This window comes from Miniopterus schreibersii (genome assembly GCF_964146895.1).
Source record: "Miniopterus schreibersii genome assembly, chromosome: 10".
NCBI classification, from domain to species: Eukaryota; Metazoa; Chordata; class Mammalia; order Chiroptera; family Miniopteridae; genus Miniopterus; species Miniopterus schreibersii.
Genome location: NC_138110.1, coordinates 9,176,478 through 9,238,513, shown reverse-complemented (window position 1 = coordinate 9,238,513; position 62,036 = coordinate 9,176,478). Strand labels below are relative to the sequence as shown.

General features: G+C 49.5%; 2 protein-coding genes and 1 long non-coding RNA gene across 4 annotated transcripts; 2 read left to right on the top strand and 1 right to left on the bottom strand.

Moving 5' to 3' along the window:
• The first annotated feature begins 2,117 nt into the window (after positions 1-2,117).
• LOC308562263 lies at positions 2,118-8,688 on the top strand. 2 transcript variants are annotated; one of them, XR_013999597.1, is made up of 3 exons: positions 2,118-2,262; positions 2,907-3,120; positions 7,178-8,688. It is a non-coding gene; the product is annotated as an uncharacterized lncRNA (long non-coding RNA). The 2 variants fall into 2 exon arrangements; XR_013999598.1 differs by having other exon boundaries at positions 2,120-2,253.
• Positions 8,226-31,826, bottom strand: PEDS1 (plasmanylethanolamine desaturase 1). Its single transcript, XM_081148218.1, has 6 exons — positions 31,583-31,826; positions 24,518-24,637; positions 14,453-14,544; positions 13,201-13,345; positions 11,650-11,862; positions 8,226-9,617 (listed from the first exon to the last, which is right to left on the bottom strand). Exons 1-6 carry the CDS (start codon positions 31,704-31,706, stop codon positions 9,496-9,498), a joined length of 816 nt encoding a protein of 271 aa, XP_081004344.1. The 5' UTR covers positions 31,707-31,826; the 3' UTR covers positions 8,226-9,495.
• Positions 31,827-55,656: 23,830 nt separating this feature from the next.
• Positions 55,657-57,678, top strand: CEBPB (CCAAT enhancer binding protein beta). The gene has a single exon (XM_081149855.1). The coding sequence runs from the start codon at positions 56,006-56,008 to the stop codon at positions 57,044-57,046; it is 1,041 nt and encodes a 346-aa protein (XP_081005981.1). The 5' UTR covers positions 55,657-56,005; the 3' UTR covers positions 57,047-57,678.
• Positions 57,679-62,036: the final 4,358 nt, after the last annotated feature.

Genomic DNA, 62,036 nt, shown 5'->3' with positions numbered 1-62,036 from the left:
CAAAAAAGCGCCTATTTCGCTCTGGGCATTTTTCCTATCTGGTTGGATCCTCACAACCTCTCTACCAGGTGGGGATTAATGTGAAAAATGGAGCTGAGAGGGGTTAAGCGATTTATCTGAACTCAGCTGTTAAGTGAATAAGTCACAGTTTGAACCCAGGCCATATCGTCTTGCTTCCAGAGTTGATGCTCCCGGGCCAGAGGAGGCTTGTAGCTGGACAGCTAAATGATTTGAAGGCATTAAGGTGGCAGGGAAAGCATTCATTCATTCATTCATTCACTCGTCAATCCATCTGTTCATCCAAACTGTGCTTGGTGCTGGGGGTGGACATACATCCCTGAAGAAGCAAGTCCTTGCTCTTATGGGCTTACATTCTAGTCGGAGGCAGAGCAAGTAAACAAAAGGGAAAGAACATAATTATGATAGGATAGAGAGTAAACCAGGGAACGGGCAGCAGAGGATGGTCAGAGAGACTCCTAAGGTGGTCACCTTTCAAGGGAGACCTGAATGATGAGAAGGAGGTAGAGGAAACTGTTTACAGGCCCTGGGGACATATCTCCACCTTTACTGTAAATGGTCTGAGAAGCTTTTATGTTGTTGAAACAGGATGTGAGAAGTGAAGAGACTGTTTCAAGGTCACACAGCTAAACACTGGCAGAAGAACCAGAACTTTGAGTACAGAGGACCAAAAAAGCCAGAAGCCCTTACCCAGCACATCCAATTCATCACCTTGTTGTGACAGCAATGCTTCCTGAGCATTTCTCAACTCCATCCACTTTTCCTACTTAGGGGAGGCTGCCCTTGTCTTCCACTTGGATGACCCCATCAGCTTATTCCTGCCTCTATGGTCCATTCTCTACATGGCAGCGGAGTCTGCTCAAAAACCCTTCTGCTAAAACTTTCAGTGGTTCCCCACTCCCTGGGGATAAAAATACAGACTACAAATTGAGTGACCATAGAATTATAATTCAACAAGGACAATCATCAGAATGAAAGGGGGCCTAGTATATATAATCTTGTTGGGACAACAAGAAGAAACCAGGATTCCCCAGGGCAAACCAGGATGGATGCCCACTCCACCCACAACCCTGTATGTAGGACCAGTGTGGTGTCTAAGGCCCCAAATTTAAGGAAGCTTTCACTCTGGGGTCCTGGCTTTGCACATGCATGACCCTATGCGTGAGTGCCTCCCTAACATTGGCATCCTGGGTACCTCCCTCCCCCCATGGCACTGCCTGCACTTCTGAGACTTGCTGTATCTCTCCAGTTACACTGGCCGGAACACATGTCCTTTCCCTCCTCAGGGCCTTGGACTGTGCTATTCCCACTTTTCAGTTCTCACAGCCAGCATCACTCATGAATTTCTCAGTGTGTCATGTGTATCTCCTTCCCAGCACTAGCCACACGCAATTATCTTGACATTATTCCATGTATGACATGATTCAAGTTTACCTTGAAGAGAACAGAAAATATTTGCCCTGGACTTTGGATCATTATAAAGTGTCAGGTAGCAAGTTGGAAGCATTTGGGCTCCTAATGTGGACTCAGCTCTAGAGTGTAATTTTCTGGGTTCTAGTCCTTCACCACTCACTTGGCTGTGTGACTTCAGGCAAGAGACTTGAACTCCGGGAGTCAGTTTCCCTTTCTGAAAAGAAGGGTGAGCATATCAACCTCATAGGGTGGCTGTGGAGATAAAATGCTTTGAGAAAACCCTTTGGCATACTGGGAGGAGGGGAAACTAGAAGAACTAACATTTACCAAGATATCATATCCAGCTTTTAATCCCCACAACTCAATGCGGCAACTCCTAGAAATATCCCCATTTTAGGGATGAGGAAACTGAACTTTCGAGCTAACAGATGGAGACGTGAGGATTAAAACACGAGCCTCTTATCCACGATGCTCATAAATGTTTATTTGCATAGATCTCTTTGTTCTCGTAGGGAATTTCTGGCAAGCAAAACTGACAATAAAGCATATTTCTATGCAAAGCACCTCGCAGGAGGAAATAGGTTAAGTAGGACAGCCCGGGCATGCTGGTTATTGTAGTCCAGCGCTGTCGGAGGGCCTACTGGGAGTTGTAGTCCTCCTTGCTCACGCTCTCTCCGAGAGGCTCCGCCCCCTCGCCGGAGGTCACAGCCAGTTCCCAGCGCAGGATTCTTCTGCCGCCTCTGATCCGGGTCCTAGCGCTGCTTCTGCCGGTGGCTTCAGCTGATGAGGATGGGAGTCCAGTTTTATCGGATTGTTGGAAAGGTTAAAATGGTTAATAGAACTAAAGAATTTAGAAAAGGACTTGGCACAGAACAAGTGCTATATAAGTATTATCTGCCATTATTATTTAATCCTCAATGACCCTTGAAAGGTAGCTATTATCATCTCCATTTATCAGATGAGGAAACAGGCTGGGAGTTAGTTGGCTTTCCCAGAGCCACACAACAAGGAAGGAGTAGAATCAGGTTTGGAACCCGGTTCTCTTAATCCTGGGGCACCTGCCTCTGTGGTGAGGGAGCTGGATGGAGCCTGGGAGGTTTTAAGCAAAACGTGGCAGGTTTGCATTTTTACCAAGGGCAGCCTGGCTGCCTCCAGGATATTAAATTGGGTAACAGCAAGACGAGGTGGGGAGTCTAGAGAGCTTGGACACCACTGACTCAGTCCAGTCACCATGTCCTTCTGTTTCCACAGAATCTGGGTTTTGTTTAGGAGGCCAGAAGGACCAGTGTCTTGGTGTGAACCCACGCCTGTATCGGGCACTGACATTTCTTTTTGTCATTGATTGATCCGGTGGCGTACTTGTGACGTAGTTATTTCTGTCCAGTGAGTTGGGGAAGGGTAATGTTCGGAAAGTTTTACTCCCCTGATAATAGCCTTTTTTTTTTTGCCCGCTTTCCTCCTTTCTGTAATATGAGGTTGTGATGGTTGGAGCTGTGGCAATCATGATAAAACCGTGAGGCACAACCTGGAGGCCAAAAAGCTGACACACCGAAGATGCCAGCACAGAAAGATGACAAGAGCCAGACCTGGATGATATAGTTGAGCTGCTGAATGAAACCTGGGGTTGCCTACCTACAGGCTTCTTACAATATGAGATAAATGCCTCTATTGCTTAAATTGCTCTTAAAGGTAAGTTTTTGTTGTGTATAGCCAAAGTATACCTAATAGATACAGGAGGTTGGCACAGTGCTCCGCTCCAGTCAAGAGATACATAGACATGGACCGTTACACAGCATTCATTCCAAAACACTGTTCTCAACAGGTGGGAAAACGTCCGGGCAGTTTTGGAACCTCTGGGATGTGAAAGGCATGAATAATTTGAAAAAGTATATTCAAAATGTAAAAAATGCACTATACATTTACAAATAATTATATTTTATAAATATACTTTACAAAACCTACAGTATTATTTTTTAGAGCAGTTCATACTTCTCAAACTCTAATGTGCACACAAATCACTAGGAATCTTCTTAAAATGCAGATTCTGGTTCCATGGGGTTGGGGATGTTGAGATTCTGTATTTGTAACAAGCTCCTAAGGGATGCCAATGTTGACCCACAGACCACACTTTGAGTAGCAAGGTTGTGGACAACATTATATAATTTTGTTTATATTTCCAATTCATAGTTAAGAAAAAACCTCAACCTCATGTTATAGCTTTTATAATACAAACTACAAAAAGCTGATAAACAACAGGAAGTGTTGTGGGCACCCAGAAAGCAGAGAGTAAAATACCTGGGAAGGTGCCTGTGGTTGATGGAGTGTGTGACACATTGTGGTGAGGGAGCTGGATGGAGCTGGCATTTGTGGCACATCCATGGAGTTATGTCTCCTTGGGGTGTGTCTGCAGTATAGCATTAAGATACTTTATTTACTGTTTGATGTAGTTGCTAAAATATACAACCAGAGAGGGATTGGGGTGGGTGGGTAGGGGATCATGGTACAATTCATTCACTCACTCCTCTATTGCTGGACATCTGGGTTGTTTCCATTGGTTTCCTCCCATACAATTTATTTCTGTAGTGTCAGAATTTTCATATTATCTGTTACTTTTGTGGTCAGGGAAAAAGGAATAAAAACCACGGGTCTGGAGTGGGGGGAAAACAAAAAGGATGAGGTTCCTAAATTTATAAGGCACCCTTGGAACTCACTAAGAAAAGAAGATAACCCCAAAGAAAGATGATAACCATACAACCACTTTTGGAGCATTTAGTATGTTCCAGAAACATAATGTTTTGCTGTATTCATTTAGTCTCCATAACTATCCTATGAGGTAGGTACCATTATTATCCCATCTTACAGAGCAGGAAACTGAGACACAGAAAGGTTAAGTAACTTGTCCAGAGTCACAGGCTTGTAGGCTCTTAACCACTACTACCCTGCCTCCCAAGAAAAATACGAAAAGGACGTGTACAGAGCAAGGAAATGAGATAAGACACCCAGCCTCCAACATACTGTATTTCAGTGATTCTAAAATACAGATATTTACATTCAAACATCTGTGAAATCAGGATGCATCTTACAATCAATGATATCTTAGATTCAATGAAATACAGTAAGAGAAATGCAAATTAAAACCACCTATCAGATTGGCAAGGAACAAAACACTCGATAACACACTGTGTTGGCAAGGGTGTGGGAAAACTGGCACTCTTCAAAGTTGTGAGAGTTTAAATGGGCATGGCCTCGGTGGAAGGGCAATGTGGCTTGAGCTATCAAAACATAACACACGAACGCCCTTGACCCAGTCATTTCTCAGGATTGACCCCTTGGGTCTACTGACCCTTATGAGCAAACACTTCAGTTCTCCCATGCACATAATAGTAATTTGTTTGTATTATCCAAGACTGAAAATGACTCAACATCCAATGAGAGATGAGTTAAAAAACAGGTCCATTCTGAAGCTGGAATGCTACACAGAATAAGGAAGCATTGATATAACAGTCTCCAAAATATATTGAGTGAAAAAAGGCAAGGTGCAGAACTGTGTATATAATATTCTACCTATTTTTGTGGAAATGGGGGGACAGACATGCCTCTATGCCTATATAAGATTCTTGCAAGGGTCTTGTTGAAATGATGGCCTCAGAGGAGAGGAACTGAGGGCTTGGAGGAACATGGGTGGGGAGCAATTTACTGTTCACTCTAGACCAGGAGTTGGTTAAGTTTTTCTGTAAAGGGCCAGATTGTAAATATTTTAGGCTTTGCGGGCCATTTGGTCTCCCGACTGCCTCTGTATTGAACAAGCTGCCGTAGACAGTATGCAAATAAATGGGTGTGTGTGTCAATACATTACAATTGATACTAAAATTTGAATTTCATGTGTTAGGAAATATTTTTCCCAACTTTAAAAAATTGCTCATGGGGCCCTGGCTAGCTCAGTTGGTTAGAGCATTGTCCCGATATGCCAAAATTGTGGGTTCAGTCCACGATCAGGACACATATAAGAATCAACCAATGAATTAATAAATAAGTGGAACAACAAATCAATCCCCCTCGTCTCCTTTCCCTCCCTCAAAATCAATAAAAAATTTCTTTTAATGCTCATGGGGGCCATAGAAAAACAGGTGTGCCCAAATTGGCCTACTGGCCACAGTCAGCTGACCTCTGCTCTAGACAGTTTTGTATCGTTTGATTTTAATTCTTTACCTTATGCATGCATTACTTTTACAAAATAATGTTTAAGAGGGGAACTTGAAATTTTAGGTTTATCAAAGGGGTGGGGTTAAAGTTGGAGGCTAGCGTCCCGCCCAGAGCCCTCTAACAAGTGTGCACAGAGGACGATGTACATTCATTCCGTCCAGCTGGAAATCCGATCGCCCTGCACTGCCACCTGCCTCACTCCACCACCAGATAGCAGCACAAATCCACCTAAAACCCAGCTATCCCCACACCATCATGCAAGTCAGGCGAAGTTGATCCACACGTACCTGTTCTATTTTGCCTGAGGCATGTTTAAAAAAATGGAACCAGCATTTAAAAAATCTGGGTTTCTGCCCTGGCTGGTTTGGTTCAGTGGTTAGAGCATTGGTTCTTGGACCAAAGGGTCGTGGGTTCCATTACCGATCAAGGGCGGGTATCTCAGTTGCAGGTTCTATCCCCAGCCCCGTAGGGGCACGTGCAGGAGGCAACCAATCGATGTGTGTCTCTCTCCCTCCCTCCCTTCCACTCTCTAAAAAAATCAATGGAAAAAAATATCCTCTGGTGAGGAGTAACAAAAAGATAAAAAAAAAATAAATCTGGGTTTCCAGCTCTTCTTTATTATTTATTTATTTTTTCAAATGAATTTATTGGGGTGACACTGGTTAATAAAATTATATGTTTCATGTATACAATTATATAATACAGCATCTGAATATTGTATTGTGTTTCCCACCCAAAGTTCAGCTCCTTTTTAATCAGCTGATGTGTGTAGCAGTGGCCCTTTGGGGCCTGATGTCTCCAGGCCATCTGAGTTCTTAGTGTCAGCTGCCGTTTCTCACCCTGCTGTTTTCTCATAGAGGACACATCTCACTGGCCACCTGCTTCTTCCCCTCCTTTTCCCCACTGGGGCTACAGGCAGGTGTTTGAGCACAGTGGCTCTGGGTCAGATCAGGGCTCAGATTCCATCCTTGCCACCTACCAGTTTTGTGACCTTGAGCATGTTACATGACCTCTGTGCCTCAGTTTCCCCATCTGCAAAGGGGGCTAAGTGTACTACCCTCTCAGAGCTGCAGGGACTGCCTGATGGGTCCCAATGCAGAGAGTTCTCCACAGTCTGGAGATAACTCAGTAGGTATTAGAATTTCCCCAGGCTCTGCTCTCACAGGCACTTGTTTGCAATAACCCCATCTCACAAATGACCCTAACACTCCCAACCTGATGCAAAACATACCTTCTTATGGTTTTGAAAAGTATTTTGAAAACCCCTAGGATTCCAGAGCAGGGAGAGGGTCTGAATAGGAGGTCTGGCTCTGCCTTACTAGCTGTGGGCAAGTCAGTTCACCTCTGGACTCAGGCTGGGGTTTTTTGACTGACTCAGGATCTAACACAGGCTGGTAGGGCCTGGAAAATCTCCCCAGCAGGCCTCAGAGTGGGAAACCAATCGTTGCAGCCCCAAGGCTGTTTATCTGGCACCTCCAAAGGGTTTGGCTGTTGGCCCACTCCACTGTAGACTTCTTGTGATAACACCTTACTTTTTTTTCAGGAACCATCCCTCTCTCCTCACATCCTGTGGCTTGGAAAGTATTGATCCTGCCTCTGCAACTCCAGGTGGACATGTTTCAGCCCTGGGTAATCAGAACACTTCTTTCTCCACCAGTCCACTACTCCCTCCAAGGTGATTGATGCAGGGATAAAAACATGACCCAATCCAGGCCAATGACAACCTACCCCAGGGGCTTTTGCTGCAACTACTGGGAAAGACTTTTGCTGCTGAGATTGCTGAGCTGGTCCAGTCGGCTCAGAGGAAAACGAGCTAATCAGAGACCAAGTTCTGATGAATCATGTGAGTCCGAGTCCTGTCAAAACTTAAGTCAAAACCACTTCTGAACTTTTCAGTTACATGAACTTACAAAATTATTTTTGCTTAAGTTATAAGCAAAAGTATGAGTTGATGAATTCTAATACCTTTTGTAGTCCCATGAGATAGTCACAAATCAAAAGTCTAGTGGTGGACAAACTTTAAGGAAAATGAAGTTATGGGTCACATTTCTTAAAAAGTCCTTTATCTGTGACTGCCCTAAGAGTCTTGTCATTTCTGTTCTCAACAGGCTTTTTCTTCTAATATTGCAAACTCTTTGGCCCAGACTAGATATTGATTATAATGCCTGTAGTGTTCACTACTGAATCCCAGCGCCTAGCACATAGGCGGTGCCTTGTAATTATTTGTCCAATGAATATACGAACAAGATACTCATTTGTCTGAAATGTCCAGTGTCTTCCCCCTTTGCCTCGGCCTGAGGTTCTGTGTAACAAGTCCCTACTTTTCCAACCTCATTTTCCACCTTCCCCTTGCTCACTTCAGTCTAATCACACTGTCTCTTAAAAACCCCAAGTTGTTCCTGCCTCAGGGCCTTTGGACTTGCTGTCCAGTCAAGACGCCTCTTTCCCCACTTCTCTCCCCAGCTGGCTCCATCTCCTCCTCTAGGTCTCAGCTCAAATGTCACCTCCTCAGAGAGCCCCTCCCAGACCACCCTGCCAAACAGCCCCAATGTGGTTGCTGTTTGATTTTCTTTACAAATCAACATTTGAATGCCCATGTGCATTTATATTTATTGTCCCTTTCCCTAAGAGGTCATCTCCACTAGGGTAAGTCCTTTTCAGTTTATGTTCACTGCTGTGCCCCAGGGTCCAGGTCAGAGCCTGGTACACACTAGATGCCAATAAACATTTGCTGAAGGAATTCACTAATGGGGATCAGCTTAGGATCTCCTGCAAGAGGACCATTCCTTACCAAATCATGGGGCTCCTCCAAGTGTTTGGTGTGGATATCAACATTAATTCACTGTCTCAGGTGACAAAGCCCCCATCCTGAGCCCAGGGTTGGGGTGGAGCTGGGAAGAGGCTAGAGGTGGGGCCTCACCCTCCAGACTCTCCCCCCAGCCAACCAGAAAACACAAGGCAGTCTACACAAGGTTAAGTAGACTCTTGCTGCTTTGTTATAAATATATTATGTACATCCAAAACATGACATTAAAATATTACTTCATGTTACAGAAAAGATATTAAGGCTTTCTATTATTTACATTAAACAAGCAAGCACCTTTAAAAAAAAAACACCCCCAAAAGCCCTCTTCCTTTTGTGACATACCCCTGGCTGGAAGGGACACTGTGTCTCCTTCCAAATGATCAAGACCCATTGCAGGGGCTGTGCCCTGTGAAGTCATCCTTCCTTCCCTTAGAAACATCAGCTCTGGCTGGAATCACATGGGCAGATGGGGGAGGGGTGGGGAGGAGGAGGGTCCAGACCTGGGCAGGGGATTCTGGCTTCTTCTGGTCAACTATCCTTGAATGGACAGGCTGGTCTGGGGTTGTCCACCAAGGCCGTTAGGGTCAGTCTGCAGAGTTATGGCAGAGCAATACTCCAGGGACACTTAGGTGTGCCTGGGGGCTCCTAGACCACAGGGAACAGACAAGGAGGGACAGATAAGAGGACTTAGTGGCTCCAACACCAGCCATGCTGAAGGGCTGCCCAGTGGAACTGGGGGAGGTCAGAGTGTGGGGGAGTGGGTGAGCTTCCCCTCTACCCAAGGGGCTCCTTTTTCTGCAGTCAGGCTTGGCAGACAGAGCAGCTCAGGTATCTAAGGAGGAGCCAAGGAAAGAAATGAAAAAAAAAAAGGAAAGGAAAAATCAGTGGCTCAAGTATTCTGTGTCACAAAGGGTGGGCTGGGGGGTGCCCAAGCCCAGCCCAGGAGGCATCCTCTCCACCTAGAGGGGCCAGTGCGAGGAAGGCTGGAATTTGGCAGATGGCTTCGGTTTGGGGAGGCCAGGGGAAGTTGGCAACGAGGTGGCAGGCTGGAGGAGTTATTTGATCTTTTGGGCCCATTTCATGTCATCTGCACGAGGCTTCTCGCCAGTCAGGCCCTGGATGAGGTCCTCTAGGCGTCGCCAGAATCCCATCTTTTCCAGAGGGTAGTTGAGCCAGCCTGCAGTGGAAACAGGGCGCCAAGGGGTTGAATGGGAGAGGAGCAGTTGAGGGAATATAGGGAGAGAGCTGGTCCTGCCTGTGGCAGGAGCAATAGGGAGTGTGTCTGCAGAAGGGAGGGGACAAGGACTGACCAAGGAATCTGGGAACCAGGGCCTCCCACCAATGGTCTCGGGCTGCTCAGACATGCCTGCATCCTCTCACTCATTCATTTTCTTACTGAGCACCTACTATACACTAGGCATGGTGGAAGCATTTCTTATCACTTTGCTCAAATGTCACCTCTCCCAGGAAGCCTTCCCTGGCCACCACTTAAACCAGGCCTGTGGCACCCCCCTTTTATTTCTTTATAGCCTTTCTGATAATGTAACTAATCTCATTAATTCAGCACTTCCATTTTTTGTGTGGGTTTTTCTCCCCAACTTTCAACTAGAATGTTAGCTCTGAACAGCATAACCTCATGTTCTTTCACTGTTGATCCCCAGTGCCTAGAAGAGTACCTAATAGTTAGTAGGTGCTCAATACACATTGCTCACAATCTTATTTCATCTGTATTACAGTCTCCCACCCAAACCAGGCAGATACTATTATCAGTTCCCTTTTCCACATGAGAAGACTGAGACTTAGAGGGAAGTTTCCCAATTAGTTGGTTGCCAAACCGAGATTAATCCCAGGGCTGGCTAAACAGTTTAACTCAACTAAATGGCCCAAATTCTAGCTCTTCCACCAGCTCTCAAAGAGCACGACTTTAGGACGTGCAAAATATATTTTTTGTGGCTCTCAGTTCTGCCTCCAGAAAAACAAAACAAAAACCCCAGTAGCTTAGCGAGTGTCTACTATGTGCCAAGGACTTGCATCTGCCATCTTGCCATTCACATCCAGCCCTGCAAATATGGTATGTGAAGGAAGTGGACTGCAGCTCCATTTTGTGGATGAAAAACATAACATCTGGGGAGGTTTTAGTCTTCTAAAGGCACACATGGATGAGATGATAGGTTAACCTAAGTTGGCCTGACTTGATAGCACCTTATATACTTAACCTTGAAAGACACCCAGCTGACCCTGGAAAACCTGCTCACCTGCCTCATCTCACCTCTCTGGTACTGGCCCATTACTAATGGCATGTGTGCCTTCCTTACTGTTCCTCACTCTAGGCATCTTCCTGCATCAGGACATTTGTACCTGCTGTTCCTTTTGTTTGGACTGATCCTTCCCTATTTATCTGCAAGGGACTTGCCCTCCTACACTTATTTTAGTTTTCTAGCCTCCTCATATATGAACAGCCACTCCCCTGCCCCCATGACTCTATGCCCTTCACCCTGCTTTGTTTTCCCCCATAGCATTTCTCTACTGTCACTCTGCCCCTCAAGCCCTCCACTCTAACCACACTAGCTACCTTGCTGCTCCTCAAACAAATGTGCATGCTTCTGCCTGAGGGCCCTTGCACCCACTGTTCCTGCTACCTGCAGTGCTCTTCTTTCAGATCTGCATGACTTTCTCCCTCAGTTCAAATGTCACCTTCTCAGTGAGGCCTTCCCTGACCACCCTACTTAAAGTGCGAAGCTCCCCATTTCCTTCTTCTACTCCTACTTTATTTTCAATTCTCCATAGCAGTTAGCACTATCAGATGTAGGACTAATTTATTTATTATCTGGAATGTCCCCTATAAGAATATAAATGCCTTGAAGGCAGGATTTTGCTTGTTATGTTCGGTACTGTGTCCTAAGCCCAGAGCAGTGCCTGGCACATAGTAGGTGCTTAATAAATATTTGCTGGATGGATGGATGGTTGGAATCACAACTCCATAAGGTGGGGTGGGGGAGGCTCTGTCTTGTTTACAGCTGTGTCTTTAGCATCTAGGAGAGTGCCTGGCACATAGTAGGTGCTCAATAAATGTGTTCTGAGAGAATGTTCCCCCAGGGCAAGGACTGCATGACCTCCCACTGTGACCTGTGCCCTCCTGACCCTGAGGATGGAGTTGTAGCCAGAGGGGAGGGGGTGGTGTCCTATTCTATGCTACCCTACAGCCGCACCTGTGGTGATGCAGAAGTAGGTCTCATGGGGTGAGACGTGGTGGATGCGATGGTGTTTACGAGGCAGGATGACATGCCAGTCCTGCAGGAGGGTGACCCAGCGTGGTAGCCCAAAGTACGTGTGAGACCACTTGTGGATCTGGTTGGTGAAGGTGCCGAAGATGATCAAGCAGAAGACGAAGCATTCCCAGGGGTACAGTTGCTCCAGGGCTTCTGCAGGGTGGGGAGAGGGTGGGTACCCACAGGGCCCACATAACTGTCACACTGGGTGGGGGCCCACCACCAGCCTGGCCCTTGCCACTCGCCCTGGGCAGCTCCCATCCCAGGGTAGCACCCAGGCCTCCTTCCAGCCTCCCGCGTGGCGTAGGCAAGTTCCGACTCCCCTCTGCTCAGCAGGTAGATAATGAGAAGCATGAACAACAGTTAAGAACAGGGAGCTGCAATGCTAGGTTAGATCCCTGTTACGACACTTCTTGGCTGTATGAGTCTGGGTCAGCAGCTCTCTGCCTCTTTGAGTCTTAACTTCCTCATCAACAAAATGGGAGTAAGTCTTTATCCAGGTTCCCTAAAAGCACAGCCTGAGACAAGGATTCGGGTGCACGTGATTTATCGGAGGGTGGGGAAGAATCCTCTCTTCTGGAAAAACATCTGATGGAGTGAAGGAAGCAGGACAGGGAAGAGCTAAGCAAAGGTGGGGTGGGGGAGTCTTGCCTCAGCCCGATCCTGGGGGGGAACTCTGGAGTTTTAATGGCTCCATAGAATTGGTCTCACTCAGAAATGAGGGAGCTGGGTTTTTGTAGGTATTTCCTGTCACCGGCTTCAGGCTTACCCCCAGTGGAGAGGTGGGACCTGCTCTAGCAGTTCTCAAAAGGGGCAGCTGGGAGCTGTCAGCAGCCACCCCCTCACAACAGTGAGGAGACAGTTCCACCCCTCGGGAAGAGGATTGGGTGGAGCCCCACAGCACCCACTACACTACAGACACTCATCTACCCACGGGAGGCTGCTCTAAGGATCAACGAGGTGTCAAATTGTTAGAGCAAGACCTGGAAGAGGAAGGACTCATTTCCCTGCCTTAGGACAAGTTCCCTCCCTAAATTAGGTAGGGGAGAGATCTGAATGAGGGACTGTCTGAGTTCACAGCTGATGACCTCTCCACTAAGCCAGGGCAGCAAAACCAGAAGCTCTCAGGGTCAAGCAGATAATACAAATAAGCAAGGGAGGCTGGGCATAGGATAGGAGGGAATAGTGGGGATTGTGGCAAATTGGAGAGTGTGCATTCCTGTCCAAAGGCGGCACCCACAGCTTAGCTCTAGCCAAGTGGGAACAAAGATCCAGGGTGGCCAGATTGGATTGTTTAAGGGAAGCTGGAAACACAAATCTTTATGTCAAATATCCCAATTTTACATGAATGTAACTAACTAAAAATTTTTTATAACACTGTGAGAGGCCAAACACACACACACAAGTCACAGGAGGCTCATGGGGGTTGTGGGGAGTGTTTGTCTCCAGTGGCCCCCTGGAGGTCCACCATCAGCCGTGGGGCACGCTCACCGGGGCTCTGGGTGTGGAACTTGTAGGCCATGTTCAGCAGTGGCAGCAGTGTCACCAGGCAGTTGTCCCCGTTGGTCTCGATGAAGTCATGACGTGTAATGGCTGTTGGGTCGATGTGATGCTCCCGGAATGGTCGGATGAAAGCCTGGGGTGGGATAGGGAGGAAGGAATGGAAATAGATCCGGCCACTCAGCCTATGGTGGTCCCACCCAGCCTTGGGGGTCTAGGTCTAGCAGAAGACAGGACGAAACGACCTGGCAGGGACCTTGGGCTGGTACTAACCCCCTTTGGGTCTCAGTCTCCCCACCTGGCTATGAGGGCTCTTGGAGACAATCTCTGCCCGTCTTGTCCCCTCTAAGACAGCTGAAGAGGCCCTCCCAGTGACAGGCGGGACCCTCTATTTCTTCCCAGCATCTAAGCCCGTCCTTCTGGTAACATCCTTTCCCTCTTCTCTTAGAACAATGAATTCTAACCCCACCACTTCCTAGTTAAGAGTGAGCATGTGACCCCGGCTTGGCCAATCAGAGCATTCCGTCCCTGTGGCCATAACGACTGGCTTAGGGTTGGGCATGTGACCCAAGCTGGGCCAATGGGAGGGAGCCATGGGACTCTGACTGGAACCGCCGGAAAAGAAGGACCCTCCTTCTGGCGAGGGTGGGCGCTGGGCTGGGAGCCGCCTGGGCCGCCTCCCCAGCGGGAAAACCTACACGAGAGTGAGGCCAACAGAGAGGAGGGCAGAGGCCGACGTGGACAGAGACCGAGTCCAAAGAGTATGTAAGGTTTGTCTGTCCTACTGGACCCAGCCACGTCTTTAATTTGGCTCTACTCCTGAAATCTTCAGTACACTAATCAGTACCTTTGCTTGGTTCAGCCCGTTTGTACCGGATTTTCTGTAGCTTACAACCAAAAAGGCCTGACTGGTACAAGATAAAGTTCAATGAAAACAAACAAACAGTGAGGCACAGCAGGGCAGGCAAAGGAGAACAAGACACGGCCCCAAAGTCAAGGGACTCCAGTGAGCTGGACACATATTAAAGCTCTCTGACTGTCCCATGCCTGATGCTTTTGTTTCCAGAAAATTCCGGGGGATTCCTGTTCTGATCCTGGAGGAGGGGCATGCAGGCCAGGCTGGAAGGATGGTTTCCACCTTTCAGATGGGGAAACAGAGGCTCGGACGGGAAAGGGAACTCACCCTATGTCAGAGCCCAGTCTCCTTCCAGAGGAGAGGGCTGGGCTGGGTCAACATACGCACCTTCCCCACGATGGGCAGCTCCACGGAACCCCAAGTGTCGGCTCCCCAGTGCACCAGGCCAGACAGGAAGTCAGCAATGAGAGCCCCTGCAACTGTGCACAAGAACAGGGTGAGTGGTGGGGGACGGGACACACAGAGGCCATCTCCCCGCCTGCCCGCCCCAAACCAGGGAGTCACGCATTTACTCACTGGCTTGCTCTCTGGCTCACTCATTTGTTAGGGGGGAGCCTTCTCTACTTGGCAGCTTTCTTTCCTGTGAATGGAGCCTCAGGCATAATACTCCTGGTCTCAGTCTCGGTCTTTCCCTTTACTTGTTCTGCCCCAGGGGAGATTCGGGGACTGGAGAGAATAAACTGGGCATGCTCAGATCAGGCAACCTTTCCCTATTAGGAGCTGACTGTCCCCCTGTCTCCAACCTGCAATCACCCCACAGAGGGCAGCCCATTCTGCTACAGTGTTGCCGGTGACTAGATGGAAATGTCCTTCTGGAGTTTGGTGTCAAGAACTACCTTAGGTGCAGATAGATACCATGCTCCCCAATCCGACCTAGCTTTTATCAACAATAAACGTGGTAATTTGGCATCCAGCAGCCTTTGCCTTATCTTTGTTTTCAATTGGTTCAGAACTGGAGTGGTGTCCCCTTAGAGACCCCAACACCATTCACTCACTTGAGGGTTCAGTATGACACAGAGGTAAAGAGCTGTTAGATCTGGACTCAAATTCCAGCTGTCGCTCACTAGCTGTGTGACAGTGGGCATGTTACTTAACCTCTCTGTGCCCCAGTTTCCTCTAGATGGATGGGAATGATGATGAGTTTTAAAAATAGCAGCTACCATTTATTGAGCACTTTCTTGGTGTCAGACACAAGTGCTTTACATGCTTTATTTTAATAAATTCTCATAATTTGTTAGAAGCTGGTACATTTTTTCTCTCACTTTATAGAGATAGGAACTGAGGTTAGGAGAATGGAAGTAACTAGACTGAGGTGGCATAGGTGGCAGGGTTGGGCTCTTAACCAGCCTTGAGGTCCAAATCTAACACAGCAGGATGAACCATCACCATTGTACACATGGGGAAACTGAGGCAGAGAGGCAACCACCTGTCCAAGGTAATACCCCAGAGCCACCTCCATCACACTCCCCTCACTGCACCTCAACCCTCTTGGTGTATGCCCTTTCCTTTGCACAGCCTTGCATGTCTCTGGGTCTTCACACTTGCTTTCCCCTCTCCTGGAACATTCTTTCCCAAGATGTAACACATCTCACTCCTTCACTTCCTTCAGTTCTTTACTCAAAGTCCTCCAGGGACACCTGATCTAAAATTGTACCTACTCTCACCTCCCAGCATTTCCTATTTCCTGTCTCCTTTTTTCCAAGCACCTGTTACCTTGGACTTCAGTTTTCTTTGTTTACTGTGTCCCTCACAAGAATGGTAGCCCCACAAAGGCAGGGATTTTAGTCTTTTGTTTATAGCTGTATCCTGGTTCCTGGCACTTACCAGGGGTTCAGTAAGTACTCATTGAATTAGTCAATGTAAACACTAAGTATGGTACTTGGCACACTGTAAGCCCTCGATACCCTGTGCTGTGCACCAAGCTCTGGAGCCAAAGGTGTATCAGGCATTGAGCTCACCGTCTCTGGGGCAGAGACACGAGGCAGGAACAGCTATAAAATGTGGCGTGGAATGAATGCCGTTTTCAGTGATAAGTATAGTCCACTGGGTCATGTGATTTCACCTCCCCCCCCCCCCCCCCCCCGATTCAGTTTCTCTTTGTGAATTTGTTCAAGGCCCAGCTAGGCCATTTAAGAGTTCTTTGAGTTCTGTTAGGGTCCTCAGTCCCTTGGTGACAAGAGATCAGGGCCACTGTGGAGGCTGCAGAAAAGTCCCCGGAGGCCTCCCTGGAGAATGAGGGTCATGCATGAGGGGGCAAGAGTGGGCAGGCGGGTCACTGGATATGCAGTTCTGATGCCTGGGCCCAATTTAAGGGGTAGCCATGAATGAAGACTTTCCACAGGCACGGAGCCTCCACCCCATGGATGGTGAGGTAGGGGAGACACACAGCTCTATGCAAGCACCTGCAAGTTCTTGGTGACAAGGACAGGTGGGGACAAGCACCACCTCCTGGCATGCGGAAGCTGAAAGATAAGCCATAGGGTAACACTACACAGGTGGCTGGGTTGGGAAGAGGTCAGGGCTCAGCAGGGCCCTCTGGGCCTGTGTACCCAGGGTGCCACCCAGGGCTGGGCAGTCCTGCCCTTCAGTAACAATGCTGGGAGGGTGGACCCGGCAAGAGTCTGGGAGGCCAGGGAGACGGAAGCCAAGGGCTTTTGCACTTGCTGTTCCTCCAGCTGGCACCCCACCCCTCCCTAAAGATCCCTGAGTGGCTGGCTCCTCCTCAGCCTTCTAGTCAGGGCAAACATCACCCAACTCCCCTGGTGAAAGCCAACCTCTCAGGCAGGTGCTCTAGGTCATGTCTCTGTGCTTTCTTTCTTTCTTTTGGGGGGGGGCAGAGGGAAGAGTCATAATTTATTTGTCTTTTACATGAAAACAGTTGGGGGTAGGGAGTGAACAAGGGGGAAACTAGCCAGCTGCTGAGATTTTTCTGACGTCGGAATGGGCAGCTGGCTAAGAGACAGGACCTGGTCCCACTGCAGCACGGTGATGCACCTGGACCAGAAACAGCTACTGAAGCATCGTTTCCACTGGGTTCTGTCTCAAGCTAAGCAGGCTAAGGTTACACTGGAAAGTGACACTGTCTGGGAGTATTTTCCTTAAGAGCAGAGAAGACTGACATGCAGCAAGGCAGCAGGAGAGCATCTGTGCTTTATTTCTATCATGGCACTTGTCACCACCTGAGATGGTATCATTTTATCTCCACTTCTTAGATGAGTAAAGGGGCTCTGAGAAGTTGATTCCTCCCCGCTAGTCCCATGGCATAGAAGTGGCAGCCATGGGATGGGAAGAGGCGGGTCTACCTGCTTTTAAAACCAGCACCCTTTCATGCCCTTAAACTACACCTCAGTAGGTCCAGGGGCATGGATAGAGCTACTACTGTGTACTACAGGATACTCTATACACACTATACCTAGGAGGGACAAGAGGCTATGTGGCCAAGAGCTAAGATGAATCCAGATCAAGAATCGGGGCCTCAGCTCTTGCTACCATATTGCTTCATGACCCTGGGCAAGTCCCTTGCCCCCTCTGGGCCTCAGCATCTTCACTTGCATAGTAAGGGGTCAACTGAGGTGCCTCTTGAGACTCTATCCCCACAACTCTAACTAACGATGCCTCTAAATGCTGCCTACACGCAAAAGCAGCCTCTCAGTGGGTGACCTTGTGCTCCCTAACTTTCCTCCCACCCCTGTTCCATGCAACCGCTGATCTGTGCTTTATTGTAGATTGGTTTTGCATATTCGAGAGCTTCACATGAATGGATTCATGTAGTATGTGCTCTTTGAGTCTAACTTCTTTCATTACCATAATGCTTCTGGAGTCATCCATGTAGGTGGGGGCAAGGGACTTGCCCAGGGTCATGAAGCAATATGGTAGCAAGAGATCAGCAATTCATCGTTTTTATTGCTGAGTCATATTCCAGTGTCTGGAAGTACCACAGTTGTTTATCTATTTCACTGTTGGACGTCTGGGTTGTTTTCAGTTAGGGCTATTATGACTCAAATGTCTGTGAAAATGTTCACATATAAGCCTGTGTGTAGACATAAGCCCTCTTTTCCTTTGGGTGAAGATGTCAGCTATTCCTTATTTTTTTTAACTTGACATTTGTTAGGCACTTTAGGTACCAGGCCCTATGTCAGCACCTTAAATGTTTTATCTCTTTTAATCCTTACACTGTACCAAGGCGAATCCTAAGCTGGTTATACATCTTAGCTCCACAATCATCCTAAGCATTTAATCCTAACAGAGGACAGGAATAACAATAAAAACAATACAGACTTACAGTGGTTCAACTTACGACTTTTTGACTTTATGATGATATGAGAGCAATACACATAAATAAATTACATATGACATTTAATAGTTCATTATAAAATAAGCTTTGTGCGATGATTTTGCCCAACTGTAGGCTAATGTTAAGTGTTCTGAGCACATTTAAGGTGGGCTGGGCTAAGCTATGGTATTCAGTAGGTTAGGTGTATTAACTGCATTTTTGACTTATGATATTTTGCTGGGATGTAACCCCATCCAAAGTTGAGGAGCATCTGTATTAGAAAAACAATATTGGTGATAACAATTAATATTGGAGCACTTCCTGTGTGCCTGGTAGGTGTTAAAAAGTGCATTATCAGGGGTCATAGCTCCCCATACCTCAAATATGGACTGTCCACAGTGACTTCCTTCCAAAGAGATGCAGTCCGGAAGGGGGGAGGACAGTAATTTGCAGTGGAGAAAGCTAACGGACACTACCTGGGCCAGGTGGTCAAGGTCAGGTGCTGTCATGTTCATAGTACACATTCTTGCTATGATGTGATGACAATGACCCTTTACCTCTGAACCTTTCCTCTCCAAAACATACTAGCCAGTCTAAGAAAAACACCAGACAAATTCCAGTAGAGGGGCATCCAACGAAATTCCAGTCCTCAAAACTGTCAAGGTCACCAAAAACAAGGAAAATCTGAGAAACTGTCACAGTGAAGAGGAGCCTAACGGGACATGACAACTAAATGTGATGTGGAATCCTGAATGGGACCCTGGAACAGAAAGAGGACACTAGGTGAAAATGAAGGCAATCTCGCCCAGCTGGTGTGGCTCAGTGGTTGAGCATCGACCTATGATCCAGGAGATCCCAGTTCAATTCCCATATAGGGCACATGCCCGGGTTGCGGGCTCGATCCCCAGTAGGGGGCATGCAAGAGGCAGCCGATCAATGACTCATCATTGATATTTCTATCTCTCTCTCCCTCTCCCATCCTCTCTCTGAAATAAATAAAAATATATTAAAAACAAAATGAAGGCAATCTGAATAAACTGTGGGCTTTAGTTCATAACAATGTATCCATATTGGAACAGTAATTATAACCAATACATGATACTAATATAAGATATAAGATGCTAATAATAGGGGAAACTGGGGCAGGGGTATATGGGAACTATACTATCTGCTCAATTTCTGTAAATCTAAAACTGTTCTAAAAATAATGTCCATTTAAAAACATGTAGTCCAGCTGGGCGTGGCTCAGCAGTTGAACATCGACCTAGGATCCAGGAGATTGAGGTTTGATTCCTAGTCAGGGCACATGCCCGGGTTGTGGGCTCGACCCCCAGTCGGGGATGTGCAGGAGGCAGCCGATCAATGATTCTCTCATCATTGATGTTTCTATCTCTCTCTCCCTTGCTCTCTCTGAAATCAATAAAGATATATTTTAAAAAAATAAAATAAGTAAAAATAAAAAAATAAAAATGTGTATTATCTCACTTCATGTCTTACTGTGATGGGCCCTCCCACCTCCCGACTTCCAGAGGAAGAAATGAGACTCAGGGGGTAAGGACTGCCCAAGGCCACACACTGGCTGGGCAGTCAAGGCTCCTAGCAAGTGGCCAGAGACCATCGCAAGGTGTTCAGGATGACACTGAGCCTTCATGTCCAAGTCTAGGAAATGGGAATTTTAACAGTAGTCACTTCGCTGAACTAAAATCAAGTTAATAAGATGGGCTAATGCAAGTAAAGTGCTCAGCATGGTCCCTGGGCCACAGTAAGTGCTCCCCAAATGTACTATAGTTAGTAGTTTAAATATTACTCTCCTTTTAGAGCCTCAATCTTGTCATCTGTTAAATGACCAGCACAGGCCTTTGCAGGCTGCCAAGCAGGGAGGGATGGATGCCTGAACAGAGAGGTCAGGAATCATTTGGGAAGAGAATGAGCTGTCCTCTCCTTGTGGGAGGAAATGGCTCTGTGATCCCCAGGCCCCTGCGGGTGGCTGATTTTAGACTCTAGGCCTGCTGCCTGAGGCTGCTTTAATGGGGGCAACGGTGGCAGAGGCGGGCACACAGAAGCTTCTTTGTCCCAGCTGGTGGTGGTGGCTGGCTCACCCTGGGGATGGCTTTGGCCGGCTGGGCCCGGTTACCGCCCTGTCTGCAGGGGTAGGGAATGGGGGAATGACTCATTCCAGGCTACCTTCACTCACTAGGTGACCTTCAGATAATCCCTGGGCCCCTTGGTCACTTCCCCAGAGGTCACCCAGCAGGGACTTCTTTGCTCTCGCCAACTCAAGGCCTGGTATGGAGACAGAGTAACTGAGACAGAGCGGACACTGCTGAGGGCTGGTCCATATGGTCAGGGCCAAACCCTAGCTTTCAGCTCAAAAACACAGAGATGCCACCTGACCTACCAGGACAGCATGACCTGAGGCCATGTGACCTCTGTCCTCACTGCAGACCTACCCAGAACACCGTCTCTGTCTGCCAGAAAACTACTTTCTCTTCCAAAGACCAGCTCACAAGCCCACACACTCCTCCACTTCCCCCAAGTGCAGCACACAGCTCAGGGCTCCCAGGGCTGTTCACTTGCTGGCTCATTCATTCACGACAACAGTTCTGGTCAGGTCGCTAATGACCTCCATGTGGCCAAATCCAGTAGTCCCGTCACTGCCCCCCAAGTCTTCTGGAAACATATTCTCCTCTGGCCATGCCCCCACCTCTCGGCTGGTCTTCCTCCTATCCCCAACCTGGAAGCACCACGGTCTTGGGTTCTGCTCCTGTTCAGCTCCCGGGGGTGCTCCACCAGCATCTGAGCCTCAAACACCATCTCTAACTGCCAGGCCTCCCAGAATTTGCTCTCTAGCTGCCGTCCCTGATTCTAGACTGGGATTTCTGATTTCCTGCTAGACAGACAACTTCCCTTTGGCCCTCAGGCAGGCATTTTAAGCACCTACCTGTAAGCCAGCTCCTTCAGCCTCATCCTATCACTCAGGCCAAAAGCCTGGAGAAGCAGCTGACCCCACTCCTTTCACCTCCAGCCAATCTCACAGCATATGGGTGGCTCATCTTTCACAGCTTACCCCTAATTTGACAACTCTACCCTCTACCGCCCTACCCAGGTCCAGGCCGCCACCCTTTCCTCCTCTCTGGCCCTTGCTCTCCACCCCCTCCCCCCCAATTTTCCCTACAGCATCATTTAATGTCAGCTCCTTGAGGGGAAACTCACAAATGGCTGCTCACAGCCTTTGGAATAAAACCCTGGCCTCCTCTCCACTCCCCTAAGCACTGGGCATGCACCAGCCTCAGGGCCTTTGCATTTGCAGTTCCCTTTGCCTGGAATACCCTTCCCAGAGATATCTGCCAGGCCCCCTCTCTCACCTCTTTCAGGTCTCTACACAAATGTCACTTTTACAGAGAAACTGTCCCTGACCTTGCCTCTTCCCTGCCTACTCCCTTATCTTGATTGTGTTGGCAGTATTACGACATCTATTTGCGTTTATTAACTGGGCACCTTTTCCTGTTTCTGCTTTCCCTAATTTCAAAGGCCTTGCAGAGGCACGGAACCTCTGGGGAGATAATGCTGGGTGGGGGGCGGGCTCTGTAGACTGGCACAGTGCCTGTTACAGCCTGTGCATTAACATACGAATCAGTGCAGCTACTTAAACTGATTAGGGACTGTGTAAACACTGCTATCACGGGACTGTCTGTTCTTATCAGCCCAGAGGCAAAGGTATGAGATTGGGAAACAGGAATCAGATGCACTGGCTGGACAGTCAGAGATCTCCTGGGCTGAGGGCTGGAAGCTGCCTGGTCCCAACCATGGGAGTGGTGACCTGTCTGGGATGCCCACTTTCAGGGCTCAAACAACACACACCTAGGCTCTGAGGCTGCTGATCCTTTGCCCAAGCTGGGCTCACTGTCTAGAACACCCTCTCCTCCCAGTGCTAACTGGAGGCTGTACAGTCCCTGGTTTAGGAGCCCGGCAGGTCTGAATATGTGATACCAGACTCTGCTGCTGCCTGGGTGAGGGCCAATGGGCAATCACCTGGCCACTTAGAGGCTGGTGGTCAGAGCCTTCTCACTAGGCTGCCACCAAGAGTTAAAGGTGCCCAGCCTGGGGCCTGGAATAGTAGGTGCTCGGGAAATATCCCTGTTAGACTGACCATTGAGGCAGAAGGCCCAAGCCCTGGTGAGTGGTACGATGGGTGGTGTCCCCTCCATACTTCTGTTCAGTCACTGGCCCTCTCAGCAGTTATACACACACTCATTTTGCCTTCATGCTAACCCTAGAAGGCAGGTACTATGAGCAGCTTCACTTAAAAGATGTGGGAAACGAGGTACAGAGATGCAATGACACTTGTCCAAGGCCACACACAGCCAAACGGTAGCGGAGCTGGGATTTGAACCAAGGTCAGCAGGGGCCTGCTCGTAACCACCCCAGATGGGGCTTTAGGGCTCACTGTCTGCATTACTGCCCTTGAATGAGAGGCTGGAGGTGCAGGTCCCTCTCACCCCTGGGCAGAGAGGTACATCTGGCTCCTGCCAGTGGGGCCCAGGCTCCCCAGCACTGGATGGGTTAGCCTCCCTCCCCTCCAGCTGGCCTGGCCCCCTAGCACATGCCCACCCCTACCCCAGACCCAGATGGCTTATTTAGCCTGAGCGCTACTGGCTTAGGTGGCCAGAATGCTTTTAATGAGATTGTGGGAGCTGAACACTAGGAGTAGAAACAGTGAATTAGGAACTATGTAGTGCTTCTGGCTTGAGGTGTGACTCTGGGCCAGTCCTTTCTCTGAGCCTCAGTTTCCTCTCTGAAAAATGATAACTGCAGCATCTACCTCCTAGGCTGTGGATGGGTGAGGACTTACCAGCAAGTACTAATAAGTTGCAGCTTACTCATTCATTCATTCATTCATTCATTCAATAAATATTTATTGAGCACCTACTGTGTGTCAGGCCTTGTGCTTGGGGCTGGGGACATAGTGGTGAACAGAAAAAATCTCTACACTCAGGAAGCTGACATTTGAGTAGGGGAAAACAGAAATAAACAAAAGAGAAATATATTGTGTAAAAGAGTAGAGTGAGAGGCTAGTGTATGACAGGGCTGCTAATTTTTAAAAAAATCCTCACTCGAGGATATTTTTTCCATTGCTTTTCAGACAGAGTGGAAGGGGGGGAGAGAGAGGGAGAAAGGGGGAGAGAGAGAAACATCGATGTGAGAGAGACAAATCGATTGGTTGCCTCCTGCACATGCCTCTACTGGGGTTGGGGATCAAGCCTGCAACAGAGGTAAATGCCCTTGACCGGAATTGAACCCAAGACTCTTCAGTCTACAGGCAGACACTCTAACCACTGAGTGAAAGTGGCTAGGGCAGGGCTGCTATTTTTGAGGAGTAACTGGGAGGGGCTCCCTGAAGAGGTGACCTCTGAGCAGAGAACTAGGTGAGGTAATGAACTATGTAGGTATCTATAGGAAGTGTTCCAGGCACAGGGGAAAGTATATGCAAAGGACCTGAGGTAGGAGTATGTCCAGCACATGGCAGAGGCACAGTGAAGAGGCCAGTGTGGTGGGAGCAAGGTGAGCCAGAGAAGAGTGGAGGGAGATGAGGTCTGAGAGGGAGCTGGGGCCAGGCTATGCTGAGGAGCTGGTGTTTCATTCTGAGTATAGGGGAGAACAGGGGAGTGGCATACTTGACTGACGTTCTAACAGGATCCCTCTGGCCACGTGTGGAGAATGGAGGCAAAGGTGGAAGTGGGGAGACCAGGGAGGAGGATCCTAGATAGTCCAGGTGAGAGAGGATGGGGGCTGGACCAGGGTGGGGACAGTGCAGGTAAAGAGTAATGGCTGGATTCCAGATGCATTTTGAAAGTATAGCCAAGAACATTTGCTGGTGCTCTGGATGTGAAATGTGACAGAAAGAGAGGACTTGAGGATGATGCCCAGGTTTTTGGCCCAAGTGATGAGATGAGAGGTGGAGTTCTCACAGCACGCACCGCACTCGTGTGCACACACAGGAGTTCACGCATCCATACATGTATACACACGTGCAAGTCGCCGTCGGAGGGTTGCAGAGAGTAGGTATGTCCCTGGGCCCCGTGGGAACTGAGTCAGGCAGCAGAGCCTTGGGCACTCACCAACACCCAGCATTACGAGGGGCGTGTGCTCCCAGCGGGCCAGCAGCAGGAGGTGGACCAAGTTGTGGGCAATGAGGCTGAAGCATAGGACCACACAGCACCACTCCTGGAAGCGCTTGCCTGTAGGGAGACAGGTGAGAGGTGAGCATGTAGGGCTTCTGATTCTCACGAGAAGCCAGAACTCAGGACAGGGATATGAAATCTTCTCTTTAAACATTGCCACGTATTTTTAATAAGCAGCTTTGTTTGAGGTGTCAAACCATTGGAAAGAACCTAGGTGTCCATGGCCTGGGGGTCAGCCAAATTAATTTGGTCCACAGCATCTCTGTAGCCAGGAAAAAGCCAGGGTGTGCACATGTTAGAATATCCAGGACATACTGGTAAGTGCAAACAGCAGCCATTTATGAAAACAAGGAAAAACAAAAAACCCCGCAAAAACAAAAAAATCAAACACAAAACCCCCACTGTGTAGTTGAGACTAGCTTTTACTCCCTTTAGAATTTAAAATTTGTGAATGTACTAACTCTATCAAAAATATTTTCTTATAATTTTAAATTAAAATTTTTAAAAGTAAAAGGAAATAAAACTAGCATGTGGGTGACACAGAATATATGACAGGGCCCCTGAGAATGAATATTGTTTTCCCAGGCAGCTGGTGCCAAGGGCATGGATGGCCCTTAATGATAATAATTTTATTGTTAGTGTTTAACATTTACTGAGCAGTTACTATGTGCCAGGTACCAGCTGAGGTGATGCTGTTTTGCAGATGAGAAATCTGAGGGTCAGAGTGATCCCAAGGAAGTAACCCAAAGACACCCAGCTAGTCATCCAGACCAGGATCCTGTGGCCAGAGGGTCTGACTCCTGAGACTCTGCTCTTACCTGTCCTGCTGTCCCTGGTCCCTCTCTTCATTTCCTAGAATACATATGGCCCTGATCACATTCTGAGATAGGATCACCTTAAATAACAGGGCCAGGCAGGCCCCTGTGAGTGATTAACCACCGAAGGGGCCAGGGCACTTCAAGTTTTCTCCTGCATCTGTTCTCTCCTCCCTTTAGCTTTGTATGTGCTATTTCCTTCACCCCTCTGCACCAGGCTGACCTAGGTACTGCCCTGCAAATCATGACCTGGAACCTCTGCCTCCAGGAAGCCATCCATGATTCCTCCTCTGATCCCTGGGCTCCCCAAACATGGGGTCCATCATGTGGGACTGTCACTGCCTATACAATGTCTGTCTTTCCCTACCCGAATGTGAACTCAGGATGCCTGGGACTGTGTCTGGTTTGCTCACCATGACCCTGGTACAGAGCTGGTGCTCAATAAATGCTTGTGGAATAAAATTCCCAATAATAATCCTAGGAAAAACTGCTAAGCTTTGTCTCTGGGTTCCCTTCCCCAAAGCACCTTGGGATGGAAACATCCCATTGTTCCTGATAGGAAAAGAGGTTGAGAGAGAGAAAGGACCTTGTCCAGGTCACATAACAGCAAGCTCTGCCCTGAGCCAAATCAGAATAGTTGCCCTCTCCTTGCCCTGTGAAAAAACCAAGACTCAGAGTGGGGAAGGGTCACATTCCCTTGGCCCCTTCTCATACGGATGAGGACACTGAGGCTCAGAAATAGTAAGGACCCCAACAGGGGTCATGCAGCAGCAGAAGGGGACCTAGAACCCCTTGCTTCCTGCTGCTTGGTCAGGGGCTGTATCCTTTGGGTCATGTGGCCCTGCTGCCACAGCAGCCCCCAGCTAAGGTCACCATGATCTGGCCCAGCAGGGCCTTCCCCATCTGGTTCCTCTTTGTGGTCAAGGCCTGGGGTTCAGAAGCAGGAAGCCTGGGGAGGGGCATCAGCTGGGGGTAAGGGACAGGTGATTCCTCAATGCCAACCTGTCTGCTCACCATCCAGCCTGCAGGGACAACAATGAGATAAAATAACAGTAACATAACAATGGATGACACCCACTGAGGCCTATCACAGCTGGGGGGCTAGGCTTAGCCCACGTCAGAGATGCCACAGACCCACTCCCTCCGGCATATTTTCCTCTCAGTTAAAAAAATTAGCTACACTAGAAAAAAACACATAAAATTCTTATTTCCTGCTTCCCTTGAGAACACAGGACTCTGGCCACCCTGAGGCCTGAGCAGCTGTGGCTGCCCCATCAGAAGGGGGCAAGAGCTCCCAGTTCACCCTGGTCCCCTCCCCTACTGGCGGCCTAGTATTGGGTGGCTTCCCTTGGTGGCAGTCCTGGCCAGGGCCCCTGCAGTCATCTGAGTTTTTGAGCCTGAGGCACAGTCTCTCATTCAAGTCTCTGTCCCTCCAGGGAAGAACCGTTGATTCCATTTCCCAGATGACGAAACTGAGACGCAGTGGGTAAAAACAAAGAGCTGGGTTTGGATCCTGGACTCCTAAATGGGACCTGACAGCCGGAATGTTCGGGGCTGTCCTGATTTCAAAGACTGCGCAGCTCTCTCCCCATGCCATGGAGAATGTCCCTGATATCTGAATATTTTCCCGTCTAAACTCTCTTTGGCCTCTGGAATCTGGGGCCTTTTACAGAACAAAGGCCTCAATTATGATCCATAAAGAATGCATCTACAATAATAAATGGTCTTCATTAAGTACGGCCTACGTGCCAGGTACAGTGCCAGGAGTAACTTCAGCCAGCCCTCACCATACTCTGTGGACCTCTGCTTCACCCTTCAGAGGGAGAAACTAGGCCTGGAGAGATGAAATGACTTATTCAAAGTCACTTGAGAGTCACCTAAGTCACAGCATGGACAGTCAGCCTGGCAGGGCTGCATGGTCAAGTGGTCTAAATGTTGTCACCTTACAGATTGGTAGACTGGAACCCAGGGAGGGGAAGGGCTTTGCTCGGTACACAAGAGCTTGGGCTGCCTCTGGCAGAGTGCTGGGCCTTGTTTTTTTGGGCCACCCCTGGCCTGGCCAGGGCCCATGATCTGGGCTGAGTACAGCAGCGACTGCTGGTTGGCCTGGGGAGGGGGCCAGACTGTGTGTGGTGGTTGTGGAGGGAGGGGAGGTGCAGGGGAGGTCAGGAGCCAGGCCTCAGCCATCTCTGCTTTCCTGGGGGAGGGCTGCAGCCAGAGCGTTGGCATCGGGCCCAAATCTTCTAATTCAATCAGAAAGCTCTGAACAACCTATACTTCTGACGGCTTTTAGCACTAGGAGACCCTGGGCCTCAGGAAAGTGTGGACAGGAGGTAGGGAGAAGGCAGGGAACAGAGAGAGACTGCTATGAGAGAGAGCAGGAATCAGAACACACAGAGATGAGAAACAGAGAGATGGAAGAAACAGGAAAAGAGATGGAGACAGAATAAAAGAGAAACAGCATGGCCAGAGAGAAGGGGAGACAAAGAAATGGAAAAAGAGTAAGACTGAGGGGGGCAGAGAGAAAGCTTGGCCCAGAGTGTGGCAGGGACCAGGCCTGGCCAGGGAAGGGGCCTCAAGTCTCTGTCCTCTGGCTTTAGTCAGGCCCATTTGGGGGATTGAATGTAGGCTCAGCTCTGGGGCTACAGGCCAGGCCCTCTGCTCAGTGCTCCTAACACCCTCTACCTTTCCCCTAACCACGTACTAAGATAGCTCCTGTGTCCCCCAGGGCAGAGACCATCTGTAGTTAGCCGGGAGGAGGTGAACAGCTGACTCTAGAGAGCCCTCAGAATCCACCCCTGGAGCAGCTGAGAAATGGCATACACATAGGCAGGCTTCAGCTGGCACCCGCCTCACCTACTGGCTGGCCCATGAGGCCAGGGAAAGCCCGCCAAGTCTGCCAGGCCCTTCACAAATCCTGGCACCTGGCACAGGGCAGCTGCTGCTGTGAAACTGAAATCCAGAGTGCGGGCTATGGGACTCTCTGGCTGCCGGGATCTACAGGACCCAGCCCCAACTCCTGGGCCAGACACTTGGGGCCAATGGGATTGGGCCGAGGCTGCCTCACCCCTTGCGGTGCGCTCCACTCCATGACTCACAGCTCCATGACACCAGGCCCACTCTCTCCGCTCTGCTGACCTGGAACATTGGTCCTGCTCCTGCATGTTCCCCTTGGGCTGGCTCACTCCCACAGCGAAGACTAAGAACAAGGAACCTAGAACACCAGTTCTGGTTCTCGCCTTGATGCTAACTGGCTGTATGACCTTGGGCAGGTCACTATTCTTTGCTCTCTCAGGAAATGTTGTCAGGTATCGGATGGGGTACTTGAGAAGTGCCAGGTACTTTAGGGAAACCAAACAGATGTAATCCCTGGCCTAGCCAACTTCCCTTTTGGTATGGACAGGTGCCAGCCCAATCCAGGCAGGACAAGCGAAGGAAGAACACGTGCTCTATGAGGAGGCTACAGGAATCTCAGTTGCCTCTCCTGTAAATGGAGTTAATACTAAGGTGCTCCTCAGACAACTGTAGTTGTGAGATTGTGTGAGGAAAATGCCCAGCACATGACAGGGCTCAATAAATTTTCTTTGCCTTGTTATTGCTGCCAACTGTTACAGTGCCAACCCAGTTTTGGCCCCAGGAATCTCAAGAATCTAGTCCTGGAACCCAGAAATGTCTCCTATTCTCCCTTCGTTCATTCTGCTCCAGCCTACAAGCCTTCTTTGCTGATCTGCAGATACTCTAGGCACACTCCCACCTCAGGGTCTTTGCACTTGCTATATCCCTAGTCTGAACCAATCCTTCTTCAAGTATCTTCATGCCTCTCTCCCTTCAGGTCTCTGTTCAAATGTTACCTGTGAGGCCTTAACTGCCCCCTCTAAAATGTCATTGTTCCCAACATTTTATTTCCCCCTTGTCTGCTTATGTATTTGTTCCACAGGGCTTATCACCACTGGGCAAGTGAGGTATTTCCATTCTATACTGGGCTTACTAAAATGCCAGCCCCATTTTTCCTGTCTTGTTCACTACTTTGCCCCCAGGGTCTATAGCAGGGACTAGGACAAAGCTGCTTAGTACATACTGAGCCTGGTTGCTCATTTTATAGGTTAGGACCAGAGAGGTCAAGGTATTTCCTCAAGGTCACACAAGGAAAAGACGCAGGGAGGCTTATGAAGTTTGGAGAAACCAGTCTAGCCAGTCACTCCACTCCTCATACCCCAGCCCCTAAACTCCATTTCAGGAGGAGTTAGGCCTTGACTGCAGGTTTGGGGTATCAGCAGACTGTCTGTAGCCTCAGATCCCTGCGTGGCTGTTCTTCAGAGAATGAGGGGCACTCGGGGAGATCAGAACCACACAAAGATGCCATCATGGTGGAGTGGGGAGATGGTGGTTTTTAGGGGAGGCTCAAAATGCCCAGGTATGATTTGGTTGAAAGTAGGTAAGGTTTACTTGAGTGGGCAGGGATGGATATCAAAGGAGGAGGCCTTTGAATCCTTACCCTCGATTCCCAGGTGATGAATCTGAGGACCAAAGAAGTGAGGCATCTTACTCCAACGTTCACAAAAAAGGTCAGGCTATTGGGTTAACAATAGGGAGCATCTACTGTATGCCAGGCACCGTGCCACAGTGGATGATCTCCTTTCCTCTTCCTAATGACACTAAGGAACAAATAAACTTTACCTTGTACCCATTTTAGAGGTGAGGAAACTGAAGCTTAAGAGAGGGAAAGTGGCTTGGCCCAGGTCACACAACTAGGTAGCAGAGTTAGTCCACAGGCTGGGTGTTTTGGGAAAAGGCTGAAGAAACCCATGATAGCATGGACCAGGTGCCTAAGTCAGGTTAGGAAAAAATCCCACTCAGAACATGGAATTGCAAGTCCAGAAAGGTCTCTGCTGATCCTCAACGAGAAAGCAAATGGCCCAATGTCATGTAGCCCCAGTTATGGCAGAGATTTATGCTCTAGTAAGAATTAGACCCCAGGCCAGTCAAGCCAACGGTGGCAGTGGACCCACGCCCACCCCAGACTAGGGCTGTGTATGGTGGCAAACGTTAAGATGTCAGAATATTTGACAAACAAAGCTTGGTGTGATGACAATGTTCAGCAGGGAGGCGACTGGCAGTTCTGTCACCTGACTCTGGAATTCTCAAAGGCACTTCCTTAATATCTGGGGACATTTGGCTTTCTTGGGACCAGGCAATGAGATTCCTGGGGCTCAGGAAGAAGTCAGGGAAGGGGGTGGGGTCTGATTCTTGCTGGAGCATAAAGGGTAGGCACAGCCTAAGAAGTCAGGGGCCTTGGCCTGAGGGTCTCTAAGCAAGGGTCTCTAAGCTGTGGTCTAGCCTCGGGGGCTAATATATTGGGCTTACTAAAATGGAGAGAGATATTATATCCATCCACATGGGGAAGGGGCAAGAGATGGAGTTGTGGCCTGTGTATGGGAGGAGCTTAAACTGGAGGATTTGCAATGCCCCCCCCTCCCCCGGAAATTCTCGAAAACCCGGTGAGGGGCTGACAGTCCTCACTGCAGTGATGGAGGAGAGAGAGGGAATGGTGGTCTGTAGTTTCAGCCGCTGAAACTATAACTAGGATGGGGTTCTGGGGGAAGGGCGTCTGGGGCATTCGGTAGCAGGGGGCCCTTGCATTGGGGTCCCCAGGGCAGGGGGGCTGACATGCCCAGATTTGTGGACTGAGGTCACTGGTTCCAGCCCAGGGCCCTGGCTGGGGCGCAGATGGGGCCCTAGGGTGTGAATGCCGGATCTGGGGAACCCGTGATGGGGTGTGACTTTTGGAGGCCCGGGAGCAGAGCACGTAGCTGAGGAGCTGCCTCTGACTTGTGCTGGGTTATGGCGTGCGGGTGTCCCTAAGTCCAGAGGCGGTCTTTGCAGCCGCGGGTGCCCCGGGGCTAGGGTTGGGATCTGGGGGTGCGATGGGAGCTCTGTTCGTAGTCCCGGGAGCTGATCTTGCAGTTCCTTGATATGAGGAGTCTGAGCATCCAGAAAGCCTCGGGGCTGGGGTTTTGTCCTGGACTTGCAAGTGGAGCTGGGATGGAGTCCTAAAACTTGCGACAGAACCCGAGGCTGGAGTTCTGCATCGGGGCCTGAGGCTGGGGTTCGGATCTGGGGACCCGGGATCGCTGTCCGCAGCCCGGTCTGGTGACGGCAGGCCCGGAGGGGGGCCCGAAGGTCCTACCTGGAGAGTAGAGCGCGGCCAGCTCGCGGGCCCCGGCGTGCTGCGCGCCCCAGCGCCGGCAATACGCTGCTTCGTCTTCGTCGAGCTCCGGCTGCTGGCCCGGCGCGTCCTCGGCGCCCGCCATGGCCACTCGGCCGGCCAGCCCGGTGCGCTCTGCTAGCAGCGGCTGCTGCGGCAGCAGGGCCGCGGGACCGCGGCGATATCGCGCCGCCAATGACCGCCCAACGCCGGGGGTGGCGGCGGCGCCGGCGGGGGCCTCGCCCGGTCGCGCGTCACAGCCAATCACAGCCCGCGCCGGGGCCGCGCCCGCCAATCACCGGCCTCCGAGCCACAACCAACCGGGGCGCTCCGGGGGTAGGACCGCAGCTGGGCGCAGCTGGGCGCGGAAGCAAAGGGCGGTGGCGCGTCTCCGCCCGCCTCGCTCCGCCCCGGCCTGTGCCCCCGAGCCCGCCCCACGGAAACGCGGGCCGCGGGGCCTCCCACGCCAATCTCGGTTTACCGTCGGGTGCAATGGGCCGAGGTCGTGCGCCGCCGGACCCAGAAACGGGCATTTCTTAAGCACGCACCGTCAAGCGCCTACTGTGTGCAAGGAACCCGAGGGCGCCGGCCCGGGCCAGGGAGCCAGTGCTGGGTGGACACTTGGAACAGCTCCCTAGTTGGGGGCCTGCTTACGCTGGGCCAGTCTATAGAGCCCCCCGCGCACAGAGGTTCCAGGGCCGTGCGTACACCTGCTGGGTGCCAGCTCGCCCTGTACACCTGCTGGGTGCCAGCTCGTGCTGTGCGCCCGGGAGGAGAAACGCCCGACCCCTAGGAGCTCCTGTTCTCCCCAGCGAGAGGACACTAAGCTGATGAGAATGACTCTAGGAGTCACCTTAAGATTTGGTGAGCATTTAATTTGTTAGGTGCCCAGCGAGGAGCTGGACGGCAGCATTTCATTTATTCTTAATAACCAATGATGTTGTCTCCTCAGAGGCCCCTCCTGACCACCCCGCTCAAAATTGCCCCATCCTCTGGTCACTGTGACATCACCCTGTTTTGTCTTCACAGTGTTTGTCCTGAGCAATGAACTTGCAGTTCACATCTCCCCCACCAGACAAGCTTCTGAGGGCCAGGACTTGCTTTGTTCACAGCTGAACCCCAGGTCTTGATCAGAGTAGGGCACAGGATAGGCTCAGTGAATGCTTGCTGAATGAATGAAGGTTCAGTCACATGCTTTTACTACCTCAGCAGGTAAATGACAGGGGCAGGGTTTTACCCATATCTAGCAGACTACAAATTATTCACATAAATTCCATACAGTATCATCAAATGGGAGCCACACTAGAGGCCATAGAAGGACCCAAGAGGGAAGCAGGGAAGGAAGGTAAGGTCCCTGTCTTTTGGAGGCCCCATTCTGTCCTGGCCCTCTGAAGGTTTAAGCCTGAATTCCTCAGCTGCTAGTACCCCAGTCACCTTAGGTCTGTTTCCTCAGTGTTCCTGCCCTGGGCGGCCCCTGTCCCCAGCCAGGCCCATGGTCTCTCCTTGCTTCTTTCTCCACCTTCTTTAAGGAAAGGAGTTCGTTTTGATGGCAGGAACAGGTTGGAGCCCAACTCCTGGTGAATTCTGGAGAAACTGGCTGAGCTTGCTGTTATTTATTGATACATTTGGATTTTCAACCCTGGGGTTTAAAGGCCACTTGCCTTGGTGGGGGCTGGGTCTCAGAATTCAGAGAAACACCCTCCAGAGTTTTCTGCACGTGTCCCCGACCTCCAAGCAGTCTGGGATGGCTGGTTACCCCTGGTGTCTAGTGTCTGGAACCCTCCTAGTGTCCAGCATCATGGGTGATGGACTGACAGACAGCCTGAGATCATTCATTCATTCACTCAACACATGTTTATTAAGCACCAACCTGGCCCAGATACTGTTCTAGGGAAATAGCAGGGCCATGACAGAGTCTCCTGGGAGGTGGGGATGGGGGTCAGGAGAGGCCTATTCAAGAAAGTGACATTTAAATCAAAATCTAAAGGAGGTGAGGGAGCAAATATTGTGCACATATCTTGGGATAAATTGTTCCAAGCAAAGGGAACAGCAAGGACAAAGTTCCTGAGGTAGGAACATGCTTGTGATATCCAGAACAGCAAGGAGGCCAGTGAGTCAGGAATTAGGTAAGAGAAGGGGAAATGGGAGGAAGTGAGGTCAGAGAGGAAGGAAGAGGGCCAGATGGTGTAGGGCCTTGAAAGGGACTAGGGAGTCTTTGGTTTTTACTTAAAATGATCTGGGATGTTTCTTCCCTCTAGGGTTTTGAATACAGGAATTACATGACCTGGTTTATATTTGAAAAATAATTTTATTTTTAATATGTAGGACATTCTCATGCTTTAAAAATCAAAATTATATGTATTATTTCATGTAATATAATGGGATCACTATTTTCACTTAACATAATGCTTTCAAGGTTCACCCATGTTGTAGTACTTCATTCTTTTTAATGGCTGAATAACATTTGAGTTGTTTCCACTTTTTGGCTGTTATAAATACTTCTCTTATGAAGATTCATGTATAAATTTTTACATGGACATCCATTTTCCTTTCTCTTGAGTATATACCTAGGAGTGGAATTGTTGGATCATGTGGTAACGGTGTTGAGTTTTTTCAGGAACTGCCAAACTGTTTTCTACCAGCAATGCATGAGGGTTCCAATGGCTCCACACCCTCACCAACATTTGTTGTGATTTTCCATGTTTTTGGTTATACTATACTAGTGAATGTGAACTGATTGTCTCATTGTCTGTGTGTGTTTTAATTTTTATTGATTTCAGAGAGAGGAAGGGAGAGGGAGAGAGAGATAGAAACATCAATGATGTTTCTACACCTGCCCTACTGGGGATCGAGCCTGCATCTTAGGCATGCATTCTGACCCAGAATCGAACTGTGATCCCAGGGATCATGGGTCGATGCTCAATCACTGAGCCACCTGGGCTGGGCTTTCATTGTGGTTTTAATTTACATTTTTGTAATGATTAATGATGTTGAGCATCTTTTCATGTGCTAATTGGCCATTTGTACGTATTTTTTGAAACATCCTTTGACCATTTAAAAATCAAGTTATTTGTCTTTATTGTTGAATTACAAGAGGTTTTTTTTTTTTTTTTTTTAAAATATATCTTTATTGATTTCAGAGAGAGGAAGGAAGAGGGAGAGAGATGGGAACATCAATGATGAGAGAGAATCAATGATCGGCTGCCTCCTGCACACCCTCTGCTGGAGATCGAGCCCACAACCTGGGCATGTGCCCTGACTGGGAATTGAACCAAGATCTTTAGGATCATAGGTGGCTGCTCAACTGCTGAGCCACACCAGCCGGCTATAAGAGTTTTTCATATATTCTGGACACTAGGCCCTTATCAGATATATGATCTGCAAATATTTTCTCTCATTCTGTTGGTTGTCGTTTCACTTTCATTTTCTTTTCATTTCACTTTCTTGATAGTGTCCTTTGATAACTCAAAAAGTTTTTACTTTTGATGAAGTCCAATTTATCTACTTTTTTCTTTGTGATTTAGGTGTAATATTTCCACATTCTTTTTTACAATTTCATTGTATGCTACTGTGTAGCTGGACCATAATTTATTTAACTACTTGCCTATTAATGGACAGATACTTGGGTTCTTTCCCGTCTTTGAATGTTATAAACCTTTTACATAATGTCATTTGGCATGTGAACGTAGATCAGTGGGACACACTCTTGAAGCGGGATTTCAGTGACAAATATTAAATGCCTTTGTTATTTTGGTAGCTATAGACAGACCTATCGGTAGGTAGGTAAGTAGATATTGCCATTGGAATCATATGCTAATTTATACTCCCACCAGTTGTGTTCAAGAGTGCCTGTTTTTCACAGCCTTGCCTGCAGAGTGTGGCTACTAAAATAAGATTAAAAATTCAGTCCTTGCCCTAGCCGGTTTGGCTCAGTGGTTAGAGCATCAGCCCATAGACTGAAGGGTACTGGGTTCGGTTCTGGCCAAGGGCACATGCCTCGGTTGTGGGGTCGATCCCCAGCCCTGGTTGGGATGAGCGCAGGATGCAACCAATCGATGTGTCTCTTTCACATCGATGTTCCTTTCTCTCTGTGTCTCTCTCTCCCTTTCACTCTCTCTGAAAAGCAATGGGGAAAAAAATCTTCGGGTGAGGATTATAAAGAAGTAAATAAAAATATAAAAGATAAAAATTCAGTCCTTCACTTATACTTAGCACATTTCAAATGCTCATTAGTCACATGTGGCTGGTGGATAAAGAGCTGGACAACGTAGAGAACATTTCCACCATTGCAGAAAGTACTATGGGGCAATTCTGGCAAAGAATTGTACAGTGACCTTGACTTTACATTTTAATAGGATTCCTCTGGCTGTGTGTGTGGAATGGACTCAGGGACCAGGCTGAGGCAGGAGACCACGGAGATGACTGCAGTAGTCCAGGTAGGAAGGGATGGAGGGTCGGAGCAGGGTGACCTTGGAGGTGGGAGAAGTGGTTGATTCTGGGTGTGTTTTGAAGGTGGAGCAGCCAGGATTTGCTGGTTGATGAGATGAGGGAGTGAGGGAAAGTGAAGTGATGGGCAGTGGGAGGAGCCCAGCCTTTGAAGCTTGGAGTCTTGCAGCTGTGTTTCTGAGCCTTTGTAGATCCGTTTTCCTTCCACTTCATAGGCTTATTGCAAGGTTCACAGTGAGCAGAGTGAGAAGTAGGGGACCTGGCAGGCAGGGGACGCTGCGAAGTTTGTCATCCCCCCCCCCCCCCCCCCCCCCCCCCCCCCCCGCGCGCTGTTACACTTGACTAGGAAGGTGGTGGGATGAGATCCACACCTTCTCCTGATATCTGAGGCCCTGCTGATGGGGCCCTGCTGACTCTCCAGTTTCCTCTCCTACTGTCAGGTGAGTGCAGGGCCTTTGTACTTGTACCTGCTTCCTGGTTCATGCCCCCCCCCCCCCCCCAGAGTCATGTGGCTGGTCCTTCTCCTCCCTCAGGCTCCTGTCCTCCTGCTCCTCCCAGCTCTGAGACTCAGGCTGCAAAGCTGCCTGAGATGAACTAACCGGCTGTCACAGTGCTGGGGGGTGGAGCCTTCCATGACCTGCGTCAGGGTGATTGGTTTGCCCCATTCACTTACTCACGGAATCTATACTGGGACCTGCTGTGGGTGGAAGCTGTGTAAAATGCTGGCAATGCAGCAGTGAGCAAGACAGGTGAGGTCCTTGCTCTCACAGTTGCAAGAGGGACAGACAATAAATAGGTAAAAAGATAATCTAATGTCAGGTAGGGACAAGTGAGGTGGAGACATGAAGCAGGGTGCAGAGATGGCTGGAGCATGACAGGGAGGGAGGGCTTCATTAGATGGGGAACAGCACAGCGAGCGATGGTCACGGGATGGGAGCTGAAATGCATGGTCAACAGTAATGACCATTTGTCGAGCACTTCCTGTGTGCCAGGTCATGTTATAACCTCAGTGAATCTTCCCATCCCTCCCCAAAACAGTTGCTTAAAACAGCATTGACTTATTACTTCTCGCAACTCTGTGTATTGGCTGGTGGTTTCTCCTCTGGTTTTACTTGGGCTCGCTCAAGCAGCTTCATTCAGCGTCCAGTTCTGCTTGAAGGCCCAAGATGGCTTTATTCACACGCCTGGCAGTGGGTGCTGGTTGTTGGCTGGGGCGTCTCAGTTCTGCTCCCAGCCTCTCATCTTCCAGGACTGGCTTCTTAACGTGGCATTCTCAGGGCAGCCTCCGAGAATCCTGCGCTCAAAAGTCTCATAAAGTCACTTCCTCACATTTTATTGATCAAAGCAAGTCAAGGACCAGCCTGGAGCCCCCTTGTTCCTTATTGGCTCTCTTGCATCACATGCCCATTCCTGCACCACTCACCAGCAGGGGGTAAGATTGCCCATAGACCCATCAAGGCCTCCCAAGGATCTGGGGTTGAGGTCGCTTCCTTGAGGAACCCGGGCTGACTGGGGGTGTGGGGGTAGGTGCCTGAACAAAACTGCAGACAAGGGAGGGCCATTGCTAACCACTGTTAATATTGGGTGGAATTTCTTTCTAGGTATTTTACAGACCCAAATAAATGCCAAAGGTCTTCCTACCTGCCACCTTTATACTGAGAACCCTTTCCTGGGAGACTCTTGGGACAATGGCCTGAATGGGGCCCGGTTCCTGGGCACAATCATGACATGATTTTTCTTTTTAATGGGAGCAAGTGGAAATAACAGATTAAAGTCATGTTTTAAAAACTAGACTAAAACATAGGTGATATTTAAAAACCTTTTAAAATGATTTCTAAAATAATTTCAGATTTACAGTAAACTTCCATATCGCCTTCACTCAGACCCCCCTAATTATCAGCATTTTGCTACATGTGATTCGTCACTCTTTCTTTGTGTAATTTTTATGAACCACTTAAGAATCAGTTACAGATACGATGTCCTTTTACCCCTAAAACTTCGGTGTGCGTCTCCTAAGAGTGAGGACATTCTTTTACATGACCCTTGTATAGTTTTCAAAATCAGGAAATTTAATGTTGATACAATGTTATAAATTTAAATCCCACGAATTGTTTCAGTAATGAAATCCTTATTCTTAAATTAGTGGCTACCAAGATGATTGTACCATCTTCCAAAGAGATAAATGTGCATCTGCCCAAAGAGAAGAAAATCAATAATATTCACAAATCTGCTTAAAGAATCTGTGCTTAGAAATCCTACTCACAGGTTGTGTGAGTAACAGTGTTTCTCAACTGGGAATGAATTGGGCCTCCAGGGGACATTTGGCAGTGTCTGGAGACTTGTCACACAGGCTGCTACACTGGGGCTAGGGATATGCTACTGGCATCCTGTGGGTAGAGGCCAGGAATGCTGCTAAACATCTTACCATGCACCAGACAGCCCCACCACAGAGAAGCTTCTGGCCCCAGCTGTCAGTGCTGAGGTTTAGAAACTGATTTATAAATGAATTGGGGAGAGACACCTCCCTCTGTTGCAATTGGAGCATCCTGTGGATTTATAATTCACTCCTACAATTCGATTTCTCCCCAGTTACCTGGAAAATCCTGCTCCTATAGGCATAGGGAGGCCCAGACAAGTCTGTTTATGATCGTTTCAAACTGGAACTAACCCACATGCCCCATTAGGAGGAGACTGATAAAATAAAACAGTGTAGTCATGCTGTGCTTGGCTCTTCCCTTGGCTCTGTTTGATCTTCTGTGAAATGGGGCTGGGGAGGTGGGATTGGAAGGATGCCAGGTATCTTGGGCCCAGCTGCTACTCGATGACTTATGGTCATAACTGCTTCTGACTCATGCATGACTGACACACTGAGGTTACGTGCTGACATGTCTCCCGGCTTTTATCGATGGGAGGCTGCCCTAGAATGTCTCCCCATTGGAATCCAGGGCAGGGCCTCCGCTGGCTGAGTCATCTCTGGCTTAGGGTCTGGCTCCTTTTAAAAGCAGCTGCCATTTCTTTAGTGCCAACTGTACACCAGGCTCCATGCTGAGTCTACATTGTATCTTTCACAGCTCCCACATGGGATGAGCACACTTACTCTCTTGTTTTCATTTTTTAAATGAGGAAACAGTCTCAAAGAGGTCATGCGCCACAGCTGGGAAAGACAGAATCAAGATTCAGCCCTAACATGGGTCAAATTCCAAAGTCCACACTGTTTCCAGCCTGCTGCACCTTCTTCCACACATGGTACGTGCTCAGAAAACATGAGTGGCAGAGAATGGACAATATATTCATTGCTAAAAGAACCCTGAGTTTTAGCTGAAAACATGTTAGCTGTGTTAGTTAATGACTACCGTGCCCAGCTCCCTTGCAGCGGTATAGGACATGTGACTAATTCCCACCAATAGAATGAGAATGGAGGTAGCAGAAAAGATTCCAGTTTGTGCCCTTAAGGAGGCTGGATTCTACTTCCTTTTCTCAACTTCCCATCGGCAGGAATGTAGATATGATGGCAGTGCTAGGGCAGCCACCTTGCACTATGAGATGGAAATTGCTGGTTGATGATAGAAGACCCATAAGATAGAAAGAGTCTGGGTCCCTGACACTATAAAGCCACCATTCAAACTTGGACTGCTTTCATTCAGATGATGTGAAAGAGGAAAATTAACTATTTTCTTGTCTGGGAGACACTTGTTATTTGAGCCTTCCTTACAGCATTGAGCCTGTATCTCACCAATGCATTTATTAAATGATTGAATGGATGATTGAATGACAGAGAGAGTAGTCAGATCCAGGCCCACACACATGTAAATATGCATAAAAACCAAACTCAAGCCGAGGGTGGAAGCATGGTCCAAGTACAGTAGAAAAAGTCATGGTCAAGGTAGCCAGTTCCAATCCTGGCCCTTCTACTAGCTTGTTGTGTTTCCCTGGAGAACATATGCTCTCTCTGGGCTCCACACCCCTCAGTTGTAAACCAGGCTTAGCGAGTTCATGGAATCTGTGCAGTTTAGAGATGTTCAATGCTCTTTATAATTCTTCCAGGAATCCATTCCCAGAGAAATTGTCACCTCATAACCCATGAACACAGGTGCAAGGATGTAGTTTGGGTTGTGGAGCAAAAGTTTGGAAATACCCTTAGAGATGATTTAAATAAACTAGAGCACATTCGTGTTTTAGAGCATTAAACTGCTGTGGCCATGGGGAATTCTCTGGTGACACTTGCTGGCACAAAATGATACTGCAGCCCAGTAGCCAGGCAATGGGAATTTCCAGAACAAGGGAGGTTCCAGGTAGCTCTGAGGGTAGTATGGGAAGCCACAGAGCAGGGAGAGATTTAGAAGGAAGGCCAAGGCCAGGAGCTTGGCCTGGTGTGTGGAGGTTGAGAGCATTGCCCCTGGTTTGCAGCTTTACTGCTTCCTGGCTAGATGAGCTTGGGCAGAGCTGGGACTTTCTCTGAGTCTCAGTTTCTTTTTCCTATAAACCAAAGGTCCTAGGGCCCATCTTATAGAGTCCAGTGAGGATTCAATGACTGAATTGATTTATTTGATTATTTGTTGAACTAACAACATTGGGTACCTGTGATGTTGGTGATTGATTGGGAATCTCGTCTAGGTACTGAGGGTGCACCAGGACCTGGATCCTGCCCTCATGGAGCTTATAGTCTAGTGGGGGGGAGATAATAAAGAAGTAAACATGCATATAAGATAATTCCAGGTATTCATGACACTCTAAAGGAAAATAAAGCAGGAGCTAGAGCAGTTCTGGAAGAGACATTGTTACAGACAGACATTGTTACAAATGCTTGGAGAGGCATCTCTGAGGGGGTTTGAGCAGCAGCCTCAAGGAGCTGTATTTTGTGTTTGGAGAGTGCACATAAAAGGCAGGTGGGAGAGTCTGGCTCATTGTAAATGCACAATAAATGGTGGATCATAGTCTTAGCCCATAAAGGAAAGGAGTTAAAAGGGAGACTGGAATCTATTTCCCAGGGTCTGATGCAGCCACAGAGAGTAAGAGAAGATTCCTTGGGGCCTGGTGGGTGGAGGAGCAGCTGCTAAACCTGAGCAGACCCAGCTCCAGGAGGTCTTGGGCAAATCACTGTCTGGGCCTCCCTTTCCCCATTTGGAAAACAGGGTGATAGTGCCCACCTTGTGAGGGGTGTGTGTTATGGGCTGAGTATGTGCCCCCACAAATTCATATGTTGAAGTCCCAACTCCCAGGATCTCAGAACATAACTGTATTTGGAAATAGGGTCTTTAAAGAGGTGATTAAGTTAGAATGAGGTCACTAGCGTAAGCCCCAATTTAACATGATGGTGTCCTTATAAGAAAAAGAGATTAGGACACAGACATATATAGAGGGAAGACCTTGTGGAGATGGGGAGAAGACAACCATCCACAGCCAAGAAGAAGAAAACCTTGACCTCAGACTTCCAAGTCTCTAGAACTGTGAGAAAATATATTTCTATGGTTTAAGGCACTCAGTCTGAGGCACTTCGTTATGACAGCCCTAGCAAACTAATAGAGGGTGATGGATACAGACAGGCACGGAGGCCCTCGATAGAGCCTGGTTTCCTTGGCCTAGCCACATGGAGCTTCTTAACTGAGCCTGGGGCCCGACTTGTCAATCCTCAGCATCTCTGTAGACTCTGAGTCAGTCTTGAGGTCACTGAGGCGACTCTGCAGCGTGGCCCACACTGTGCCTCGGGACTGGCCCTGATTTAGAGGCCCAGCTCACTTAATCTCTGCCCTCCCCTCTGGTTCATTTTTCAGTCAATCCATAAACTTCACGTGGTACTACTGTGGCTGTTCCCTAAGTTGTGGCACGGCTGGTGGATCAGCTAGGGTCCAGTCTGGAGAGTGGAGACCACTCTAGGAATTTCAAACAGAAGGGATGGAATACAGGGAATTGTGTATTCAGATGCTGGAAGAGCTGAGATGCCAAAGGGCAGGGTGAGGCACACCCCAGGAGGAGCTACAGCTGGAGGCCCAAGGGACAGAAGGAGAATGTTGTATGGAGAGATCCTAGAAGCTGGGGCTAGAACGCCAGGGGGGCTGTCTGGTGGAAACTGGGACCAGGAAGGGAGGGCCTGTTGGGAAGAGACTGGTTTTCTTTGCTCTTTCTTAGATGCATTTCCTGTCCTTCCCCTGTTCTGCTCTGAATCACAGAGGGGCTGACCTCTGCAGGCTGCATTTCCCAGGCTCCAGCTCAGCTACCTTCTCAGTGGCCAATGGGGCGTCCTAATGGGAGACTGGAGGCCAGAAGGAGGGGAGGAAGCAGAGTATTTCTCCCTTTCTCCTTACACCTTGGGCTGCATCCCACATCAATGACAGATTCTTCTCCGTGGCTCCATTTCTCGCAGGACAGTCCACTATGCTTCTAGTTTTGCTGGGTGACCACAAGTCCCAGGCTACTGTAACTTTACCTCCCCCCTCGGTCCCTTCCAGCTTAGAGGTGGCAATGGCTTTCTGTTGCTGCAAACCTTTGAGCTTCTTGGCAGTCTCTTGCTTGGCTTCTGGGCACCCCCATCATCTCTGTAACCACCTCCCTGTTGGAAAGTCTCTCTGTTTAAATGCTCAGTGTTTTCCAGGTTAAATAGTGATTAATACGAGGAATGGATATGAGAGCAAACTGACAAGTGGCCAGCCCCACAGGCCTCTCCAGGCCCCTCCCCTTTCTTAGAGACAAAAACGTAGCAGCCTGCAGATGGGGAGAGGCAGCTGGGTGCTGGGGGATCGAGGGGTGGCCTTAGTGTCAGATGAGCCTCCTTTTGTTCTCTCTCTGCCACTTGTCAGCTCTGTGAACTTTGTCAAGTTAGTTCCCTTTTGTGGCCTCAATTTACTTACCTGTCAGGTGGGATAAGGGTCATCCCCATCGATTCGGTGCTGTTCTGAGGATGTGATGAGATGTGGCCTGGAAAGAATTTAGCCACAACCTTAAAAAAGACTAGGAAAGAGGAGACTCCTCTATCAGCAGCTAAAAGGCATATGCCATTATAATAAAAAGTCGGGTGCTGGTGCAGTGAGGCAGAGCAGGGGTGCCAGAGCCATCCCCACACACAGGAGAAGTCAATGTACAGTAAAGGCCACCCCACAGCCCACTCGGGGAAGGAGAGATTGTTCAGGAGATGGTGTTGGGAAACCAGCCCCAAATGAAGCTGACCTCACACTGCAAACAAAGGTGGACTCTAGATGGATTAAGACCTAACTTGAAGTACAAACTTGTGAAATTAGTAGAAGTTATAAGCACACAAGGGAATACTATTCAGCCATGAAAAGGAAAAAATTCTGATTCATGCTACCCCTGGATGGATCTTGAAAACATTATGATGAGTGAAATAAGCCAGTCACAGGACAAATATGAGGTATCAAGAATATATGATTGTGTGTGATTGACATATATGAGGTCCCGGGAATAGTCAAATTCATAGAGGCAGAAAGTAGATTAGAGGTTTCCAGGGGCTTGGGGGAGGTGGAGACAGATAGGGTTATTGTTTAGGGGGGACAGAGTTTCTCTTTGGGTTAAAAAAATGTTCTGGAGATGGATGGTAATGATGGTTGTGCAACACTGTGAATGTACTTAATACCACTAAATTTGCCTTTAAAAAAGGCTAAAATGGTAAATTTTATGTTATCTATATTTTACTTGAATAGAAAAGCATCAATGTGCCCGGCCCGGCGTGGCTCAGCGGTTGAGCATTGACCTAGGATCCAGAAGATCGCGGTTCGATTCCCGGTCAGGGCACATGCTGGGTTTCGGGATCAATCCCCGGTCGGGGGCGTGCAGGAGGCAGTCGATCAATGACTTTCTCATCATTGATGTTTCTACCTCTCTTCCCTTATCCCTTCCTCTCTCTGAAATCAATAAAGACATTTTTTTTTTTTTTAAAAAAGCATCAATGTATAAAAGGTAAAAAAAAAAAATTAAAAATTATTTTGATTACATCAAAATGAAGGAATTCTGGCCAAAGGGACAAAATTAATAGATAGATGTCAGGGTGTGAAGACATTGCAGTGTCTAAAATTGCAGTGCTTAGAATATATAAGAAACTGGCAAATAAACGACTGAAAAGACAATGGCCCCGATGGAAAAAGGACAACGGGTGTGAAGAGCAATTTACAGAAAGGGAAAACCACAAGCACACGAAGAAGGCTCAGAATCATTAGTAATAGGAAATGCAAATACAAAAGAAAAAACCACCACCCTGGAGGGAGCACTTTACATCTAGGAGACTGGCAAAAATTAAAAAGTCAGACCACACTCAGATTTGGGTGTCAAAATCTTCATTCTCCACTAAAATGAACCTGGGCAGGACTAAGGAAAGTAAAAACTGAGCCTGGAACATCTTGTGCCTGAAAATAAGGAAATGCTCAACAAATAATGGTGCTGTGGTGCAAGGACACAGAAGTCAGCTGAAAGGGGCTGACACTGGCCAAATCTGGGTCAATTTGAGCCTCAAAATAAGTAATGGGAGTGATGGGTTTAGAACCCATGAAATAAAAGAAAATCCGCATTGATGTAAATGAATAAACAGAGAGGTGACTATGTGATTTTAAGATATATCCACAAATTCTTTGACAGTCTTCTCAAGAGGTGGAATCTAATTCACTTCCTCTTGAGTGGGGCTGGACTCAGCGATTCCATTCTAATGAGTAGATTATGGCAGAAGTGACGCTGTGCTGGAAAAGTGGGTCATAAAAGGCATGTGCTTCCTTCTTGCTCTCTCTGATCACTCTCTCCGGGGAAGACAGCTTCTATGTCATAAGGACACTGAAGCAGCCCTAAGAAGAGGCCCATGTGGTGAGCACTGAGCTGTCCCATACAATAGCCACTGGCCACATATGGCTGTTAGGCACTTACGATGTGGCTAAGTCCAAACTGGAAGGCACTGTGTTACATATACTGAATTTCAAAGACTGCATGAGAAAAAAGATGTCAAATATCTCATTAATAATTTTTTATATTGAGAATATGTTGAAATGAAAAAGTTTAGGTATATTGGGTTAAATAAACTATATTACTAAAATGATTTTACCTGTGGCTTTTTAAACTGTGGCTACCAGAAAATTTAAAATTAAACATAAACATGTGGCTCACATTTAATTCTACTGGACAGTGATGCTCCAGCCCCAGTTGAGCTTTCGGATAACTAGCCTCAGCTGACACCTTGACTGCACCGTCTCAGAGACTCAAAGCCAGAACTTCCAGCCAAATCTCTCCTGAATTCCTGGCCCACAAGAACAGTGAGGAAATGAATGACTATTATTTTAAGCTGCTCTTTGGGGGTCATTTATTACATAGCAGTAGCTTGACTGAGGCAAGCAAATAAATGGACGTTAAAATCAGTGGGTGAAAGTTGGAGGAATAGCACTATGTTTAAGAGACCAAAGTGGCAGGGCAACTGCATGGAGAGTAAGTTGCAGACACCGGTACACCTCACCCCTAACCACTTCTTCATGAGCTAGAGGTCACCATTCGTTCCTTTGTCTGTAAAACTTACACTCAGTGAAGTGCACACATCCGAGGTGTACTTTAGGTTATTTTAGACAAATGCATCTACCTGTGTTATACAAACTCTTTCCAAGATATTGAACACGCAGTGGATTGCATTGTGTCCCTCAGAAAGATATTTTCAGGTTCTAACCCTTGGTACTTGTGAATGCAACCTTATTTGGAAATAGGGTCTTGTAGATATAACCAAGTTAAGAGGAGATCATACTGGATTAGGGTGGGACCTAAATCCAATGACTGGTGTCTTTATAAGAGAAAGGAGAAGGAGATTTGAACACAGACACACAGGGGAAGAGGGCCATGCACAGATAGAGGCAGTGATCGGAATGATGTACCTATAAGCCAAGGGAATGCTAAGGACTGCTGGCAGCCACCAGTATCTGGAAGAGGCAAGGAAGGATTCTGCCCAAGAGCCTTCAGAGGGAGCATGGCCATGATTTCAGACTCCTGTATGTTGTTTTAAGCCACCTAGTTTGTGGTATTTTGTTATGGAAACCTTAGGAAAGTAATACAGAACATTTACCCCAACTCCAAAAAGTACCTTGGGCCCCTGCCCAGTCTCCTGCCCGCCCCAGCTATATTTTTCATCATAGATTAATTTAATTTTGCTTATTCTAGAGCTTCATGTCAGTGCAACCATGCAGCATGTGTTCTTTTGTGTCTGGTATCTTTCACTTGGCACAAGATTTTGGAGTCATGCAGATTGTTGCATCTGTCAGGGGCCGGCATGCCTATAATTAAAGTCAATTTGCTGAAAGGGGAGCAGATTTTGAAGTTAAGGAGAGGAGTGGACAACGAGGATGGGAAATTTCTCTTCAAAGCAGGGCTTGGAGCCCCCTGCTTCGGGGTTTCTGGCCCACAGACCTACCTACCTGTGCTCTCAGCTCAGGTGGCATCTGGGGAGTTTGGAGACTGGGCTCCATCGCCACCTGGTGGCCATTTGAGATAATGCACCCACAGGTGCCAGCACCGGGCCCCGCTGGGTGGGGAGACTGCGGGGTCAGGCAAGTGTTCCTCCTCTTGGGTAGGGTCCTCAAATCACTGAGCACCTACTCAGCACCTGCACGATTCCAGTGCGTGTGTGTGTGTGTGTGTGTGTGTGTGTACAGAGATGACTTAGATTGGCCTGACCTCGAGGGCCTTCCAGGAGAGGGAGATTACTCAAAACTAACTCTAATAGGGGTGGAATGAGATCCTAGAGGCACAAAGTGTAGAGAGCACAGAGGAGGCAGAGAGTGATTTGACTTAGACACTCAGGGAAAGTTTCTCTGGGCATTTCTCAGCTGGAGGTGAAAGGGAAGGGTGTTAGAGGCAGAGGGAACAGCACAAGCAAAGGTGTGGAGGCAGGACCATGGAAAGTATGTCTTTCTTTCTTTCTTTCTTTCTTTCTTTCTTTCTTTCTTTCTTTCTTTCTTTCTTTCTTTCTTTCTTTCTTTCTTTCTTTCTTTCTTTCTCTCTCTCTCTCTCTCTCTCTTTCTTTTCTTTTCTTTTCTTTTCTTTTCTTTTCTTTTCTTTTCTTTTCTTTTCTTTTCTTTTCTTTTCTTTTCTTTCTTTCTTCTCTCTCTCCCTTCCTTCTTTCCTTCCTTCCTTCCTTCCTTCCTTCCTTCCTTCCTTCCTTCCTTCCTTCCTTCCTTCCTTCCTTCCTTCCTTCCTTCCTTCCTCTTTCTTCTTTCTTTCTCTTTCTTTCTTTCTTTCTTTCTTTCTTTCTTTCTTTCTTTCTTTCTTTCTTTCTTTCTTAATATATCTTTATTGATTTCAGGGAGAGGAAAGGAGAGGGAGAGAGAGAGAAACATCAGTGATGAGAAAGTCATTGATTGGCTGCCTCCTGCCCCCCCAGACTAGGGATTGAGCCCGAATCCTGGGCATGTGCCCTGACTGGGAATTGAACCCTGATCGCCTGGATCCTAGGTCGACGCTCCACCGCTAAGCCACGCCCGGCTGGCTGTATGGCTTTCCAAACTCAAACAAATAATAAGCTAATACATATCCATGCACATTGTAAAGTTAGAAGAGGGTGCAGCTCTTCCTCGCCGCTCAGGGCCCAGCCCTTCTCCCGTGGCACTTAATGTAGGGACTCCTTATGAACCAGCCGCCTGGTATGTGTCCCTTGTTCAGTCCCCTGCCCTTGCTTCTGAGCTGACTGATGGATGTGACAGAGATAGTGGTGTGCCAGTTTGGGGCTTAAGCTTAAAGAAGGCCTAGTATCTTTGCAGCTTTGGCTTCTGTGCTCTGGGGTAAGCCAACCACTGTGTAAGAAGTATGGCCGCTGAGCTGGGAGACAACGTGGAAAGGCCACATGGAGTCACAACTTGGACCACGTGCAGGGGCCATGAAGAAAGCCACGTGAAGATACCTTCTGAGCAGAGGTCTCTTGGAGAGGCCACACGGGGAGGGAGAAACTATATAATGGAGAACCGAGGAATTAAGAACTAAGCTGAGGCCATCTGTGCTGAGGTGCCACACATGGGAATGCAGTCACCCTCGGTGGGCGTTCCAGCCAGCAGCCAGCCAACAGAGACGAACTGTCCACTGGCGCCTTGTCCAAATTCCTGACCCACAGGGCACACCCACAGGACGCAGGATGGTGGTTGTTTCATTTTTGAATTTATTTTTAAAATACATTTTTGATTTTAGAGAGAAAGGAAAGGAGAGGGAGAGAGAGATAGAAACATCAATGAGAGAGAAACATCAGTCGGCTGCCTCCTGCACACCTTCCACTGGGGATTGAGCCCGCAACCCAGGCATGATCCCTGACTGGGACTCGAACCGGCGGCCTCTTGGTGCATGGGATGACACTTAACCACTGAGCCACATCGGCCGGGCAGGATGGTGGTGGTTTTTAAACCACTAAGTTTTAGGGTGTGTTATTACACAACAATATTCAAGGCATCCTGGACTCAATCCTGTCACTGTTGCCAGTTTCTTAAGGCCCTCCCGGCAGGAGACTACATCCTCAAACAAGCACATGAGTAAATTTCCGAATCTCCCCTCATTTATGTGGAGGTTGGCACACCACACATCCTGGCCTGCACGTGGCTCTTTTCACTTAACAATAGATCTTGGAGACAGTTCTAGATGTGTGCTGTTTGGTACTATAGTCACTACCCACAAGCTGTTTAAATGTAATCAAAATCGAACAAAAAAAATCCAGTTCGTCAATCACACTAGCCACATCTCAAGTGCTCAGTGGCCACATGTGGCTGGTAGCTCTTAAATGCACAGGACAGCTGTAGAATATTTCCATCATCCCAGAAAGTTCTATGGGACAGTGCCTGCCCGGGTCCTCTCCTGCAGAGATGTCTCAGTCATTTTAGCAGCTGCAAAGTATTTTCCGGTAACGGTAGCTTCTGCTATTACAATGTCCACTTGTCTTTGGGCAGGTGTAAGCCTCTTCATAGTATAAATGCCCAGCATTTCTGGGCCCAATGATATTTCCGATTTAATAGCCATGGCCAATTACTTAAAACTGCAGGTTGTACCACTCTGCACAACCACTGAAAGTGTGTAAGAGTACCTGTTTTCACATACCTTCATCAACACTGTGTTCTTCACATTAAAAAATTTAGCTACTGGTGAAGGTTTTCAAGACAAACGTGACTCTACCAGGACACTGGTCTGCCACGCCTCCTTTCACGTCACAGGGCCACTGGGCATCTTCCCATGTTGACATATGAAGATCTACCTTGTCTTTTTTTTAAAATAAAAATTTGTGGTAAAATTCACATAACCTAAAATTTACCATCTTATCCTTTTTTTTTTTAAATTTTCATCCGAGGATATTTTTCCCATTACTTTTCTGAGAGTGTGGAAGGGGGAGAGAGAAACATCGATGTGAGAGAGACACGTCCATTGGTTGCCTCCCACATGCGTCCTGACCAGGGCCGGGGATCGAGGCTGCGACCCAGGTACATGCCCTTGGCTGGAATCGAACCCTTCAGTCCGCGGAGCAAACCAGCCAGGGCCCATCTTACCCATTTTTCAGTGGACCGCTCAGTGCCTTAGGTACGCCGGCACTGTTGTGCAGCCGTCACCAGCCGTCTCTAGAACCTTTTCATCTTCGCAAACTGAAACTCTATCCCCATTAAACACTTGCTCCCCATTTCTCCCTCCCCCAGCCCCTGGCAACCACCACGCGACTCTGTCCCTACAAATTTGACTGCTCTAGGCACCGTCTATAAGAGGACTCACACGGCCTGTTCTTTTGTGACTGGCTTGTCTCACTCCGCATAATGACTTCAAGGTTTATCCATATTGTAGCATGTATCATTTTTTTTTTTTTTTAAAAAAAAGACTGAATAATATTTCATTTATGTATAGATCACATTTATTTATTGTTGACACTATTACAGGTGCCCCTCAATCCCCTCCTCCAGCCATCACCACACTGTTTCTGTGTCCATGGGCTATGCAGGTGTGTTCTTTGGCTGATCTCTAGACCACATTTTTGCTAACCCATTCATGCACAGATGGATACGTGGGCTGCTTCCACCTTTCGGCTGTTGTGAGTAGTGCTGCCGTGAACACGGGCGTGCAAATGTCTGTTCTAGATCCTGCTTTCGGTTCTTTTGTGTATATACCCAGAGGTGGAATTGCTGGATCATATGGTAATTCTACGTTTAATTTTTTTGAGGAACAGCCACACTGCTTCCTATAGTGGCTGCACCATTTTACATTCCCACCAGCAGTGCACAAGACTTTCAGTTTCTCCATAGCTTCATTAATACTTTTCTGTTTTGCTTGATAGTAGCCAACCTAGTGGGTGTGAGGTGGTCTCTTATTGTGGTTTCGATTTGCATTTCCTTAATGATTAGTGATGGTGAGCATCGTTTCATGTGCTTTTTGGCCACTCATGTATCTTCTTTGGAGAAATGTCTACTTTAAGTCCTTTACCATTTTAAGTTGGGTTTTCCATTGCCAAGTTGTAGGAATTCTTTATATATCCTGGGTATTAACCTCTTCTCAGAAATATAATTTACAAATATTTTCTCCCACTCTGCAGGCTACCTTTTTTTTCACTCTATGGATTTTGTCCTTTGCTGCAGAGTTTTTAATATTGATGTAGTCCAGTTTACCTACTTTTGTCCTTTTGGTTGCCAGTGCTTTTGGTGTCATATACCTTGTCCCTTCAAATGGCTATGGAGTGGTCCATTGTGTGGTTGTTTTATAATTGGATCTACCAGCAAATCCTTTCAAAATAGATTCAGAGTTTGATCACTTCTCCCCACCTCCATGGCTACCACCCCGGTGGAGCCACCATCCCATCACCTGCCTGCACAACTGCAGTTCCCTCCTCACTGGGCTCCCTGATTCTGCCCTTAGCTCCAGTACAGACCATCCCCACACGCAGCCAGTGGGATTCTGTTAAAACCTAAATCAGAACCTGTCTCTTCTCTGCTCAGAACTCCTCGTGGCTCCTGCTAACCCAGAGTAAGAGCCAAAGTCTTTACGATGGCCCACAAAGCTCTGTGTGATCTGGCCCTCACTGTTCCTATGAGACAATTTCCTGCTCCCCTCCCTGTACTCCTCCCACAGCCACTATATAGGTGAGGCATGCTCCTACCTCAGGGTCTTTGCACTTGCTAGTCCCCCTGCCTGACTCTCCCCACAGCTACCGGCATAGCCCACCCCCTCACCACATCCATGCTTTGCTCAAATGTCACCTCAGTGAGTTAAAATCAAATCCCCCAGCACTCCCCACCCCCCTCCTCCGCTGTATTTTTCTCCATGGTGCTTACCAGAATGTAACACAATGTATACTTTCATCATTTATCTTATTTATTGTCTGTCTTCCCCAAGGAGAGTGTCAACTCCATGAGAACAGGAATTGTTCCTGTCTTGTTCATGAATGTCTCTAGGGCACGAACCACAGTAGGTGCCAGAAAGCATTTGCCGGATCACTAAGTGAAAGTGAGCACCTTTTGACTGTTTGTTGGACATTTTTATTTCTTTCAATGGCCTGCTCATGTCCTGTGAGCATTTATCATACTCACAATGCTGACCACTGTATCCCAAAGCAAGGTCCCCAGTAGGTCCTCCTTCGAAAGGAGTTATTTGAAACCACTCCTGCATTCCCGGAGCCTGCCACATGGTGGCAGCATATGCTCAGGCAAGTTCTGTGAGCCGGCCCTGAGCGTTTCCCAGGATATTTATGCTCAGTTTCCCACAAATTCCAGATCCCAGGGCATTGGGCCTGGCAACCTTCAGGGATTTAATCTCAGTCCCATTAGGCAGAGGGGAAAGTGGGTCCTCAAAGAGGAGACATGGTGGGGAAAGTCTCAGACACTGGAATTGGGGGTCTGGCTTTTAAGTCCAACTCTTCTACCAGTTCACTGCGATCTTGGGGGAAACCTTACTTAACCCTCGCTGGGCCTGTTTCCAGTCTGCCTGCTTTGTGAGGTTTTTGTGACTTGCCTTTTGTGGAACAGGCGGAGGTCTGATTCACTCCCATGTGCCATTTGGGCCAGGGTAAGGGGGAATAGCAGGCTCAGAACTGCCAAGAGAGAGGGGATATTATTACTTTATAAACCAGGGACCGAGGTCTAGAGGAGACACCAGAGTGCCACAATGAGGAGGGTACAGAACAAAAACAAAAGTCTGACCCCTGCAATCCCTGCACTCCAAACCCACTAGAGACCATTTCCATGGACCATCTCTGAAGGGTCTCCTTTCTGCCTCAGTTTTCTACCCGCTGGCTTATTTCTAAGCCCCTCTGCAAGCACCTTTATCACTCTGTCAAAGCAGCAACAATGGGACTTCCTTTGGGCAAGTCACCTCTCCTCCTGAAAATGGGGCTAAGGAAAAGCTGCAGAGACTAGGAGAAGGAATTCTGAAAGCAGGTTTTGGGCAGAGGAGGGAGTGTATCTGGGTAGGAAAGTGCCTGTTCCCTCCACAGCCCCCGCCTGGCTCCTGCCCACCACTCATAGCCACGTGGGCCCAGCCCACGGCTTTTGGTTTTAAAAGAGAAGCTGGAAATCTGAATTTTGATGTGAAGTCTCCTAATTTGTAAATGTCGGCAATAAATTCACTGAAAGAAACGAAACAATGCAAAACACCATGGGGTCAAACTGAGCACATCTGTGGGTTGGATTTGGCCGCTGGCTGCCATTGTGAGACCCTTCCCAGTGCAGGTTACTACAAACACCTATGCAGGATGTAACTGGGAGAGATCATTGTGGATAGTGTCAGATGGATCCTGGTTTCTGTGTTCTTACTGCCTACAGGTCCACTGGGGTGTGCCCCAGACCTCTGGGTCATAATAGTATCGCTCCCATCAGCCCCCTCCTTGGAAAGGCTGAATATTAATAGTGCGGCAGCAGGCAGGGCCTGTTGAGCAATGAGCCTTGTGAAAACAAGGGCTTATGTCACCTGAGCAGGCACACAGCCTCCCTGCAGGACACCTGGGTTGGCACTGCCACTGATTTTACTTTCAGGCCAGAATGGGGAATCCTGGGCAGGGAAGGGTAGAAAGCAAAAGGCTCAGTATTTGGTGAGTACAGTTCCATCCTAGAGGCCAGAAGGGCAAGAACTGATGGGGACTGGTCCCCAGGGTCTCGGTTGCCTCTTGACTAACTGTGTGACCCCATGCCAGCCTTCTCTGGGACTGTTTTTCCACTTAGAAAGTGGGGTTCACATTGTGAGACCTGTTATGATTTATTACAATCCCAAAGGGGAAGGTCAGGCTGGAAGGACTTTAATCCTTCCCACCCCTTTAATGTGACCTTGAGCAGTCACACTTAGCTCTCCTGGGCCTCAGTGTCTTCATCTGTAAAGTGGATATAATAATAGGACCTGATTCCTACAAGTAATCAGGAGGATTAAATGAGTTAATACATGCAAAGGGCTTAAAATGTGGTTCAGAGAGGGTAAAAGATTGACTTGAGGATACACAGAAAATCCTCCAGTTAGCTTTAGACGAACCCCCTCCCCCAGGTCTCACCACATCTCCCCAGAATCCTGAGATTTGGGAGCTGAGGCTCAGAGAGGGGAGCCATCTTACCTGAGGTCACACAGCTCAGCTAATGAGGGATCTCACCTCCATCCACTGAGCACCTTCTGTGTGCCTGAAGACACTAGGGAAACAGCGGTGAACAAAACAAAAATCCCCACCCTGGTGGGGCTGACATGGGGAGGAGACAGCAGGGACAGAAAGCAAGATGAGTAGGTGTGAAATGTTTTCGGCAGTAATGAGAAAGGTAAAGGAGATAAAGCAGGGGAGTGTGAAAGGAGTGATTGAGAACCTAGGACTTTCAATGGAGAGGTCAGGGAGGCTTCTTGGAGGAGGTAACTTTTGAACTGAGACTCAGGCAGAGCTGGGGAAACAGTGTTCTTGGTCCAGAGGGTGAATGAGTGCAGCAAATGCATTCATTCACTGGTAAATTTTGGGCTTGTCCAGCCCAAGAGTTCCAGTATTTGGGGGACAATCCTCCCGGACTGAGCAGTCTGGGTGGAGACTGAGGTAGACAAGGCAACCAGGATAATGGTAGCTGGAAATAAGGCCTGGGAAGGAAGTTCACCAGCAGGTGGAGCACGGAAGGCCTCTTGGAGGCGGTGGGCTACAAGCTCAGTCCTGAGTGTCCTAAATACATCTTAGGAGGCCTAGCTGGGTGGCCATGGGGCCTTGGATCCTTCCTTGGTGCTGGGAAGGCCCAGAAAGCCAGCAGGCCGGGCCAGTGTTTCATCCTGTTCCTCCCTGCCCTCCACCCCCCAAGGGCGCTTGGAGATGTCATTTCTCCAGCTCTCCGGGGCAGAGGTCACCCCAGCTCAGCAGATAACACTGAAGGTTGAGCAATGCCTGCTTGCCCGCCAGGACCAGGACTGGGGTCAGTGGGCCGGGGGTCAGCCCCAGGCAGGCTGGGAGTTCTTGCCTGGGCCTGAGTGACAGAGGGGTGGGCCCAAGGAGCTGCTCAAATGGCCCAGGAATGGGGCTGGAGAGGGCAAGGGGCTGCCTGAGCCCACTCAGCAGGGAGGGCTTCAGATACACATTTAAATCCAGGATGGACCATGGATTTTGCCCAGCTGTGAGCCAAGGGCAGCAAAAGCCTCCTCCTGGCAGGGTGAAAAAGTGAACCCGGGGTCCAGGCCCACCAGCAATGCATGGTAGGGACTTGATAAATATGGGGGAAGTCCCATTTCTCTCCTGCATGCTGCATGGTCCCAATCAGCCTCAGAAACAGGTTTTGTGGCCTTGGGTCAGCGAAAAGGTTTTAGGGAGCTCAGATAAGGGCTTTTCTTTTCAGACTAATGGGGGCCATGGGGCCATGTGACCTTGGTTGTGCTAGGACCCCTCTGGACCTCTTTGTATCCTCTGGGAGAGACTCTTTGTGATATGCCTCCCAGAATGGAACTTAAACTAACTACTTGGGCATCTGGGGTGGAGACAGTAATATAACACAACACTAACGACACCTTCATGGAACCTGAGAAGTGAAGTGACTTGCCCAAGGTCACAGAGTGTGACAGAGCCAAGCACCCTGTCCCCTTACACCTTCCTGGGGGCCCAGGTTCAGGCTGAGGTGGGGCTGGAGCAGACCCAGGTGTGGTTGAAGGGGGTAAGGGGGCAGGCAGGTGTGGTAGGTGGGGCTAGGGGAGGGGCGGGGCCGACTTCCCCCAGGCCCAGCGAGAGCGCCCCTGACCTGCCCCCTCCCATCCCCGCACCCCCGCCCTCGTATTGGAGGTGGCTTTGAGGGGAGTCACCACAAGAGTGGAATCCCCTCCTTCCAAGAACTGGGGATGGGGGCAAATTTAGGGGCGAAGCCGCATCCGGAGAAGGGCAGTGGAGATGGTCACCTCTCCACCAGGATCCTGCCCGGAGAGTACCTCCTCTGCGGGGCGTCGGAGCTGGGCGCCGCCGACCCTGAAGCCGCCGCCTTCTCCAGCAGGGGGCGGGCCGCCGCCGTGTTTCGGGTGGGGTAATTCAATAGCCCCCTCCCCGGATTCCCACCCACTTTCCTCCAAGCCCAGAGGGGGCGGTCCGGGGGCGGGGTCGCACCTCCCCTTCTCGCTTCCAATCTCCCGGCAGCCGGGTGGGAGTGGGCAAGGGGCGTTAGGCTGCCCCCCCCGGGCCAGGGTATCCCCGAGAGTGCGCTCCTGGTTTTCCGTCGGGCTGCTGACCTCTCGGGGGTCTCAGGCGGCCACGGTGCGGCGGTGTCCCGGCGGCCGCGGGGGAGGGCCGGGGCGGCAGCCAGGCGTGACGCACCGTTGCCATGCGCCGCCTTATAAATAACCGGGCTCAGGAGAAACTTTAGCGAGTCAGAGCCGCGCACGGGACCGGGAAGGGGACCTACCAGAGGGTCCAGTAGCCAGCCCCCGCACTAATAGCGGCCACTCCTGCAGCAGCAGCGGCAGCAGAAGCGGCGACACAGCGGCGACAGCTCGCGACGAAGAGGCCGCGCCACCTGCGGGCCGGCCGGAGCGGGCAGCCCCAAGCCCCCTCCCCGGGCACCCGCGTTCATGCAACGCCTGGTGGCCTGGGACCCAGCATGTCTCCCCCTGCCGCCGCCACCTGCCTTTAAATCCATGGAAGTGGCCAACTTCTACTACGAGGCGGACTGCTTGGCTGCTGCGTACGGTGGCAAGGCGGCCCCCGCGGCGCCCCCCGCGGCCAGACCCGGGCCGCGCCCCCCCGCCGGCGAGCTGGGTAGCATCGGAGACCACGAGCGCGCCATCGACTTCAGCCCGTACCTGGAGCCGCTGGGCGCGCCGCAGGCCCCGGCGCCGGCCACGGCCACGGACACCTTCGAGGCGGCTCCTCCCGCGCCCGCCCCCGCGCCCGCCTCCTCCGGGCAGCACCACGACTTCCTCTCCGACCTCTTCTCCGACGACTACGGGGGCAAGAACTGCAAGAAGGCGGCCGAGTACGGCTACGTGAGCTTGGGGCGCCTGGGGGCCGCCAAGAGCGGGCTGCACCCCGGCTGCTTCGCGCCCCTGCACCCGCCGCCCCCGCCGCCGCCGCCGCAGCCCGCCGAGCTCAAGGCGGAGCCGGGCTTCGAGCCCGCGGACTGCAAGCGGAAGGAGGAGGCCGGAGCGCCGGGCGGCGGCGGCGCAGGCATGGCGGCCGGCTTCCCGTACGCGCTGCGCGCCTACCTCGGCTACCAGGCGGTGCCGAGCGGCAGCAGCGGGAGCCTGTCCACGTCCTCGTCGTCCAGCCCGCCCGGCACGCCGAGCCCCGCCGACGCCAAGGCGCCCCCGGCCGCCTGCTACGGGGGGGCGGCGCCGGCGCCCTCGCAGGTCAAGAGCAAGGCCAAGAAGACGGTGGACAAGCACAGCGACGAGTACAAGATCCGGCGCGAGCGCAACAACATCGCGGTGCGCAAGAGCCGCGACAAGGCCAAGATGCGCAACCTGGAGACGCAGCACAAGGTCCTGGAGCTCACGGCGGAGAACGAGCGGCTTCAGAAGAAGGTGGAGCAGCTGTCTCGCGAGCTCAGCACCCTGCGGAACTTGTTCAAGCAGCTGCCCGAGCCCTTGCTCGCCTCCTCCGGCCACTGCTAGCGCGGCCCCCGCGCGCGCCCCCCTGTCGGCCGGTCTCCGCGCCGCCGGGCGCGCGGCGGCCGCGAGACTCTGGGAAGCGCCCGCGCTCCCGCTCCCGCCCCCGCCCGTGGTGGCGCCGGCAAAACTTTGGCACTGGGGCACTTGGCAGCGCGGGGAGCTCGTCGGTAATTTTAATATTTTATTATATATATATATATATATATATATCTATATTTTTGTCCAAACCAACCGCACATGCAGATGGGGCGACCGCCCGTGGTATTTAAAGAAGAAATGTCTGTGTGTACAGATGAATGACAAACTCTCTGGCTGTCCCTCTGCCCCATCTCCAGGCGCCGGCGGGCGGGCCGGTTTCGAAGTTGATGCAATCGGCTCAAACATGGCTGAGCGCGTGTGTACACGGGACTGACGCAACCCACGTGTAACTGTCAGCCGGGCCCTGAGTAATCGCTTAAAGATGTTCCACCGGGTTGTTGCTGTTGATGTTTTTGTTGTTGTTTTTTTGGTCTTTTTTTTTTTTTTTGTATTATAAAAAATAATCTATTTCTATGCGAAAAGAGGCGTCTGTATATTTGGGAATCTTTTCCGTTTCAAGCATTAAGAACACTTTTAATAAACTTTTTTTTTTGAGAATGGTTAAAAAAAGCCTTTTGGGGGCAGTAGTTGGCCTTTGCTTTTTTTGCCCTTTATTTTGGATTTCTATGATTTTATTTTTGCTTTTCTGGTGTGTGTGTGTGTTGGGGGGGGGGGTTGTTGTGCACGAGGGCTGCTAATATTTTTGGCGTTTTTAGCTGTTGGGTGGGGGTGTTGCAGCTGTTTTTTCTCCGCCTCTGCTACTCCCCCCAGGGTCTCTGCTTGGAGATGGGGACCCAGAACTGGGCGAGGGGGGGGGGATTAGAAGAGTCCTGGGTTAGGCTTTCAGGGTGGCTCAGGGCTCCTGGGTGCTAGGGAGGAGTAACTGGGAACCCTGCTTGGGGACGGGGTCCAGGGCCTCTGGCGGGTCCTGAGTGCTGGGCTTGGGTTTGGAGGGACCTGGAAGTGTGTGACCCCTGCACAGCGTTCAGGGCCTGTGACTGCTGGAGGAGGGGGTGTAGGTCTTGGTCCTGCTGAGCCCAAGTTGGGGCAGATTCTTTTGGTAAGTGTAGTGGGTTGGGCTGTTTAAAAAATACTTTGTGTGTATATATATTTTAAGAGAGGAGCCTGGGTGTGTGGGCGAGCTTGTGTTTGTGTGTCCCTGGCCAGTTTGGGTGTCCCTGCCTGGCAGGAGGGGAGAAGCCCTGCCAGATGGAGGGAGGTTGGGGGAAGGGTTCCTGCACTTCCCCTCCCTTTCCTGGGAATGGGAGATTTACCACTGCTCTCTTTGCCCAGATGTGGACACTGAGGCCCAGCCTCACCTGCTTGTTCAAGGTGGCTGAGCCTAGGTTTGAGCTTGGGGCCCCAGGTTCCTGATTCCCTGGGACAGAAATGGCCCCTGGCAAGGCTTCTTCGTCCCTGCCCCCTGATAGCCTTCCGCCTCTTTTCACTGCACCCACACCCCCATTCCAGCCCTGGACGGCATTCCTGAGAGTTGAGGATGTAGACAGAGGGGTTAGTGGATACACGTACGGCGTCCTGCGGTGCCTGGCACGCAGGAGGTGTTATATAAGCCTTTGCTCTTGTTATTATTTTTCGCTGGGAGGCTCTTGGCATTTGGCACCCTAGTCTGCAGTGCAGTGTGAGTGTGGCGAGCGCTTGCCAGGGGCCAGGCGTCCAGTAAACCCTGGACTTGCCCCGTTCCATTTAAACTTCACAACCTTTAGAGAGTTGGGTACTATTATGAGGCCTGTTTTAAGAGCAATTTTTGGCTGTCAAATTCCTATGGGCAAGAAAGTGGATTGGGGTCCCTCCTGCCCTAGGAATTCAGCAGTGGGGAGTGAATTGGGGGGGTTCATAGGTTATTTTGCCAAGGGCTTGATACTGTGGTTTGAGAATGGGGACTGCTTTTTCCCTCCCTTTCCCGTTGGGGGCCTGGATGTGCTTTTTCTGTGGGAGCCTGGGATGTGGGGGACAGACACTCAGCCCCCAGCATTATGGAGATGAAGATCAGGACAATCTCTTCCTCCCTAACGCTAGCATCACCTGTTTGTGGCACAACAGCTGTGCAGAGCGCTGGGCAGAGGTAACCTCACTCCAGTCCTGGGCCTCCAGTGTGGCTCTGAACAGTTTTCCTCCTTGCCCTGGGTACCCGGGTGATTGGCTGGGACCCTAGAGTCTCCAAGTCAGTCCAGTACCAACAACAGCACATCTGCTCCACTACCTCTAGGATTTACCTGCTGAAGTGCAAAGGCCGGGACTATGGACCTAGGGATGGAGGTGGCTCAGTCTTTGGAAGGGGAGGTGGGTCACAATTTAGGAATGAATCTCTCCAATCCTTGCTCTCCCCCGTGTCACTGTTTTACTTTTTTTAAATCCTTGCTGGAGGATATTTTTTCCATTGCTTTTTCAGAGAGAGTGGAAGGGAGAGAGAGAGAAACATCAATGGGAGAGAGACACATCGATTGGTTGACTCCTGCACGTGCCCCTACTGGTGCTGGGGATCGAACCTGCAACTGAGGTACGTGCCCTTGACTGGAATTGAACCTGGGACCCTTCAGTCTGGGGACTGATGTTCTAACCACTGAGCCAAACCAGCCAGTGCTCTCCCCTTTGTCACTGAGAGTTGGCTGGTGGCTGCTGCTGTTCATCCATTTTGCAGAGGACACAAAGGAGGAGAGAGGGAAGGAACCTGGTCAGACAGTGACACCCAGGCTCCCTTTTTCTGAGCGCTGTCTCACAGCCAGCCTGGAGTGCAGCTCTTGACACACGTCCTGCTTTACATAACACCCCATGGAACGCATTATATCCATTTTACAAAAGTAAACTGAGGTCCACAGAAGTAGCACTCAAGGTGGAATGGGTGGAACCAGTTATAAAATCCCAGGTCTCTGGGGAAAGCTTGGGCTGGTTTGTAATCCCCAGTCCCCTGCCCTAAATCCAGAGCCCTCCAGGTAGGGCTCAGGCACCCCGATTGCCATAGTTAAGTGACTTGCACATAGTTTCACAGTTTGGAAGCAACAGAGAGGGGATTTGAACCTGAGCCCACCTGACTGCCCCTGAAGAGGGCTGAGAAAAATAATTAGCAGGGTGAGGGCTCTGACAGTGGTCTGGGTTGCCTGGTGTGGGAGCATGGTGGGCAGAGCTGTGCCCAAAGGACTTGGGAAATGTCATAGATTGAGGGATACCCACCCTGTGTGGATCACTAGGCTTGCAGGGAGGAGGGACCAGTTCATTCAAAAGCCAGACAACAAGAAAAGAGTAGGACCCTGGCCCATGTCCCTCGGTTGGAGCATTGTCCATACACCAAAAGGTGGTGGGATTGATTCCTGGTCAGAACACATACCCAGGTTTCGGGTTTGGTCCTGGTCGGGGAGGCATCTGATTGATGTTTCTCACATCGATATTTCTCACACTTCCTCTCTCTAAAATCAATTAAAAAACAGGGTAGGATGGAGTGAAGCATAGGGGGAGCCCAGGGGCATGTTAGGAATAGTAGAAGTGAGTTCAGTGCTTACAGTGTGCACAGCACCACTCCAAGGCCTCGGCACAGATGGACTGGTTGGATCCTTCCTTCTGCCCGAGAAGGCTGGTCATGTTGACCACAGACCCGTTTAGTGGGGTTGCCCACTGAGGCTAGCTGGCAACCCTAACCAGTGTTTGCTCAGGACGAGAGAGTTGACAAAACACATTCACACCTCATAATCTTATGCAATTACCCCATGGCCTAGTGATCTTACCAAGGAGAAAAGTGGGTGTCAGAAATCAAAGCTGGAGACACTGCTGGGTGCCAGGCCCTGTGCTCAGGGTGTGCTGGTCAGTTTAACCAGTCTCTTGGAGGTCTTGGCTTTGCTATTGGCATTTCCCTGCTAAAGCAAACAGGCTCAGAGAGGGGAAGTGACCTGTCCAAGGTTGCACAGCTAAAAACAGTGGAAGTTGGAGTAGAAAGGAGAAGGTGGGCTTTAGATAGTTTGACTCCATGTAAACACCTAAATAATGTTTCTTCCTCTCCTGAAGTCCTGTTCAAACCTCGTGGGACTGTTTTGCCCTTGTCTCTGGGACAATTATTTGTCCAGTTATTTTGTCATTTATTCGACAAGCATTTATTGAGCACCTGCTGTGTGCAGGACCTGTGCGGGGTGCCAGGGACATGTGACCAAGATGGAGGTGACAATTTATAGGGAGAGACAGATACTAAGTATCCAGTATCAGGAACAAGATAAGGACAGGTGGAGACAAGGGTCCGAAGGAAGGAAAGTGGGGCAGGGAGGGGTGGGAGGTCCAGGACAGCTTCTCCTAGGAGGTGGCACCTATGTGCACGCCCCATTGAGGTGAGGTGGAGGGAGGAAGGCCTTAGGTTATTGAGCGCTCACTCCTCCCCAGATGGCCCTGTGTGTGTTTTATGTGCCTTTATCCTCACAGTAACCCAGTGACATTGACACTTTTATCATCCCCCTTCCCTAGTTGGGGAAACTGAGGCACAGAAAGGTCAAGTCACTGACCCGACAGCTGGTGAGTGACTGATGGGAGATTCGAATTCACATGTTATGTTTGAACTCAAGAGGCCTTTGTCTCCTGCCTCCCCCCATAGCCTTAAACACCTCACTAGCTCTGTTTTTCTGCGCCTGCCTCTCCCCCGCTTCATGCTTTCTTGCCCTGGCTGACCTCTTGGGTGACTCCTGGTAGAGTCCCAGTGGCCCCAGCTGGCCATCTGCCCCTCACTGGGCTTTTCAGCCTTGCATTGACTGTGGCGTGCGCAGGGGAGTGAGGGAGGCCAAGGTGGGCTGGGGAGTGGGGGTGGGGGCTCTGAGGCTCCATACTGTTGGAGTTTGAGCCCCTCCTGGGTGTCCTCTGAAGCCAAGAGGTAGCCGTTGCATTTCCAAGAGCGGGACTGAGGCTTTGAGAAGGAATGTCACTA

Coding starts and splice junctions, on each gene's coding strand:
- PEDS1 (XM_081148218.1), bottom strand. CDS start 31,706: ATGGCGGGCGCCGAGGACGCGCCGGGCCAGCAGCCGGAGCTCGACGAA. Junction 24,638..31,582: donor GGCCGCGCTCTACTCTCCAG/GTAGGACCTTCG, acceptor GTCTCCCTACAG/GCAAGCGCTTCCAGGAGTGG. Junction 11,863..13,200: donor GTTCCACACCCAGAGCCCCG/GTGAGCGTGCCC, acceptor CCCACCCTGCAG/AAGCCCTGGAGCAACTGTAC.
- CEBPB (XM_081149855.1), top strand. CDS start 56,006: ATGCAACGCCTGGTGGCCTGGGACCCAGCATGTCTCCCCCTGCCGCCG.